General features: G+C 33.0%; 8 protein-coding genes across 15 annotated transcripts; 4 read left to right on the top strand and 4 right to left on the bottom strand.

The window, feature by feature from the left end:
• Positions 1–10,080: 10,080 nt before the first annotated feature.
• Positions 10,081–13,086, top strand: LOC105780614 (CRM-domain containing factor CFM9, mitochondrial). The gene is made up of 4 exons (XM_012605044.2): positions 10,081–10,365; positions 10,675–10,960; positions 11,313–11,714; positions 11,824–13,086. Exons 1-4 carry the CDS (start codon positions 10,292–10,294, stop codon positions 12,880–12,882), a joined length of 1,821 nt encoding a protein of 606 aa, XP_012460498.1. The 5' UTR covers positions 10,081–10,291; the 3' UTR covers positions 12,883–13,086.
• A 1,223-nt stretch (positions 13,087–14,309) lies between these two features.
• LOC105780677 (uncharacterized) lies at positions 14,310–16,502 on the bottom strand. Of its 3 annotated transcripts, none has more exons than XM_012605151.2 (3): positions 16,388–16,501; positions 16,125–16,210; positions 14,310–15,819 (listed from the first exon to the last, which is right to left on the bottom strand). In XM_012605151.2, exons 2-3 carry the CDS (start codon positions 16,185–16,187, stop codon positions 14,719–14,721), a joined length of 1,164 nt encoding a protein of 387 aa, XP_012460605.1. In that variant the 5' UTR covers positions 16,188–16,210; positions 16,388–16,501; the 3' UTR covers positions 14,310–14,718. The 3 variants fall into 3 exon arrangements, with proteins under 3 accessions (XP_012460605.1, XP_012460606.1, XP_052485588.1); XM_012605152.2 differs by having other exon boundaries at positions 14,310–15,816; positions 16,388–16,452; XM_052629628.1 differs by having other exon boundaries at positions 16,125–16,502.
• An 11,450-nt stretch (positions 16,503–27,952) lies between these two features.
• Positions 27,953–34,014, top strand: LOC105779465 (golgin candidate 6). Of its 2 annotated transcripts, XM_012603230.2 has the most exons (19): positions 27,953–28,260; positions 28,723–28,775; positions 28,868–28,995; positions 29,107–29,159; positions 29,411–29,557; positions 29,655–29,728; positions 29,820–29,889; positions 30,107–30,160; positions 30,291–30,386; positions 30,617–30,667; positions 30,749–30,835; positions 30,962–31,075; positions 31,169–31,240; positions 31,314–31,499; positions 31,627–31,730; positions 31,899–31,947; positions 32,146–32,211; positions 32,316–33,074; positions 33,320–34,014. In XM_012603230.2, the coding sequence occupies exons 1-19, from the start codon at positions 28,237–28,239 to the stop codon at positions 33,857–33,859; spliced, it is 2,727 nt and encodes a 908-aa protein (XP_012458684.1). In that variant the 5' UTR covers positions 27,953–28,236; the 3' UTR covers positions 33,860–34,014. The 2 variants fall into 2 exon arrangements, with proteins under 2 accessions (XP_012458684.1, XP_012458685.1); XM_012603231.2 differs by lacking the exon at positions 28,723–28,775 and having other exon boundaries at positions 27,954–28,260.
• A 274-nt stretch (positions 34,015–34,288) lies between these two features.
• On the top strand, positions 34,289–38,202 carry LOC105779466 (hypothetical protein). 2 transcript variants are annotated; one of them, XM_052629627.1, is made up of 10 exons: positions 34,289–35,308; positions 35,806–35,861; positions 35,955–36,037; positions 36,213–36,291; positions 36,487–36,597; positions 36,855–36,964; positions 37,121–37,204; positions 37,384–37,421; positions 37,571–37,739; positions 37,880–38,202. In XM_052629627.1, the coding sequence occupies exons 1-9, from the start codon at positions 34,405–34,407 to the stop codon at positions 37,693–37,695; spliced, it is 1,590 nt and encodes a 529-aa protein (XP_052485587.1). In that variant the 5' UTR covers positions 34,289–34,404; the 3' UTR covers positions 37,696–37,739; positions 37,880–38,202. The 2 variants fall into 2 exon arrangements, with proteins under 2 accessions (XP_052485587.1, XP_012458686.1); XM_012603232.2 differs by lacking the exon at positions 37,571–37,739 and having other exon boundaries at positions 34,291–35,308.
• Positions 38,203–38,318: 116 nt separating this feature from the next.
• On the bottom strand, positions 38,319–43,091 carry LOC105779467 (hypothetical protein). Of its 2 annotated transcripts, none has more exons than XM_012603235.2 (15): positions 42,806–43,091; positions 41,807–41,905; positions 41,571–41,679; positions 41,282–41,437; positions 40,423–40,527; positions 40,117–40,200; positions 39,914–40,029; positions 39,699–39,800; positions 39,502–39,618; positions 39,316–39,372; positions 39,151–39,217; positions 39,014–39,067; positions 38,842–38,916; positions 38,727–38,762; positions 38,319–38,651 (listed from the first exon to the last, which is right to left on the bottom strand). In XM_012603235.2, exons 2-15 carry the CDS (start codon positions 41,824–41,826, stop codon positions 38,535–38,537), a joined length of 1,215 nt encoding a protein of 404 aa, XP_012458689.1. In that variant the 5' UTR covers positions 41,827–41,905; positions 42,806–43,091; the 3' UTR covers positions 38,319–38,534. The 2 variants fall into 2 exon arrangements, with proteins under 2 accessions (XP_012458689.1, XP_012458687.1); XM_012603233.2 differs by having other exon boundaries at positions 41,571–41,682; positions 42,806–43,090.
• A 1,446-nt stretch (positions 43,092–44,537) lies between these two features.
• LOC105779469 (hypothetical protein) lies at positions 44,538–48,179 on the top strand. The gene is made up of 9 exons (XM_012603237.2): positions 44,538–44,791; positions 45,649–45,742; positions 45,962–46,038; positions 46,555–46,664; positions 46,861–46,943; positions 47,032–47,085; positions 47,212–47,365; positions 47,548–47,561; positions 47,749–48,179. The coding sequence occupies exons 1-9, from the start codon at positions 44,674–44,676 to the stop codon at positions 47,849–47,851; spliced, it is 807 nt and encodes a 268-aa protein (XP_012458691.1). The 5' UTR covers positions 44,538–44,673; the 3' UTR covers positions 47,852–48,179.
• An 11,092-nt stretch (positions 48,180–59,271) lies between these two features.
• On the bottom strand, positions 59,272–63,520 carry LOC105779234 (uridine kinase-like protein 5). The gene is made up of 14 exons (XM_012603006.2): positions 63,421–63,520; positions 63,246–63,337; positions 63,095–63,164; positions 62,896–63,011; positions 62,710–62,806; positions 62,409–62,488; positions 62,013–62,207; positions 61,837–61,920; positions 61,695–61,755; positions 61,481–61,541; positions 60,520–60,613; positions 60,351–60,423; positions 60,195–60,277; positions 59,272–60,118 (listed from the first exon to the last, which is right to left on the bottom strand). The coding sequence occupies exons 1-14, from the start codon at positions 63,518–63,520 to the stop codon at positions 59,975–59,977; spliced, it is 1,350 nt and encodes a 449-aa protein (XP_012458460.1). The 3' UTR covers positions 59,272–59,974.
• Positions 63,521–64,291: 771 nt separating this feature from the next.
• LOC105780033 (probable methyltransferase PMT9) lies at positions 64,292–68,036 on the bottom strand. Of its 3 annotated transcripts, none has more exons than XM_012604113.2 (8): positions 67,565–68,036; positions 67,193–67,357; positions 66,917–67,099; positions 66,190–66,784; positions 65,873–65,985; positions 65,526–65,746; positions 65,086–65,403; positions 64,292–64,657 (listed from the first exon to the last, which is right to left on the bottom strand). In XM_012604113.2, the coding sequence occupies exons 1-7, from the start codon at positions 67,814–67,816 to the stop codon at positions 65,088–65,090; spliced, it is 1,845 nt and encodes a 614-aa protein (XP_012459567.1). In that variant the 5' UTR covers positions 67,817–68,036; the 3' UTR covers positions 64,292–64,657; positions 65,086–65,087. The 3 variants fall into 3 exon arrangements, with proteins under 3 accessions (XP_012459567.1, XP_012459568.1, XP_012459566.1); XM_012604114.2 differs by having other exon boundaries at positions 65,092–65,403; XM_012604112.2 differs by having other exon boundaries at positions 65,066–65,403; positions 67,565–68,035.
• Positions 68,037–69,271: the final 1,235 nt, after the last annotated feature.

The following is a 69,271-nucleotide window of genomic DNA, read 5'->3' as shown; positions in this document are numbered from 1 at the left end:
CCTAGAATTGTTGCCGAATAACAAGTAAGGTTTATAGCTGGGAGAAATATTACCGATAACATCTTTATAGCCCAAGAAGTCATTCACTCTATGAGGGGTAGGAGGAATAGGAAGCCTTAGATGATGATTAAAATCAATTTTGAAAAGTATATGATAGGGTGAGGTGAGAGTTCATTGGTGCATCTATTTAGGCGATTGGTATTTTGGATGATTTGGGTAAGTTTATGATGTCTGCGATCTCAAACTTTACCATGCAGTTATTATAGAACATGTCTCCTACTCAAAAGTTTAAGTCGACAAGAGGAATACGCCAAGGATGTCATCTATCCCCTTATTTGTTCGTTCTCTGTATGGAGTAGCTTGGACATGACATTCGCTCTAAGATAGCTAATAATCAGTGGAATCTAATCAGACTATCCAAGTTAGGTCCTAACTTGTCTCATCTTTTTTTAGTTGACGATTTAGTTATTTTTAGTAGGGCTGATATGAAGCACGCCAAAATCATCAAAGGAGTATTGGATCGCTTCTGTGCTTACTCAGGCCAGAAAGTCAACGCTCATAAAACAAATATTTATTTTTCTCATTATGTTGATGTGGATCTTGGAGAATGAATTAACAACTGGATGGGGTTTCAAAAGGTTAATGATCTTAGATCCTACTTGGAGGTTCCCTTATTCCATGTGAGAGTCACAAAAGGTACCCTTAGGTTTGTGGTGGAAAAAGTACACAATAAGCTCTCTAGTTGGGATACTAGATAACTGTCTCTTGCTGGGACTACTTTAGCTCACTCTGTTTTACTTTTCCTAACTAACTATTTTATGTAGACTATGAAGATTCCTATAAGGGATTTGTGAGGAGATTGAGAGTTTGGTTAGACATTTCATCTGGGGATTTGTTAGCTGGGATTCGGTTTGTCAACCACGTTCGAATAGAGGTCTTGGTTTGAGAAAATTAGAAGACCAAAATGTTTCATTTTTCATAAAGTTAGGGTTTAATCTAATTTATAGCCACAACGCCTTATGGCTTAAGGTTCTTCGATCTAAGTATGGTTTGAAAGAGAGCTTGCTTAATAGTATTATGAAGAATAATTACTCTTTTCTTTAAAAAGGTCTGTCGAGGATATAGCCCTTATTTAGAGACAATTTAATTTTATCGGTGGGCAATGAGAAGTTTGTTCAATGCTGGTTGGATCATTGGATACCACAGATTGAACCTTTAGTCAATCAGATTCCTTTACACATAAATTTGTAAGTAGATTGTCGACTTGAAGACATGGTAACTTCGGGAGGCAATTGGAATCTTGATCTCTTTCACTTATGGATACTTGAGTCTATTATTAGACACATTTTGAGCATTCCTCCACCAAACCTTGTTGATGGAGTATATAGGATTTCTTAGGCACCGAGCCCTAAAGGGGACTCCTCTATGAAGAACGTCTACTGGTCATTGAAGGAAATTGTTGGAGCCCCAATGACCCTTTGTGGAATACTCATTGGAAATTCAAAGGCCCTTATAGAGTTTGACTTTTTCTTTGGCTCACTTTCAAGCAACGTTTACTAACAAACTTGGAGCATGTTCGGCGAGGTATTGGCTATGAAACTTCATGCCCGATCTGTGGTCATGTAAACGAAAGCATTTTACATGTTCTGAGTGACTATTCGACGGTAAAAGAAGTTTGGAAACAGGTTATTCCTTCGAATTATGATAGTTGGTTTTTCTCTTCCAACATTTCAGATTGGCTACTTTCTAATTTATAATCTATTGAGAGATTTGACTCCTTAAAAGTTAGCTAGGCAAGTCTATTTGGAATTATAGCGTGGAGGATATGGAAGAATAGAAACCTTAATATGTTCCAAGGAATTATGTGGGAAGCGACACAGATCATTAAAGCCTCTATCATTTGGGCGAAACAAATTTGAAGTACCCATAATATAGTTTTGGATCGAAGACGTGATACTGCTCCAATGAACTCTTTTTCGATTAATTGGATTTATATGCATACTGATGGAGCTGTCAATTTGAGTACAAGTTATGCATTTGCAAATGGAGTGATACTGTAACAGCCTAATTTTAGTGGTGTCAAAAACAGTGGTTTCGAGACCCCAATTTCTACTAGAGAATAAATATTTTAATATTTATTTAAAGTTTTATGGGATTATATTAGGGCCGTATTAAAGTTTCGTTAAGAAATTTCAAAGTTTAAATGGTTAATTAGGTAAAAAAGACTAAATTAAAAAAGGTGCAAAAGTTGAATTCTATTAGTTAAAAGAACTAAAGGGCTATGGAAAGGTAAACTAATGGACTTAAATGGTAAATATACCATGTGCTTATAGATAGTGGACAGTTATAAGTGTTGGTTGTGTAAATTGAATGTTTAATTAATGGTAAATTGGTAATTAACTAATTAGTGTGAAATTAAATAAAACAATCAAGGCAATCATTTTTCTCTTTGATGTTTTGCTGAAATTGAGAAAGAAAGAAGCCATGGAAGGGGCTTGAGCATTCGGTCTTCTCTTTGAAGCTTTCATGGTAGGTTTTCAAGCCTTATTTTTATTGATTTTTATGTTTTTGAGCTCATATTAGCTTAATCTAACTAGCCCTGGGGTTAATTTGCAAAACTGTTAAAGGTTGAGGAACTTGCCATAGTTGAGTTTAACTGTGTTTTGATGTTAGTTGATAGATTATCAATCTTAGTTGTTAAACGAACTTGTTTTGTTAAGTGGTTTTTCATGAATTTGGGATTAGAGATTAAATTGTTGAAAGTGTAAAAATCCATGGGTTTTAATGTGAAATGTTGGTAATTATGGGCGGTTCTAAGGTCCCTAGTAGAACCAGTTAACATAGGTTTAGGTTAAAATAGTTAAATTTCAAGTTATGAGCTTAAGGACTAATTTGTGAAAAGTTAAAATATTAGGGGTCATTTCATAATTTTACATTAATATGAATTATTGATGGAATTGAATACTTGAAGTTATTTGAAGTACTTAATTGAATGAAATTATCTATTTAGATCAAGATAAACAACAACAGGTTTTAAATCAAGGAAAGGCTAAAGCTTTGGATTAGTATCAAACTCCACTTCTACGACTATAGTTATCGAGATAAGTTCGTATAAATTATAATCGTTTTAATGATAGTTAAATTGATTGTCTGCTATATTGTGTTAGTTATAAACAGACTTGAATATACATATATCAATGTTTTGAGTAATTGATGGATAAATAGTCCTACTTGAACCTTAAGAATTCTTAGGATACGAACGGCATGTCATTTAAGGATTTAATATTTTGGGTGCCAATCTTGAATGTCCTATCGATGGCTGAGGTCCTAGATTTGTTACGGATTCTCCACAGCTTGTGTGAGCAGCATCGTGTAGCTAACATTCCGACCCACAGCTCGTGTGAGCAGGCCTATTTCACAACTCGTATGAGCACTATTGAAAAGGAAAGGTTACGGTTATATGGAAAGGTACAATATGTGTGAGTGTTCCCGAGTATCCAATGTAATTCTTGATAGTTCAACGGGTAAGTAAAGGAAATGGCATGATATGTAGACAATTGGATATAGATTCATGATCTTATGAAAATGATTAATGTGATTAATTATGTGTACATGAAAATCTACTTATGATATGGTTGAACTTATATGTATCATGTATGAACCTACTAACTTGTGAGTTTGATGGTGCTTATATAGGGTTTTACTAAGCCTATGGTCTTGGTAATGATGTATGCTTATTTTATAATTTGTGCTTGAGAAATGGTAAGTTATGTTTGAGTTTATACGAACTTACTAAGCACTAGTTGCTTACATAGTTATTTTCCTTTGTTTCATTGACTATCGTAAGCTCGATCAGTTGTAAGCTTTTTGGAGATCTATCACACTTTCCAGCAACCATTTCGGTAGTTTTTGAGTTATTTTGGCCAAGGTTATAAATGACATGTATAGGACCTTTTTTATAATGGTAGTTATTGAATGTGTAATGGTCAATTTGGTATGTATATGCTTTTAAAGTTTATGTTTTGTTTGATGGACTTTTAATGCCTTGACAAGTTTAAGTCATTTTGGCCACTTTTAGGTACTTGTAATATATGGTCTTTTTGGTATGTTTGAGGTGAAATGTGAATGGTAAAATTGATGTCATTTGGTAGTTAAAGGAACTAGGTTTTGTGCTTGAAATTTGGCTATGTTTCTTTGCTTTGGTTAATGATGTTTTGGTATAAATGCGGTGCCTTTGAATGACATATTGGTTAGATGAAATAGGTTGATATAAATTGTATGTTTATATGTGTTTGAAAGGTGTTTAGGTCTTTTGAATGTAGGCAAAAATGAAATGTTTGATTGGTTATGTTTTGGTCTTGAAATGGCTTAATTTTGGGGTCAATTATGGAGCACACGACCTAAGAGATGGGCTGTCACACGGCCATGTGTCACTTATTATTTTTGGTGTAAATTTAACACAACTTAAGACACGGCCGTGTGTATCAAGTCAGTGAGTTACACCGCTTAGCACACGGCCGTGTGTCACAAGTCAAAGAGTTACACAGTCTAGCACAAAGCCTGCAACACGGCCATGTGACCCAACTCAATGAGTTACATGGTTTGAGACACGGGCTGGGACAAGGCCGTGTGTCCCTTTGTTCGATTGTTACATGATCTGGCTTTGTCACACAACCATGTAACCTGTAACACCCCTAACCCGTCTTCATTGCAAGATTAAGGTTACGGAGCATTACCGATAAATCGAAAATTATTTAACATCATAATATTAATTAGATTAATCTCATTCAAAATCATATCAAACATATGGATTTTGTCCTTAAATCAAGCCTTTGAGGCCCTTAAAATAGCTTAGAAGCAATTCGGGACTAATTTGAAACAAAATAGAAGTTTTAAGAAAAAGTTACAAAAATGTGAAAATAGGGGTCACATGACCGTGTGACATAGCCTAGGCCGTGTAACAGTCAAACAAAAGGACACACGGCTGTGTCCCAACCCGTGTAACTCTCTGAGTTGCCACACACAGCCATGTGCTAGGCCGTGTAATTCACTGACTTAAAACACTAAGAAATTTCAAATGAAACACGGCCGTGTGACAGCCTGTGTCCCAGGCCATGTAATCCAAAAAATTAACCTAAAATCAAGCCATTTCAAGGCCAAATCATACTTAAATAATCATTCCATTTGGGCACACATTCAAGGGATTTAAAAATCATTCAAACACAACTAAACATACCATTTCAAACATTCTAATTAATCTAACCAATATGCCATTCAAAAGCACCACAATTATACCAAAACATCATAGATTAAACTAAAGCAACATAGCTACTTTTCAAGCAAATAACCTAGTTCACATATCTACCAAAACATATCACAAATAACCATTTTCAAGCCATCACAAACATACCAAAAGACCATGCATTTCAATTACCTAAAGGTGGTCAAGATGATCTAACTTAACAAGCATTACAAGTTCATCAACCAAACATAAACGTCAAAGGCATAAACATACTAAATCAACGAATTACACTTTCATGAACTACCATTACAAAAGATCCTATAAATTTCATTATTAACCTTGGACAAAATACACAAAAGCTATCAAAATGGTTGATGGATAGTGTGATAGGTCTTCGACGAGCTTCCAACCGATTGAGCTTTTGATAATTTATAAAACAAAAGAAAGTAACTACGTAAGCAACGAGTGCTTAGTAAGCTCGTATAAACTTAAAAAAAAATCCATTTCATTAGCACAATTCATGGATTAAGCATAAAATCATTAGCAATGCCATAAGCTTAGTATAAGCCTATACAACATCATCAAACTTACAAGTTAGTAAGCTCATCCATGATACATATGAACTTAACCATAACATAAGCAAATTTCCATATGCATATCATTTATTACATTTTCCTTTTCATAGATTATGAACCATTTCATTTACTTACTTACCATGCCGTTCCCTTTTCTTACCGGTTGAACCATCTAGAATTGTATCCGATACTCAGGAATACTCACACACATAGTGTGTCTTTCCATATAACCGTAACATTTCCTTTTCAATAATGTTCACACGAGCTGTGAAGTGGGCCTGCTCACATGAGCTATGGAAAATCCAAAAAAAATGCAGGACCTTAGCCATCGGTAGGACATTCAAGACCAGCACCCGAAACATGAAAGCCTTAATGACATGTCATTCATAACCTAAAAATTCTTAAGGCTCAAACGAGATTCGTTATCTGTCAATTATTCATGACATTGATACATTTATATTCAGATTCATTTATATTAAAACAACATAGCAATTAACCAATTTAACTAACATTAGTACAATCATAGTTCATACAAACTTACCTCGAAAACTAGGGTCATAATAATAGAGTCAAACTAATTTGAAGCTTTAGCCTTTCATCAATTTAAGTTCGATTGTAGTTTATCTTGATCTAAATAAATAATTTCACTCAATTAAGTACTTCTAGTATTCAATTTAATCCATAATTCATATTTATATAAAATTAAAAATTATCCCTAACATTTTAGATTTTTACGATTTAGTCCTTAAGCTCATAATTTGAAATTTAACCATTTTAATCCTCCATAATAGCTAGCCAAATTTCATAGGGACTCACACCAACCCACATAAAACAACATTTCATAATTTTAACATGAAATTTTACTATTTTCACAAATAAATCCCTAAATGCAATTTCATCAAAATCACTTAACAAAACATGTTTACTTTACAACCAAGATTAATAATCTATCAAATAACTTCAAAATCTATTAAAAAAAAAAACAATGTAAAGTCCTTCAAACTTTAACATTTTTTCAAAAAATCCCCCGGCTAGCTAGATTAAGCTAAAACGAACTCAAAAACATAAAAATCATTAAAAACGAAACACAAAATCATACCATGCAATAGTTTTAACCCTAGACGAACTTCAAGCTTCTCCTTCCATGGATAATTCAGTTGAAACAAACATAAAAGGAGGACGATGATAGTATTTTGATATTTGTTTTGTTTTTATTTAACTAATTACCAAATTACCCTTACTAATTTAACTTAAAACTAGCATAAATATGTCCATATTTGTCCACCATCAATATATATGGTATATTTACTATCTTAGTCCATTAATTTAAGATTTCATAGCCATTTGACCCTTTAACTAATAGAACTCAACTTTTACACCTTTTACAATTTAGTCCTTTTACCTAATTAACCATTTAAACTTCAAAATTCCTTAACGAAACTTTAATACAACTTTAATATAATCCCATACACATTAAATAAATATTAAGTAATAACTCACTCGTTGGAATTGTGATATCGAAACCACTATTTTTGGCACCACTAAAAAGGGGCTATCACATTACCCCTGTTTTCAAAATTTCTAACTTTTCCCAAATTTTCTAATTTGTTTCAAATTAGTCCCAAATTGCTTCTAAGCTATTTTTAGGGCCTCGAAGGTCCGATTTAAGGCCCAAATGTACATGTATGCTAGGGTTATAATGAGTTTTATGTAATTATTGTTAAATGATATTATTGATATGTTTTGATATTAATTGTTCGGATTTGCATGGTAATGCTCTGTAACCTTAATCTGGCAACGGAGATAGGTTAGGGGTGTTATAGATACGAAATCATCGAGGAAATTGGATTTTGGGCGTTAATTATTCTCTTGGAGTGTGTTTGATTTTTTATGTTGAGCTGTGGGGTATCTTCGATAGGCTGACGCTTCTTCACAATCAGGTTTGAATAGGATTTTGATTTACATTGATAGCCTTGAGGCAGTCCATGCTTTGCAAAAAAGGAGTTTCACAAAAGTTCAACATCGGTTAGGCAGATCCAACTGAAGCTACGAAGTTTCGAGCAATGAGAGATCAAAAATGTTCCAAGAGAGACTAATTTAGCTGTTGATTAGATTACCAAAATGGTGTTTGCAAATATGGAGGGAGTGAATGTTTTGGCTTCTATTCCTACAGATCTTGTTGATGTTCTTGAAAGTGACAAAGCTAGTTTGCTTTTGATTGTATTAGTGTAGTATAAGCTTTCATGATTTGTCTTTTATGACAAAAAAATGTTAAAAAATTAAGTACTGAATTTAAATTATAAAATATATTTGATATATTACTTAAAATTGAGTACATAATATAATTAAATTATTTGATAAATGAAAATTTTAAATTATAAAAATATGCATTCTACATTTTTATCCTTATTTGATCTATTTGTGATGCTCGTCCTCCAATTTGTGATAAATTTTCACCATTTTTTTGAAGCATTTTTTAAATATATTCATCTTCATTATCAACATTTTCCGGGAAAGCATTTGTAATGTCTACTTTTCTAATATAGTTATGCACAATTACACAAGTAATAGCAATATTTCTCTATACTACAAATGTATATGGTGCCATCCTCTTCAAAATTGAAAAACAAGCTTTTAAAACTCCGAAAGACCGCTCAATCACGATTCTTAATTTGACATGTGCATAATTGAATATCTCTTCTCTTGTACGAGGGAGAACACCATTACGAAAATTAGGCAACTAATATCGTGCATTATTAAGGTACCATAAATCCTCGAGTATGCGTGTATGCAACATCACAAAAATAGTATTTATTTATAAAAATATATATTGAACACTTTTATGAATTTATTAGAGAATTAGTTATTGAAAAATTTTACTAACCCGTTGGAGGATATGGAAAATTATTTTCAACATTTCGCATGGTTTCTGCTAATACTCTTGAATCATGTGCTACGCTTTCCCATTCAAACACAAATGTAAATTTCATATTAAAATTGCATATAACCAGCACATTGTGATAACATTCTTCTCGTCCTCTTCCTCAATAAGAGACTTGTCTGCATGAACAAGAGTCCCATCAAGTGCAGGAATGGCACCCTATTTGTAATTAATAAAAATAATAATTAATTTATTAGCTTAAATACATCTCTCAATTGTTGGTGTTGTTGCTCCTATGTTATTTTAGTTGCGTACAATAATTTCCTATGAAAAAAGAAACATTGCATTCAAACACTTAATGAAAGTAGAAATGTATTGTTTGAGTTTCACTTTCTCTTCAATTTTGATATATTTCGACCATCTTTTAGTTTTGAAATGTCCACACATACATATAAATGTTTGGTTATTCATTTTTAAAATTTGTAGACAACATACGGAACCATTCAACATCGAAGTAGTATCCAATCTCCTCATAACTCGTTTCTTTCTCATTATCTTTTTTTTTATAAAAATTAAAATATAAAAAGAATAATAATATATCAAACAGAAAGAAACTAATGTTTTTAAAAAACACAAAAAGCCTTCCATAATACAACCATTGTAATACTACTTGAAAATAAAAATAAAAGTAATTCCCAAGTAACATGGCAGAATTAACAAGCAATTAACAGGCTTTTTCTCAAGTGCATTTGAAAATAAAAGAACTATGGTTGAACCCCACATTAGTGCTCAGCTTAAATGAAACATACTTCAATAAGTTTTCAAAGGATTTTGTCTGTGAGTGAACATTAGCCGAAAACAAAATAAAAATAATCCATAAATTCATAAATGTAAACAATTAATTGATCATTCAGAAAAAAAAATAGATTAATTTTTTTTGATGAAAAGCTGTACAATGGATGATTTGGTTTGTGCATCTTAACAACACGTAATAAAAATCTCACCGTGGCAGTAGGACGCATATTCTCTCACCTCAATCTCCGTTGTAGTAGTTCAGCTTGTATACTTCTATCCAGAAGAATGAAATTGGGCCGAAGTTTACGTACTTGACTCGATTATTTATAGGCCTTTGCTTACGGCCTTGAATTGATTAGGTAAGTGTCCTCTTATTTATAGGCCTTTGCATACTGCCTTGACATGATTAGGTAGAATTGCTAAATTCTTCATACATTTTGTGCTGAGCTGAATACAGAAACTGTAAAAACTTGTTAAATCTGATAGAGGAGGGTGGTGTTCTAGTGCGGTAAAGATGTGTACTTGTTGCTTATAGATTTTAAAAAATGAAAAAGAAAAGAGTTATTTCCCAGACTCAATGACCATGAGTGCAGTGAAACGGCGTCGTTTAAGGGCATTATAGAGATTATATCTAACAGTAAATTAATGGTTTGTCCCTCTCGTTAAGCGAAAAACTAAAAACCCAAAACCCTGGAAACACTTCACCGTTACCCATTCTATTTCGGCAAAGATACCATGACATCAAACAACTGATTTTCGGAGTGAAGAGGAAAAGAGAGGTCTTTATTGCCAGATTAAATGTTTGCTGCTAGGAATCTTCAAAAACACTGCTTGAAGACTCTGTCTTCTCTGTTGCAATCAAATCCCAACAGGTACATTTCTCCTTCTCTCCCCATAAATAAGACTAAATCAAGCTCTGGGTATCGTTTTTTCTTGTCATTTTGTTAGTTCCCATCAATCAGACCTATAATCTAATACACCTTTGTTCTTCAGTTTCCTTTACATCGGAACAGAGTGTTTTATTAGTTTTTCCTTACTTTTTTGGGTTTTATTCGTATTCTTTAGTTTGATTCTTGATGGACTTTTAACAATTTCTTATTTCTAACAAGTTTCCTTTTTTACTGTAAAAATTGGGATTTATTCGTTTGACTGTTTTATTATTATTATTATTTAAAATGCAGGAATGTTGTGGCTTTTAAGGATACTGCTCCCAAACTAATTTCAAGCAATGTGATACGATTAGATGGATGTTTTGAAGATAATTTTGCATCATTTCCTTCCTTCACTGATCCCTTAAATGGATGGTTTCGGATGATGTCGACTTCAAGGGGGAGAAGTATGCGAAGCAAGGTCGAAAGACGAATGCAGAAAGAGTCTGGTAAAACAGCTAGGGAAATCCGGAGGGCGAAGAAGATTAAGAAAAAGCTTATGACTGATGAGGAGAGGCTTATTTACAACCTCAAGAGAGTAAGTCTTTTGTGCCATTAATAAGTGACAATCAACTATTTCTTGCTGTGATTCTATGTTTGACGCTTGCCTGTAGCATATCGTAGTTGATTTAGTGTAAAGGAGTTTTAATGTTTTAACTCTTTTTCAAGGTTAAACAATCATTCAGACGGAGAGTTTGAGTGTTCTCTCCTGTTTTCCAGTGTGGTAGTTTTGTTGTTGCTAGAGGATTGTTAGAATGATGCTTTACTGTTGAAAAATAGCAATTCTTAGCTGAGAAAATGAGTCATAAGTTCTGGTAGTTTCTCTGGTCGTTTATTATTGGTTTTTTGAAAATAATTCAATCGGCATATGGTTTGTATAACTAACTCAGGCTAAGAAGAAAGTTGCACTTCTATTACAAAAACTCAAGAAGTATGAGCTTCCAGAGCTGCTGCCTTCTGTGCATGATCCCGAGCTTTTGACCCCTGAGCAGCTTCAAGCATTTAAAAAGATTGGATTCAGAAACAAAAATTATGTTCCCGTTGGAGTGCGTGGGGTCTTTGGAGGAGTTGTCCAAAATATGCATCTCCACTGGAAATTTCATGAGACAGTGCAAGTTTGTTGTGATAACTTCCCCAAAGAAAAGATAAAGGAAATGGCAACCATGCTTGCGAGACTGAGTGGTGGAATTGTCATTAACATACACAATGTGAAAACAATTATCATGTTCCGTGGAAGAAATTATCGCCAACCAAAAAATCTGATTCCCATCAATACTCTTACCAAAAGGAAGGTAAGTAAATTTATCATGGTCCTTACACATGAAATTGCATTTGTTTTGCATCAACGTTGTATCTGCAAAGTGTTTAGAATTATATATTCCTTGTCATTCGTAAATGCAGGCATTGTTCAAGGCCAGATTTGAACAAGCTCTTGAAGCTCAGAAGTTAAACATAAAGAAGATAGAACAAGAACTTCGGCGAGAAGGTATAAACCCTGAGGATCCAGTCGCAATGGCCAGTATTCAGAGAGTTGCTGCAACATTCTTCAATGCAATCGATGAGAAAGAAGGCAGTCCATATGTCTTTCGTGGCGACCAGTCGCCTATAGCAGAACCTAAGACAACTTTGGCACATGAAGAAGCTCCTGCTGAGAGTGACCAGGAGGATCTAGACAGATTTATAGCTGAGATCGAGCATGCAGCTGATCGAGAGTGGGCTGAAGGGGAAGAAGAAGAAAAAGAAGAGATTGGGAGAATTAGATACTGGAATAGACAAGAGTTTGGAGGAAGGCCTGGGAGATTCGATAACCTTCAAAATGATTACTCTGATGATGAGTTTAGAGGGTCAAGGGGTTGGAAAGGTCCACATGGGAACAAGAGGACTGCTGGTAGTGTGGATGAATATGAAGATAATTTTGGGGATGCTGCTGGGCTGGATCGGGGTAATGCTGGTGGTTTAAGTGAGGCTGGAAGTGAAGATTATGATGATGGTTCGGAAGAAGATTTTGAGTTCAAGAGATCTATGGTGGAAAAAAGAAAGCAAGATACAGTTGGAAGGTGGAGTAGCACTGCTGGTATCAAGAGAAATGCTGGAGGTAGTTATAGACGAGCAATGGCAGAAGAAGATTCTGAGATGGAAAGTATGTTGGATGACCTAGACAGTGCAATGCGAGAATCGGAGGTTGAGGAAGATGAAGATGATGATTTCGGAGCATCAAATCGTAGTAAAAATTTCAGGAGCAGCAGTGATGAAGAGGATGGATTTTATACCACAAAGGGAAGTGAGAAAAATAGGGTCAAATATTACGAGAGTGACGGTTGTTATGAAGATAATGCCGAGCTTGAGAAGTCAAACAGAGCCGCATATGGGAAGGTGGATAGGATTGGTAGAGGCAGAAACGCGGATGCTGAATATAGGAAAAAGATTACCAAGGAAGCTGATGATGTGTTCAGTGACTAAATCTAATAGGATCTGAATTATATTGTTAACATTATTCATATTGCGGGATAAAATTTAGCATCATATACAGAAAAACTGGGTGGGAAATACTTTGTGAGTGCAAAATGAAATGTTGAATGAAGTTTCTCGTCCTTTGGTGGGTTCTTAAAATTCATTCCATGTTTATTGATGATGATGATGTATCACAGTGCTGCTGTTATCTGAGTCTTCCTCTCCTGATGAGTAGTAGACTTGTTAGTTCGGTTGAAGGTCTCATTGGGAAAAGAAAATACATATCCTGATAGTTTAATCTAATTGGATGGCGCATGATAAAATTTAGAAAGAGGCTTCAATGAGTTCCACAAACATCACTTCTCAACAACTGCATGCATCAATAATAATCGCCAAAATCAACTCCAATTTGAATATCAAATAAAAAATAATATAAACATCAAATCAATATATACGATATATGAAAACACATGGATACATAAAATATGTAGTTTTATTTTCTCAAGTTAGAACCCAATAATATAGAATTTAAAGTAAGTAAAGTCAAGGGGGACGGTGCACACTGCACAGCAAAACAAGCAGAAGCCTAATGTAGCTCAACACGTTTGCATCAATCACAAATTGACAGATTAAAAACAGGTAATCTAATTTTAAACATTTCTTTAAAACCTAGTCGGCTTTAAGTTATTTTTTTAATATTTAAATATATTATTTTTATATTTTTCTATATATTGCCTTCATCCATGGTAATGAATATGATATGTTATGTTACATGGACAATTTAAATTAGTAAATTTTAGATACAAACGAGCATATTCATTTTTTGTTTTTTTAAAAAGGATTATTTGTTTAAAGAAACACTTTCAAAAGCATATTTCAGCATAAATATTAGAAGATTGAAGAAGCAAGGCGTATGCATTCAAGCAATCAATGCAGAAGAAGCAATCTGCAGATTGGTGAAACACTTGTTTGACCTCAATTTCACGACCCTTTCCCATTAGTAGTTTGAATTTTTCATCATTTACACCTGGAAGTTTCAACTGCCATTCCTTTATTTTATAATTTATATACATATACGTATATGGATACTGTGTTCTCTGGAAGTTGGGAATAAAGAAAAAAACCGAGATTGAGAGTTCAACTACCAATTAAAAACATGTAAGAAGTATCCCTGTTCTGTTTTGTGTTCTGTCCTGTCCTCCAAGTGCTTGTTTAGAAGATTGTGGGTGAAATTTGTTTAAAATAATAATTTAACTCAAATTTTAGTCAAAAAGAAACTTACTTTATTTATAAAGGTTTATTTATTTATGACAAAGGCATAGGGCCCCAGATTTTGTAAACTGAAAAATATAAAAATGTCTTCTTTTCCATCCATAAGGAAAGCCAAGCAAAAAGATAAGAAAACTTTGCACCATCCATTGTGTTTAACATCTTACTGAGAATATGATCACTTATAATAATTTATGAAATAATAAAGCAATATATGAATAGCTCAGCAATATGACCAATAGAATAAGCAAACAGCAGTCAAATGGTACAAATCAACGAGTTATGGATCAATTACTTGAAGAAAAACAAATTTCCCACCAATGAGAAAAATCCGGCGAAGATGTCATTCGACCGCTGAGAGATATAATAAGTAAGCGTTGTAAACCAGTAAACCTGTCTTCTCCCACAACAACTTATCAGATATGCCTCCGAATTTGTATAATGACTAGATTTTGTTGGATAAAGGTATTAATTTTAGCAATGTTAAGCTATAGCCATTAAACGGCCAATGGAGGCCCTTTCCAGTTCGCGGAAGGACTCGTAATTTAAGACTTTCGAGCAGGTTGTTTTCTTGATTCAGCCACTCTCTCTTCTGCAGTTTCCGGGCAAAAGGTATTTATATTTCTCTGCATTGTTCAACAGATAAGCAGGAAGATGGACGGCTGAATACGAGTGGGGGATCGGTCCCATCTTCCCGATGATCTCCTTGAATGTGTATTCTTCGGGAAGCATGTCGAATAGGTCAGCCCCTTTGCATATTACATCCTGAATCCTCTTGGGGTTCAAGTAGTGAGGGAACCTCACTCGGTCGGTATGGCTGTAAGCTTTCATCTTGAATATGAACTCACTGACGTACCGAAAACAAAAGCTACAATGCCACCCTGAATCGGACAAGATTATATCGGATTGACGATAATGAGCATATCTGGTCTTGCCCGGCTTGTACCTGTGGACCGAAGCTCTCCAGCTCTTGTTGTCAACATGATACTCGAAAGAGTACAAATAGTTTCTCAACTGAAGATGAATGACAGGCGGTATATCATCACACCATCTCAATAAATTAATCGTATGCCCACTAGGGATCTCATCGACATCAGACATTGTCAATAAATCATCCTCTTCTATCCCGGCTATTCTAAGAAGCTGATCCAATGCAACTCTCTGATACGCTTCTTCGACGAAAGGATTTTCACCCTTCTTGAACCTCCCACCAATCATCCCATATGTCAAACGAGGCTCGACAAACTTAAATTGATGTCTGTTGCCAGCGAAAAGCAATGGTTTCAGTAAGCTAGTGAACGTGGAGTTAGACTCGAGAAGTACAAACTGCGTTACATATGGAGACAATTCATTCCAACGAAGTGCGAGGATGTCAATCTCGTTGTTGAACAATACCGCATCGAAGACACGTCTAGGGGACTCACGGACTTTCCATCCATGAAGATGGCAGAGTCTCTCCATTGTCACATTCTCATTATAATAGTGGGGGATTTCATGGAATGGCTTAGGAGGTGATTCCCATAGCGGTCTGAGGAAATAAGTGATCTTCTGACCGTGCAAATATATGCCGAACATGAACACCGGGATTGCGATGAGAAGGACGATGCAAATCCGGATATCGATCCCCCGCAACATACACCGCAATCTAGACATCGTCAATGCTGCAAAGGATGCCTGCTGCAGTTTATACACAAATGCAAAGCTTCTAAGATGAAGAAATTAAGCATAAACAAACAAATATTACGAAATTCAATGTCAATTTATGTCTACTTAACAGCATCATCTCTAATAAAGAATATTATTTTCCCGAGAAAACCATTTCTTATCAAAATTCATTTTGTATTATCAGAAAGCATTTTCCCACCTTTCAATTAATTTCAAACAATCACCAGACTAGAATCATCAACTATCTAGAAAAAGAAATACCCATTAATCCAAACCCCAAAATAAGCTAAAAAACAAAGTGAAAGCAGAAAAATTACCTGTCCACAAACTTTTTCATAGATATCATCAGTCTTCTTTGAATTAGAGTAGCCGCCAGACATGATTAAACAACCGCAGAAGAATGCTGATGTTGAAAATAAAAAACTATTTCTTTTCAGAATTCAAATAAAAAGAAAAGAAATCCCCAAAGAAAAAGGCCAAATATTTGAAGGAGAGAAAATCTAGCGAAAATAAACCCAGTAAAGAGTTAAGTTTAAGAAAGAGTTGAAGAAAAGAAAAAATCTAAAATTCCCTTCCTTGCCTCTGCTTCGTGTTGTGTAACGTCAATTATAGCCGTTTGGTTGTTTTTCGCTCCTTCACCAGATTCTTCAATTCCAAAGATAAACGAGAATTTATAACCCCACAAAAATTCCTCCACCAAAATAAATTCATAAATAAAAATAAAAATAAAATCCTCCCCACGTCCCATCCCCAACGTAACTTCCCAAGATTGTTGAGGTGTTCGTAGAGGATTATTACCTCACATGCGCTGATCTGTCAAACCTAGGCGGTTGCTAAAACCTGTCACCTTTCTTTTTGAGTTAACTCGTCCGCGTTATTCGTTTCTTAATAAATGGAAATTTTTTATTTTTTAACTATATATTCCGATTATATATGCTGTTTTTGAAGTTCATACCAATTAAGATAAAATTCAATTAATATAAATTTTCATTTTCCGACGCTGTCTTTTACAGTTTATTTACTCATTTTGCATTTTTTCCTTTTACTTTTATGTTTTACACACTTTTTAAAACTAATTTAATAAAAATATTTAAATTTCATAGTAGATTATATTTATACCTTTTATTTTTATGCTTATTACAATCTAATTAAAATTTGTTTATTCTTTGCTTAATTCGTTACCAAGAATTTATGTCAGAAATATACTTACTGTAAGAATTAAATAAAATTTTAGTTGAAATAGGGACGTTAGAAAATTTAAAATTTATAATATTATAGGTTTGTAAGTTTTTTAATTTTATATAAAAATGTAAAACATTTTCATAATAATATAATTTACTCTATAATTAAATCTGTGCCATTAATTAGTTAGGAATTTTAACTATAATATAAATTTTCTATACTTTTACTTGCTATTTTTTTCAATTATTTAAAAAGATTAAAAATGTGAGTGTTTGTTTTATTCTGGAGCCGCTTTATTTGAAAGAAGATTACTTAAGTATAAAAAAAGAAAGGCAAAAAGTTTGCTGGTAAGCCAAACATGGCCTTTCTGTTGGGATTGGTATGAAATTCATAATTAGAAACTATAGATAATGTATATAATCTTTTGGAGGAAAAAAGACAAAGAAAGTTTTTTTTTCTGTTCTTTTCATTTTTTTTGTAAGAATGAGTAGTGATTTTAAGATTTTAAACAAGTTTTAGGAACAAAAATTACTTTAACTACTTAACTTTGGTTTTGAAATTTTAGAAAATAATAAAAATTAAAACCATATAATAAAATATATAGAATGAGTATGCACATAATAGTATACTTATTAATTATGGAAATAATTACTTTTAAAAAATAATAATTTTTCTGAGTCTTAGTTCGGATGGTATTGATATTGTTGCCAGAGCAGGAGGATGTGGGTTTGAGCGTGTTGAAGTGCGTTTATCCTCCTATCTACCGGTGAGAAGAAGTATTAGATAATTTTACACATTGTATCAAAAAAATGTTTAATTCATGATTTAGCCCCTAAATTTTACCTATTTTCCGACTTTGGTACCTAAAGTATCAATTTCCTCTATTTTTGGTCCATTTTGTCGTGGCTGTTAAAAAAAATTCATTATACAACTTCAGCTAATAAAAAACGCAATGTGACATGTTTTGGCCAATGAAAAAAATACCACGTGGCAATTAAGTTTATTTAAAATAAAAATATTAAATTTAAATTAAAAATAGAAAATCATAATATTAAATATTTAAATGTTAGAAAATACTTTTAATTTTTATTGGCGTTGACTGACTGTTGACTAGTCGTTGACCAACCATTGATCTCTTGGTCAATGCCAGTCAACAGTCGATCAACGTTGGTCAATGATTTGTCAAAGTCAAAAGTGTTTTTATATTTAAATATTTAATATTATAATTTTTTATTTTTTTAATTTAAATTTAATATTTTTATTTTAAATAAACTTAATTATCATGTGACATTTTTTTTCATTTGACATTTTTTTTCATTGGTCAAAACGTGGCATGTGCCGCTTTTTCATTGACCAAAGTTACCTAACATATTTTTGTAACCATCATTACAAAATGAACTAAAATATAAGAAATTGATACTTTAGGTATTAAAATTGAAAAATAAAGTTTAGATACTAATATGCTTTTGAAGTCAAATCATAAATTAAACTGAAAATAATAAATTATTTTTACATTTATTTTAAAATCTCAAATTATAAAATAAATAATTTAAGATAAGAAAATATTACTCCTTATAATGTAATATTATTCCTTATAAAAATAATTTGTTGTATTTATTTTTTAAATCTGTATGATTAAATCAAAATGAAAGTTTCATATATATATTTAAACCACAATTAAAATTTTATGTATATAATTACATCAAATCAAAGTTCATATATCAAATTGCACATTGAATTAAAGTTTAAATACAATTTTGGGATTTATCCTCATGTTAGGAAGTAAATAATGACATTGGTTAAGGAAATTAATTTAATTTTTAAATGTATTTTTAAAAATGGATAAAAATCAAAATTATACATGAATTTTAGTTTAATGTGTAATTTGATAAATGAACTTTGATTTGGTGCAATTATACACATTTAACTTGAATTGCGACTCATATGTATACATGAAACTCTAGTTTTGATTCAAATATATAAATTTATTTTCATATTTGATTAATATAATTAGTTGTGCATAAAATAATCAATGCAAAATGGAGTTAATTGGATAATGTTGTTATTAATTTGTAAAAATGGATCTAATCAAAATTTCATGTATAAAATTATATAGAATCAAAATTTATGTATAATATTACATATTAAATTAAAATTTATGTATAATTTTAATATTTATCTTTTTTTTAAATGATGAATAAAATACCTAAATGCATATGTAAATTAAAACCAAGGTTAAGAGTTGTGGTTTAAATTATGGGTAAACTACAAAAATAGTCACTTTTGTTTGCCTTAGATTACATTTTAGTCACTTATGTTTGAAATGTTACGTTTTAGTCACTGTACCGTTAAATTCTGTTACCTCCCTAATAGCAGTCCTACAAGGCAGCCCAAATGGGTTTTAAATGCCAACTTAGATGTCCAGTTGCTAGAATGAAAATATGTTTTTAATTAAATAAATTTAATATGGACCGCCACGTAAGACCACTGTTAAGAAGGTAATGGAGCTTAACGCTAGAGTGACCACTTCATAGCAAAACGATAATGTAAGTGACTAAAATACAACATTTCAAATATAAGTGACTAAAATGTAATCTGAAGCAAATAAAAGTGGTTATTTTTATACTTTATCCTTAAATTATTGTAGACCACTCACATTAAATCATTAGGTTTCCTTTAATATCTTTTTCATTTGTATATCATAAATGCTTTAGTGATGGTTAGAGATTTCCCTATCTTTTTTTTTTTTTACACATTTTAGTTCATTCAATATTAATTTCTTTTATGCCGATTGAGTTTTAACTCGATTGATATGAATATTGTTGTCAATGTAGGAGGGCATGAGTTTGAGTGCGTTGAAACGCATTATTCTCTTATTTGTTGAATTAAAGAGGAGCTATGGAACGTGAAACATGACCGTGTTTAGAAAACAAAAAATAAACTTTTTATATTTCTATTGCTATGAATTGATTTGCCCTGAATTGTTTGCTTTCTCAAATAATTATTATTTAACTTTTTGTACGTGTTTTTTGAATGCAACGTGATGATAATAACATCCATGATTAACTTCTTCAAAGTGGTTAAGTTCACATAAATTATTTAATTTATCCTCAATGAATTTTACAAATATATATACATTTAATAGTATATTTAAAAATTTTAAAATAATTTACAAAATACAGCCTGGAATTATTTTTTATTTAAAATAAAACTCCATACCAATGTCTAGCAAATGAAATATTAAAATCATACTACAATATTAAGCAAAAACGAATTAAAATTAAAATAATTTGGACTAAAACTCTCACATAACAATAAATTATAAAAATAGAGATTCACACATGACAATTATCCATAATAGAACTCAGAAGCTATGTAATCAAAATATCCAAAGGAGAGGTGTATGACTCTTTATACCATGTATTATTTTTTTAAGTTGTAAATTAATATAAATATAAAATTTCATTTTAACTTTTTTAAAGTTTCTCCTTAATTTTTTTTGTCTTTTATTATTTTTGGGGAGAGTTAGCCTTGGTTGCAAACTATGCCACACAAGGAATGATATTTCTATGTATCTTCCTAGAAATTTCAGGCTATTTTATTTAAGAAAAAAAAAGGAAAGCATATTCTTTACATGGTATGGTTTAAACTCAAATGATGGAAAATATTTGTCTTTTTGGAAGGGTTTGTTTGAGAGGTAAAGGGATTGTTTCCCATTCCTTTATGTCCCTATTTTTTGTTAGAGGAAAATCGATAAATACGGAAGATTTAAGATTTTGGATGTTCAAGTTCAAGTTTTGTATAATTAAATTATTTTATAATGATTTATTTTTAAAAATTATAATAGTAACCTCATTCTTGTGATTAACATATTATATTCTTTAATTTCTAAATTTGTGTATTTTTCATATATATATATAATATTTACATATATCACATGAAAAGCTACATAAAATAAGGATAGTTTAGGTGATTTGTTCTATTTGCATTATTGATGAAAGCTAGTTGGAATTAATGTCTCACTTAAACATTGTAATTAGCTCCATTATAGTCTCATTGTTAAATTTACAAGAAATTAAGATCATTAGCTGTTATCGATGAGATTTTAGGTCCCTTTTTGGATCAATTTTTTGATGAATTTGACAATAATATGTTTGAATTATTGAAGAAAATCATATATAAAATGGGTCACGTGGTTCTTTCCACTTTCAATACAACAGTTTAATGTTTTCAGTGACGATTTTAACTTTCGTCGGTATAAATTGTGAAGTTTTAGTGACAAATGGCTTTTCGGGTGTAATGGATAAATTGATTTGTTGACCAGAAATGTAGAATTTCCTACCAAGTTGCTGTTGAGATCTCCACCCATGTACTTTGTCACCACATAATTCTCTTTTTCTTCATAGTGTTGTGTGACAAGATTTGGATCATTCATTTGTCCTCTTACATTCTTAGGGTATCTCAATGGCTATTTCAATTTTGTTGCGTACACATGGAATTTACCTTTTATCTCAAACAAAACTTCCTCAAATTCAAAGCATAAATGCCTACTTTACCAACAACTTGCCTTTTCAATTTTATATAGGAATTCAAAGCATTTATATCATTTTTATGAGATGATTGTTTGGAGTTAAAAGTGGATTAGATTATGAAAAGTGGTAAGTGAAAGTACTTTGAAACTAATTTGCATAGGTGAAGAATGTTAGAAAAAGTGTTGGGATTTGATTTTGATTCTCAACACACATATTCTTAACGGGTGAACACTTTTAAGTTAAATAAAATAAAATAAATAACATTTCGATTCTCGTTTATTAAATGAACTGAACATAAATAAAACATGTTCAATTCATTTACGTTCATGAACAAGCCCATAATATTCATTCAAAGTTCCCTAAATAAATATATAAAGCTTGTTTATTGTTCAATTATCATATAATTGATAATGTCACAATTGCTTGTGTGTTTATATTTTTTAATTAAGGTATCTTCCATACCTATTTTACTATTCATGGATATCAATCCTTTCAAAATTTTTAAACTTGGGTTTCTTCTGCTAACACTTGTTGGTGAAGAATGTTTAATTACATGCTCATGAGCATGTTCCTGAAAATATCCACTTACTTCTTATAAACAAATTCATTTAATTTAAACGAGTAATTTTAAATAAACGAACCCAATTTTAAAATTCTGAACATAAAGTTTTGGAATAAAGAGAGTTTTGGGTTTGTTTAGGGATGATATTGACTATTAACAAGATAACCAAAAGAGAAACTAAAAAATAATCTTAGCCTATGGGTATTGTGTCTTGAATCTACCTTCATTTAATATTTTACATGTCCCTTTTTGTTCCTAGTAGTTTTGACAAAGAAGCAACAGGCTTTACTTGAATTCATCAAAGACTTGTTCAAATGTAATATCCTGTTTTAGGAAAATTATCCAATTATTCTCAGTTTCGGGCTTCTCAAGTGGTGTTTCTAGCCGGGCTAAGCTTGGAAACTCATTTCATTATTTTAAAATATTAATATTTTTATTTTTATGATTTTTTTTGAGTGCGATCATATCAACATTAACACATCGAATCTCATCAGAATTCCACAGATAAGTATGCTTGGACGAAGATAATATTAAGATGAGTGATATTTTGGGAAGTCCTCGTGTTGCACCCCACATATTTTACTGTGTATTTTAAAGTTTATAATTATTTTTTCCAACTTCAAAATTTGGTAAAATGATCACGTTAAAATATTTTTTTATTAATTAAAGGTTTTATTGGTAAAAAAGGATATAATACCTATTTTGACCTATGTATTATATACAAATTCTCAATGGAGATTTTTTTTTTGTCATTTATACAATCATTCCATCTATCTTGACACCTCATTTCATATCTCTGTTAAAAGAATCCCACCAACCCAACAAAAATGTCATGTGTGATGTGTCAAACAAGTAAATAAATAAATAATAAAAATTCATTAAAATGCAAAAGAATATAAAAATATAAAACATTGTAAAAATGCATAAAATTCTAAAGAAAACCTAAAGAGATTTTTTTATATAAGTCATTGTCTTTTAAATTAGAAATATATATATATATATATATATATATATATATTATTAAGAATGAATGCTCATGGTGAACATGAATGGATGCATGTCTAGATTTATCCTATCAAAATTCAAAAAAATTGAGAAATTATTTTGAAATTATAAAAATATATAAAATTATTGAAAATTACATCTAAAATAAATCAGAACAAGTTATGTCCAAATTCAGCTGAACATGGATGTCAATCTGTCTAGATTTATTTTGGACATCTATTTTAGTAGCTAATTCATAAAAATTATAAAAATATAAATAATTTAGGGAAAAAACTAAGTTTTTTTTAATTTTTGTTTTTCAATTTAGAAAAAATATAATTTTAAAAAAAATCATGTTTGAAATGAGCAGAGATGAATAAACGTCTAGATTCATCTTATTAAAATTCAAAAATATAAATTTAAAATTATTATTTTGAAATTATAAAAAATAAAATTATTAATAAAAAACCTTATCCTAAATGAGTTTGGACAAAATGGATGTCCAGATTCAATTAAATTTGGATGTCGAATTGTTGAGGCTTATTCTAGATAAGCAATTTTAGTAATTTTGTATATTTTAGATTTTCCGTATATATTTAAATTTTAAAGATTTTTATTTTATTTTTGAGTTTTCATATTTTAAAGGAATTTTGACTTTTTTACATGTGGCGCCATTTTATTAGTTGATATGATGTTATTTTAATGGAAATGTCAAATGGGGTAACAAGATAAACAAAATGATAGTACAAGAACACAAGTGATCAAAAATTTCTTCAGGTACCAAACTGAGAATTTGTGTGTAGTATAAATATTAAGATAGGTATTATGTAATAACTCGATTTTTTGTGGTATCGGAAAAGGTGATTTTAGAATTCAATTTTCAGAGACTGAGTTTGTTAATATTAAATATGAATATTTACTGAGTTGATATAAAAATAATTTTAAGTTTGGTCTAGTAATTTTGTTGAATTAATAGTTAATTTAGGTAGATGGACTAAATTGTAAAAGTCCAATTGCTATATGTTTTAATTGATGAAAGAATTAAGGACTTGAATTGCAATTAATCAAATGTCTAAAATGATAATTTAACCATTTTGGAATATGTGTTAGTGGATGTTGTTGTTGGAATCCTCTAAGGTTACATACTATTTTAAGCATCTCATTTGTTCATAAAATGGAAATTAATTAATTAATTTATTTATTTATGTCGCTATAATAGGTTTTATAATTAAATAATATATTTGATTAAAACATATCTAGTATACAAATTTGTGTTAATAAAACAATAAATTTTATGATTATTGATTTGATTTAGTTCAAAGAATTGTTAAATGTAGTAGTTCATACGTTTTATATTATTCCATGTGTTAATTATTTAGATAAATGACATGAATAATTGTAAATAAAAAATCTTATGAGCATGAATGGTTGGATTTTGAATTAAATTTCATGCATGTTGTGATGATGGTTATGAAAGGAAAAAATTGCTAGTTTTTATTATAGCATATTTTTATGTTTGAGATATGACTTTTATTAATATATTTAATTTAGGCTTGTTTCGCACATGATCTAGCCATTATTCTTGGTAGTTAATTGATTATGCAAAACTCTTGTTAAAAGGACTTTGAAAGTATTTTGAATTGATCTCATATTTTATTATGACTAAACAAAATAACGAGTTATTTGTTCAATTTTGCTCCATTCAATGAAGTGAATGTAGCAATTCATAACAATTATGAAAATTTAACTTATTGTCATTATTGACAAATAGATAAGAAGAAGATGGATGATTCAAAATGTTGCCAAATGTTTAATCTTAGTACAAAATGTTCAATGATTTATATTAATTTATCATTCCTTGAAGCAGATGATATCTATATAATCTTATTGGTAAAAAATATGATATATGTTTACATTATTGTCGAATTACTTTTGCACATTCATTGAAGTGAAAGTTTGCAATAAATATAATGATATTTTTGGATATTTGAATATTTTAGCATATTTCCTAAAGTGAATATTGCACATAATTGTTTGGAAATTATATTTATTTTGTTGACTTAGTGGCATTATAAACTTCACATTGATTTAGACATTTCTAGTAGTAAATGTCATAATAGTACTTATATGTGGATACAAAGTAAAAGGGATGACATAAAATTATCAACTTGTCACAAATTATAATGCTATTATTAGTAAAATTGAAATACATGTTAAAGTAAACTAAAATTTTATTAATACAAATGCATTTACTACTTGGCGTGACCAGTTAGACCATCCTGGATCATATATGATGCGAAAATTAATTGAGAATTCATATAGATATTGGTTGTTCTCAATGAAAATTGATTATTAGAAACTCATTAGTTGAAGTCGAGATTTAATATCTTGTATTTCTGAAATGAATATGAGCACATTCATCCACCATGTGGATGGTTTTGATATTATATGATTTTGGTAGATGCATTTACAAAATAATCACATATGTGTTATTAACTTGTAACTTGCCATTTGCAAGATTGTTTGTTTAAATAATTAATTTCAGATTATGCAATTAAGACAGTTCATATTGCTAAAGCTGTTGAGTTTATATCTCAGTCTTTTATTGATTGAGTTTGAAAAACTTTTGTAAAAGTTTACTTTTTATGCGCATAACGGTTTAGAGAAACGCCTTTGATTAATATCTAAACCATTACTTATGAGAACTAAATTTCCTATTTCAACATGAGATTATGTTAATTTACGTGTTGTACGCTTCAAATCAATAAGTTATAAATACTTCCCATTACAATTGGTTTTTGGTCAAGAGCTAAATATTTCCCATCTTTGAACTTTTGTATGTGCGAATATGTTCCAATTGTTCCACCACAACGCACAAAGATGAGTGAGTCCTCAAAGAAAGTTGGAACTATATATTAATTACGAGTCTCATTGTATTATTAGATGTTTTGAATGTATTGGAGATTCAATTATGACATAATTTGTGAAAACTATTTTGATTTGATAATTTTCTCAACATTACGGGAGGAAAATAATAGTTGAATGAAATCACTGCTTATAATGAGTTATCATTATCTAGATCCTTATAAAGAGTAATTTGAACTAGAAATTCAAAGAGGATAACTCACTTTATTACAAGTTAAGCTGTTATATGTATTTACAAACTTAATGAGAATGACCAAGTGTTATATACCATCTAATATTTTGAATTAAAGTCTCGAGGACAATCAATTAAAATAAATAATAGATTGATCAGTTCTAAAGATGAAAATTCTTTTAGATGGTCATATAGTGGAGGCGGGTACTCCAGAAGAGATTCAGGTACTTGAAACTGAAGATTAAAATAGTGAAAATAAGAGATCTTAATAAGTTATGTCAATTCGAGAAAATATGGAACCGATAATAAAATTGTTCAATAATGGTTTTGCATGCAATATTATTGTTGAAATAATAAAATAAAAGGAGGATCTTAAATAAATCTATTGAGAAATATATATATATATATATTGAATAAATTGGTCAAAATAGAAAGACACAACTCAAGTACAATTAAATTCATGAAGTTTCTAGACTAGTCCAAATATCTAAAGGTATAAAGCCATTGAAGGAACAAATGAAGTAGTTTTACAAAAAGAATAAAATATGAAGTTTTGCTAAGTCCTGCATTGATTATGAAAAATATAATATTATTTAAGGCGAATACAATAACCTTTAGATATATTATTAAACTAACAGTTCATAAAAGATTTAATTTATGTCTAATGATTGTTGTTACCACTTTTTATGAATTACTATATAGTAAAGTTTATATTAAATTCCTTGAAGGATTTAGAATGCTAGAAACATATTGAAATTCTCGAGAAATTGTTCATTTATATGAATTGAAATAATTTGAACATATGTGGTAAATTTGACTTAGTGAATAGTAGTTGAAGGAGGATTATAAAATGATTCAAAATATCTATTTGTGTTTTTATAAAAGAATCATGATTAAAGTTTGCTATGATTATTGTTGAAACTCTTGAAAAGATCAAAATATATTTCCCCCAAATTTTTCCTTACTCATGACTTTCAAAAGAACATACATTCAAGTAATCATTTGAAAAACTAGTATTCAATATTGAATACGTAGAATATAAGAAAGTATGTGATGTTTTCATGAGGGAGAGTAAATATGCGCTGTACTTTTTTTCCCTTAACCGAGGTTTTGTCCCATTGAGTTTTCCTGGTAAGGTTTTTAATGAGGCAACATATTATGCGTATTACAGATATGTGTATTTTTTTCTTCACTAAGATTTTTTTTCCAACAGGATTTTTTATCTTAATAAGGTTTTAACGAGTCACATTATTTACAAATGAACATCCAAAGGAGAATGTTATGAATATTTTAATAAGTGGATGTCCATCAAGATTTAGATAAATTTTGATATACTTTAAATCTTAGTAATTATTAGAATTTGAATTCTATTTCATTTATACTTCTTTACTTTTTTGCCTTGTTTTTTTAACACAACAATTTATTTAAAATAAATTTGGAGAAAACCTATATACAATTTATACAAAATCAGACTCTAGGTGAGTTTGGATGGGCGGTGCGTTTGGATGGACGGTGCATTTACCTGCGATTAATGTAAAAAAAGCGGTGGCAGTGAGATTAGATACTGTAGCGATATTGTAGCGTGAAACAAAAAATAAGCTAAACGCACCGTATCGCACCCAATCCCCATCTAAACCCACTCTCTAACTCCAACATCCACATTGATGAAAGCCTAAATCTAATAGATCACCGCCCTAGCATGGGCCTCGCTTGGCCCAAATCACCATTAATACGCACAGTTTATCTATCTCTCTAACTTTATTTATTAACTTTGCCTTTTGGCTAAAAAATCTATCTTTCGATAATCGTCAACTCGCTGTGTCAAAGAAACGACGATCAAAATCCACGTAAAACGCAGATCCAAATTGAAATTTGTGTCCTATTCCTTCTCTTTTCACATCACTCGATCCTAATCAAGTCTTTCCATTTTTGCCCTAGACTCGCTTCTCCTACCCTACTTGTTAACTTCCATTAGGTCAATCCATGATTTTCACTTTTCAATAATTTCGTATTTCTTGCCTTTTTTTTTTCTTTTTAATTCAGGATTTTCTGTGCTCCTTCATTGAGCTTAGATGGATTTGGCGTCTCGTTACAAGGTGAGTTTTATGTTTAATTCTTGTGATTATTACTTTCTTTCTCGATCATTTTTGGGGTTAATGTTATTCTAGTAAATCTTTTATGTATACATATTTAAATTGCAATTTGATTTAGTTTTAGCTCAAGATTGATGTTAGAATTAATGTGATGAACCAAATTAGCAAATATATAAGTTCGTGTCGATCCTATAGTTTCTCTGTGTTTGTAAATTAGATTTAGCCTATTGATTTTCTTATTAAAAGCACGGTTTGGAGTCTGCATTTTCTAGAAAAAGTAATTAGAGAAGCAACAGCTTTTTGTTCCTCTTATTGTGTGTGTTGGTTAAGGTCATGGATATATGTTCACTGGATGTTGCTTAAATGGATTCTATTGGTGCACTGATTATGAGTGAAGTGATTGGTTGAATTTGTTTTGTGATTATTAGTATTAACTTATTAGTATTAAACTGAGTTCTTGTGCAGGGGGTTGTTGGGTTTGTTTTTGGCAATGAGAACTCTAATTCCAGTGAGGATAGGTAACTGAAATGAGAATATCAGTAATTGCTGTTTAATTTGCTAATTTGATATTGATGACGTGACTGATTTACCATTTTTCTCATGTCAATAGTTATGTTGAACGCTTGCTCGACCGTATAAGCAATGGTGTCCTTGCGGAGGACCGGAGGAATGCTATTGCAGAGCTTCAGACCATTGTGGCTGAAAGCCGTGCTGGGCAGTTAGCTTTTGGTGCTATGGGTGTGTGTTTCTATCTTGATCAATAAAGCTAGTACTGAAGTTAAATTTGTCCGTCTTTCTTGACTTGTCTTTCTATGTTGTTTAATAAAGCTAGCATGTAAATTTTTTCAGGTTTTCCTGTACTCATGGGTGTCTTAAAGGAAGAACGAGATGATGTTGAAATGGTTTGAAATCATTTTTTCTTTCTGTGTTTCATCTATTTGTTCTTCTTGTTGTCTGTCATACAATGTTTCTCTGTAGTGATATGCAGTATCCCCAAGAGAACTTTTGGTCAGAAGTCTGCAGTTCAAAGGGCCTTTTTTATTCCCTTGTAGACCAAATATTGTTGTTTCCCTTTATCCTTCCATTTGAAACAGTTGATTGCAAATTTCCTGAAACTTGATAAAAACGATTGACATTCATTCCCTTTATGCAGGTTCGTGGTGCTCTTGAAACTCTTGTTAGTGCTTTGACACCTATTGATCATGCAAAAGGGCCTACAAATGAGGTTCAGCCAGCTTTAATGAATACTGATTTGCTTTCCCGAGAATCAGAGAGCATTTCTCTTCTACTAAGTTTGCTGGTGAGAGTTCTTTGTATGGATCGGGAACTTATTTTATCTGTTATTATGGATCTTTCGTGTGATGTCATCATTTTCTTCTCTGGTGGTGATTTTGTAGTCTGAGGAGGATTTCTATGTGCGATATTACACTCTTCAAATTTTAACAGCCCTTCTCACTAATTCTCCAAATAGGTATGAGTTTTACAAAAATTCCTTCTATCCTAACTGGATGTTTATTTTTGTTGGTTTCTGCTCGAAAACCTCTTGCTGAATTCATATTCAGGTTACAGGAAGCCATTCTGTCTATTCCTCGTGGTATTACTCGACTCATGGATATGCTGATGGACCGTGAGGTAAACAGTTATTAGCCAATTGTTTTTCATGCAAATTTTGTTAACTTCCATGTTCTGCTTTATTGTAGGTCTGCTTTTTGAATATGTATCTTCATGAACCTTCTGCTTATCTTACCTAAATTTTCTGTTTGTCTCAAAGTTTTTTTGGGATAGGATATTGATGATATTATGTACTTCCTTTCTTTTTTTATGATGTTGATCACTGTCGGTCTTCCAGGTTATACGGAATGAAGCCTTACTGCTTCTTACATACTTGACTCGTGAAGCTGAGGTGAGCCCTTTGTGTTTGTTTATACCTCTTCCCTCTTCTGCCCTTTAAATTTCATTCTTTTCTTTTTGCATGTGAACTTCTTTAAATATGTTTGATTGCCTTTCTAACTAAGAGAGTCTTATGATTTCAGGAGATTCAAAAGATTGTAGTCTTCGAAGGTGCATTTGAAAAAATTTTTAGTATCATGAAGGAGGAAGGAGGTTCTGATGGGGGTGTGGTTGTGCAGGTGGTTCATCAGATTTAATTCTGGACCTCAATGAACTTGTTCTGGCTTGTTTGCTGTTAGAGCAATTTTTTTTATTTATTTCCCTTTTTTTTTTTTCTGTAAATTCTTTTTACCATGTCTGTGGCTTCTTTAGATAAGTAATGTGTGCAGTCAATTCTATTTTGGCAATGCCACTTTTGGAGAATCCTATTATTGAATTCATGAGGTAATGATATATTGTTCTTGCCCAGGATTGTCTTGAGTTGCTGAACAACCTTCTTCGCAGTAATGCCTCAAATCAGGTACACTCCACGTTTTATTTTCATTGGCATTGCTCTCTGTTTACGAAGTTTTCTCTGGTACTGATTTTAGGTGTGTTTCAGGTGCTACTAAGGGAGACTATAGGTTTTGATCCCTTAATATCAATCTTGAAACTAAGAGGAAGTTCCTACAGTTTTACTCAACAGAAGGTTAGATACTCAAGTATTTACAGCTTTATTCTCTTTTTTTCTTTTTCTTTTCTAGCCATTCCAGTTGATTGTTCACAAGCTTACTGGTGATTTTCCATTTTTGTGAAACAAACAACATGCCAGTAGACAATTAATTTACTCAGTGCGTTGGAAACTATTAATTTGTTGATGATGGGAGGCTCGGAAGCAGATCCTCAAAAAGATTCAAACAAGATCACCAATAAAACAGTCCTAGCTCAGGTTAATTATAAATAATGTCTGCTTGAATTGACTTCGTGGAGAGCTATCTGTTTTCGTGATATGTTATCTTCTTTCCTGTTTCCTTAATTGTAGAAGAAGTTATTGGACCATCTACTAATGCTGGGTGTTGAAAGCCAATGGGCTCCAATTGCTCTGCGCTGTTCGGTGAGATCTCTTTCTAGATTTGTTCTATTTCTTCATTTCAGCATACCCTCTTCTAATGCTTATATTTTGCCAGGCACTAAGGTGCATTGGTGATTTGGTTGCTGGGCATTCCAAGAATCTGGATGCCCTCTCCAGCAAAGTTCTTGGTGAGGAGCGACAAGTAGAACCTGCTTTGAATTCTATTCTCCGAATTATTCTGCGAACATCTAGTATGCAAGAGTTTATTGCAGCTGACCATGTTTTTAAGAACTTCTGTGAGGTTTATATCGTAGCATTCTCTTTACTTGATATTTTCTTTTGTTAATAGTTATGTCTGTGTAATTTACAATAAGTCTCTTGGTGAAAGCTGCTGTTGCTTGATTGTGAATTTTGGATCTTATGTTTAGAAAAACACGGATGGGCAAGCAATGTTAGCATCCACATTAATTCCACATCCAAATTCAATGACTGATGCTTCCCTTGAGGAGGATGTGAACATGTCATTTGGAAGGTTTGTTTACTCATAATTCTTTCTTTTTCTCTATTATAGGCTATTCTGACTAGGAATTGAAATCTATGGTGCTAGTTAAATCTTAAATTTTTATTTCTGTTTGTTTGTTCCGTATAAAACTCCTGCATTTGATGAAATTATTTGATTTGCGGTATATATATGTGGCAGCATGCTTTTACACGGTCTTGCATTGAGTGAAAGCGATGGTGATCTTGAGGTAATCTGATGTTCTCACTTCTCTGTGGTTAATCATCAACATAGAAGAACAATACAGAGAGCCTAAGTTTGTTGGACCATCTCATGATATATGTATTAAGATTCTATAAATATGAATCTCCATCATTTAGCATACTATTAGATTTTCTTCATGGTGCTTATCGCCTGAGAATTGTCCAACTAATATTGTGAAGTACAGACTTGTTGCAGGGCTGCTAGTGTTATTACTCATATTCTTAAGGACAATAGTCAGTGTAAGGAAAAGGTATGCTGTCACTTTTTTTTCTTTCTTTTTCACTTGCATCTAGAGCACAATGACAATTTTATGCCTCTGCTTTTCTGTAATCTAATTTCATTGGAGATTTGCAGGTTCTACAGATTGAGCTTGAAGCGCCAATGCCATCCTTAGGGGCTCCAGAGCTACTATTGCACCGAATTGTTAGGTACTTGGCAGTTGCATCTTCAATGAAAAATAAAGATGGGAAGCCAGGTTACTCGTATGTTCAACCAATTATCTTGAAACTGCTCATCACTTGGCTAGCAGATTGCCCAAATGCAGTGCAATGCTTCTTAGATTCACGGCCCCACTTAACGTATCTGCTGGAGTTGGTGTCAAGTACATCATCAACTGTGTGCGTTAGGGGGTTGGCTGCAGTTCTCTTGGGAGAATGTGTGATTTACAATAAATCTAGTGAAAATGGAAAGGATGGTTTTACCATAGCTGATGCCATAAGCCAGAAAATTGGACTTACATCCTACTTTCTGAAGTTTGATGAGATGCAGAGAAGCTTCATTTTCTCTTCAGTGAAGCCAGCTCAGTCCCATAAACCATTGACAAGATCAACTACTGCTAGTATGGCAGAGATTGAAGATGTTGATGAGAATGATTTGACAGATCAGAAGAATGAAGATCATCCAATCCTCACATCGGTATTTGATGCTCAGTTTGTTAATTTTGTGAAAGGTTTGGAAGTGAATATTAGAGAGAGAATTGTAGATGTTTATAGTCGCCCTAAGAGTGATGTGGCAGTTGTGCCAGCCGAACTGGAACAAAAGGGTGGAGAAAGTGATAAGGAGTATATCAAGCGGCTAAAAGCATTCGTGGAGACACAGTGCTCTGAGATACAGGTAATTGGAAACTAAAAATTACAAAAACTCATTAGTTGAAAATCACTTTACTATTTAAAGACCTGTATTTGATTTCATTTGTTGTCAATTACTTGTATTATTTTCATTTTAAAAATTAACCGCTATTATAAACTAATTATGTTCATTCATTGACAGCACTATCTGTGAATATTTGGTGTTTGTCAATTATCTTCAGATGTTCTTACCTGTCATCTCCTGTTTTCTTTTTTCATTTTCATATCTAGAAACTTCTTGGCCGAAATGCCACTTTGGCTGAGGATTTGGCAAGGACAGGTCATTCTCATCCTGAGCTTATGGCAGGCAGTGGCTCAGATAGAGTTCAGGTAGAAACTCTTCGTAGAGATCTTCAGGAAGCATCTCAAAGGGTAGAGATGCTGAAGGCAGAAAAAGCTAAGATTGAATCAGAGGCATTAATGTACCAGAATTTGGCAGGGAAGCTGGAGTCTGATCTCAAGAGTCTTTCAGATGCTTACAATAGTCTTGAACAGACCAATATCCACCTAGAAAAAGAGGCGAAAACTTTGAAGAGCGGAGGGACATCAACATCTCCCGATATCGAGGCAATAAAAGCTGAAGCTAGGGAAGAAGCCCAGAAGGAAAGCGAAGCAGAGCTGAATGATTTACTCGTGTGCCTCGGACAAGAGCAGAGCAAGGTGGAAAAGTTGAGTGCAAGGTTATCTGAATTAGGTGAGGATGTAGACAAACTGCTCGAAGGTATTGGAGACGATATGGCGCTTCCTGAAGATGAAGACGAAGAAGATTGATGGAGCTTGTATTAGTACTACTAGTGCCAAATATTATTGTCTTCAACCTCTCTTGAGGTAGGCTGGTTGTATGTTGTCAGCTCCCAATTTGTACATTTCCTGGGGAAACTGTGCAGTTTATTATTTACCAAGGAGGATTAATTAATCTTTGTTCATTTGGATTTGTGTCATGATTTCTATAGACCTTTCCGGAGCATGTCAGAAAGCTGGATTTATCGTCCACCCAATACAACCTGTTCATGTCTAAATCATGTCGGATTTATTTATTTTATTTTTGGAATTATATTTCGTTGTTATAAACTTATAATTACTTTGTTAAATAGATTTAGAAATTAATTAGGACAATCTTTTTTATTTTATTTTTTCATTTTTAAACTATTGGGCCTTGCCTAAAGCCTTAAATTTCTTTGAATTTCAGTGCTTCAACAGGGGCTCTGCTAAAACCCTGAATCATTAATTAAAAAGAAAGAAACGCTGCTGTAAACCTTCAACTCTCAAAGCTTGAAACTTCAGTGTAGGCAAGATTTCCCCTCCTATAGCTACAAATGTCGCTTCATTTGCTACGTCCAAAGATCCTATATTTCTTTACAGCAATTGGGTCTAGTCGTCTCTTATCATCAAAATCCTGTAATTTCACCAACAAATTGATCTTTTCAAAGCAGCCATTTTCTTCATTTTTCTTCTCCACAACATCGACTCCTTACCCTCTTCAATATGACATGATCATCAACACCCCGACTCAGTCCCAACCTACCCCAACTCGCCGCCGACTCAGTAAACCAGACTCGCCCAACTCACCTGAGGAAGAGGACCCAGAAAAAGAATTGGGTTTTGATTCATGGGTACAAAAGAAACTGACTTCAGAAGAAGAAATGGATAAGTCTAAGAGGAAATATTATAAAAAGAGAAGGAAAAGAATGTATGGTTCAGATTCTGAAGATGATGATAAGGGGAAAAATGAAGATGGGTTTGTTGAATTGAAGCCTAAAGTTGTGGAATTTGATAGGCTACATGAGAGGGAAGAAGAGCTCTACTTTTATGATACATTTGCCTATCCTTGGGAAAATGATAAACATTATAAAATGGTTTATCAATTGGAAAAGAAGTATTTTCCTGACCAGTGTTTTGATAAAGCTTTTCTTGAGCCTGGAGAATCAAATGAGAAAATCAAAATTAAGGGAAAAAGTAAAAAGACTGATGATAATAATAAGAAGAATAATAAGGTGGAGGATAAAGGGTTGGTGTTTTTTGAGGAAGAAGAAAATTCAGGTGAGGATGTGAAGGAGAAGGTTACTGAGAAGAAGGTGGAGGAGTTTTTCAAGTGTTTGAAGAAAGTTCCCAATAAAGAAACCGACGATGGGGAGCCTTACCTTGTTAGTAGGAGTACTGGGCTCCCCACGAGATGGGATGGTCCATATGGGACGGTAGTTTTGGTGAATAAGCCCAAAGGTAAGCTAAGAGTATACTTTTGAATGCTATATCTTGATCAGCGTCTTATTTTGATTTCCTTAAATCTGTAATTTATCTATCAAAGAGTGGAGGTCCTTTACTCTTGAAAGGGTTGCATTTCGTTAGTGTTTTTGTGCATTTAATGATTTGTGAGCCTTTGTTCCTAGTGAAGTAGGCATGCTTCCTTATTTGGTATTATGTAGCTTACAGTCTGATGTTAGCCAACGCCTAGGAACGCCTAGGACAAGGTGGAAGGTTCGTTTTTACTGCTTGCTTTTTGGCTTTAGTATAGGGACTCTTCTACTTCCTGTTTCTAATTGGAGAGGGTACGAATCATAGTTGTTTGGCCGCACTATTAATTGTTAGGACTCTTTATCTAATTCTTTGACTTGCTGATATACGAATATTGAAAATCCTCAGAAGATAAATGCAAAAGAACTTTCGGAATTATGATATTGACTTGTATCAAATGATAACACTATTATATTGCAAAACAGGATGGACCTCATTTACCGTTTGTGGCAAGCTGCGCCGCTTAGTCAAAGTGAAAAAGGTAGTGTTTTGCGTTTTTACATCTTGATTGTTGGATAACTTATTTACTTATTTTCATCTATAGTTTTAACTTTTTGGACTATACTTATTACAGGTAGGGCACGCTGGAACACTTGATCCTATGGCAACTGGTCTATTGATTGTATGTGTTGGTAAAGCCACTAAGTTGGTAGAGAGGTATGTTTGATCTGATTACATGTCTGAATTATAAAGACTAGCTCTTTCTTTCAATGTCCAAATCCAGACTCCATAACCTTACTTTCCTGGCTTATTGGCTTGAAACTGTAGATTTTCTTTCTCTTACATGCACCAAATGAATTTATCTGAGGGAGTTTGAATATTTCAATTGCAGATATCAAGGAATGGTAAAGGGATACAGCGGAGTTTTCCGATTAGGGGAGGCTACTTCAACTTGGGATGCTGATTCACCGGTGTGTATATCATTCATCAGTCAGTCTGAATAGGATCTGCTGTTCTTTGTCCAGATTATATATATTCACTCCACTCTACTGTTATGTGCTGTTTAATGTTTCTCTAGTGACAAGTCTAGAAGAGCTCAGCATGTATTTATTTAGTTCTAGGACATTAAACCTGCTATATTTTTAAGAGAGTTTGATCTTATATAGGTTATTCAACGTGAGCCTTGGGAGCAGATCAAAGACGAGGACATAAAAAAAGCTGCTGCATCCTTCTGCGGAGAGATATGGCAAGTTCCTCCAATGTTCTCTGCCATCAAGGTAAGGTAGAAAAATGCTTTAGGGGATTTAGAATTATTTTTCCGAACTTTGTATAGAAGTACTTTTCACCTTCTTTGGGGACAGAGGTATTAATAAAACTCTGATACAGATGTATGTGTTTGGAGTGCTAAGTGTATAAACTTTTATTCCTTCTTCCTTATATGCGGTGTAGAGTGTACCTTACTGGTTTCATCTCAGATTCTCGCAAACTTGGGAATATACTGAGTAATAAAAAAAATTGTCAATATTGTGAATAGGTTGGGGGTGAAAGGATGTATGAAAAAGCAAGAAAAGGGGAGACCGTTGAACTTTCACCCAGACGAATTTCAATTTTCCACTTTGACATTGAGCGTAGCTTAGAAGACAGGTGCCTACTCCTCCTCCTCCTCCTCCTCCTACTCTTCTTCTTCTTCTTCTTCTTCTTCTTCTTCTTCTTCTTCTTCTTACCTCAAAAAGAACTGGTTCGGTCATCTTAATACAACATAACTCAATCTTGATTTTAATATTTCTGATGTCTTTGCAGACAGAACTTGATTTTCCGAGTCACATGTTCAAAAGGAACATATATCCGATCATTATGTGCAGATTTTGGGAAGGCTTTGGGCAGGTAATCATTTTCTAGTAATTTGATCATCAAAAGTTTTATGCCTTGTGTTTAGGCCTAACCCTGAATTTTATTTAGCTCATTCATGATGATATAATAGTTTCTGGATTCTAGAATAAGTACTCAGCTTTATCGCTTCAACATTTGAGTTAATATTTCTCTTATTTTCTTGGCTGTTTCAGTTGTGCTCATTTGACGGCTCTGCGAAGAGATTCAATTGGTAAGATCCCATCATTATGTTAATAGATTGGTACTCTGATCAAATAGAGCTTGACGATTTCACAATATAGAAAAGAAGATAGTGAAGAAAAGAGAACAACTGCTATATAAATTTATCATTTCTTTCTTTGTTTTTGGTTTCTCTGCGAGGTGCCCTGGCACATTTCTTTTACAACAATCCTGCAATTGTGTGCAATCACCACAAAGACTGTGTATGGTTCCATACCAGATCCTACACAATTTTGAACCCGGAGTTGATTTTATCGTTGTTGTAGTTGAAATGCTCCTAGTCTAAAGACGGTCTTTATCTCAAAGTTAGGTATAATGCTAAATGAAGAAACAAAACACGAGATGCATTTGTTTTTTGTCAGATTAGAAGGGAATATAGCAATTTTTTAGTGGATTTTTGTTTTGAGGTGCAATAGTTGGTTAAGAGATCACGTCTTTTCCTCATTGTAGGGGAATATTCAGCGGAGGATGCATGGGAGTTCAAGGAACTAGAAGAAGCAATCACTAAAGGTTATTTCTAGCTGCATCTCCGTTGTTTCAAGAGTCCTAACATTGATGATCAATCAGCTCCAATCTTCAAATCTTTCTCCCCCATCTTTGTTTGTAACGATTAAAACTGCAATAATAGTTAACATTAATTTCTTTTTGGCTACTAGTTTTATTCTTTTGAAGGCAAATTTTCCAAGTTGTACAGGGCAGAGATGACTGTCTCACATGAATGCTTAACGATCTAAAGCATTTACAAGTTTATATAGTTTTTAATCGTTTACTTATGTTGATAATGCGGGCTAGGGTGCCACCAATGCCTTTCTGAGCTTAAGCCTCAATCAACACCTTCGCCATTTGTTCATACTGCAACTTTTGGTATGAATTGATTTGCATCAGAACGAGAAACAAATAAGAAACTTCATAAATCTGAGTGGGATTTAGTTGAGTTAGTTCCGACAATTATGATATAAACAACACTTGTGCATGTGCTCTGATAGGATCAAAGTCGCCTTTTCTTGTACCCAAAAATCAAAGTTTACTAGGTCACATATAGAAGTGACTGACTTGTACAACTCTAATGCTATTGTAAAAAAAAAAACTATATTATATCCATTAATTAATTAGCTGTTAAATTGTAAGGATCAGTAATTCCCAGTGATGCATAATATGCTCTCTCTGCAGTAGTCAAACGATCTTGGAACATTGTCCATTCTTTCCTACACCTTTGCCTCACCTGCCATTAACCCAACTCTCATCAAACACATACATTTATAAAATTGAGTGAGAGAGAGGAACATGTAGTTCATACCCCTTCCCATGGAGCCCTTCCACCCTCTGCTTCTCCCTGTGAGAAAAAAGAAGAAAACAGAAGTGAATGATATACTGTGCATATGAATATGGTAATATCAATGGTCAATGATTACCTGGTTCCCAAGAGAAGGCACACTTTGATGTACAATCCACTGAGCATCTACAACCCCGATTTTCTCGTGAGGAGGCTGCTCAAGGACAAAATTGCCAAATCAACATAGGATTGTAAGAATGGAGAAAGCTAACTAATGTAGGAGGAATAAATACGGTCTTTGAGAATCTGACCTCGACACATTTCCTAAGAGAGAAATCTAGACCCCATCCGTGAACCAAGTCGTTCTGCGTTTCAAAGGAGAAACTATATTATAAAAAGGTAATGACAGCGAATTGGCAACATCCAAAACCATAAGCTCATTGCTTACTTGAATCATATGCCAAACACATCGCCATGCATCCCGAGAAAACACTGTAGCCATGATTTCCACAAACCTAAGCATCCAGTATGCAAGAATGATTAGCTACGATTCAAGAAATAAGCAACAATATGTTTAATCATTTTAACAAAGGGGGTTAATTATGTTTCATACGCTGCACATGGAGGCAAATGCGGATCGTTACACCAGCCAGGTCTCTCCTCAGTATCCCTATAGGAGCAAAAGCAAATGCCAAAGATGAAACTACCTTTCTAACAAAGAACGCATTCCAACCTACGCGGAATTACCAATTAGGAATATGTAAACTGCAATCAAGCTGTTAATGTAAAATGCTCTTACTTGTGAACTTCGGTGTCATTTCTCTTCCTTGTCATTGCCCATGTCAGCCCAGCACTATTTGCATCTAAACCTGGCTGGGATATTTCTAAACCATGTTTTTTGACAAGTTTTATGTATCTGAGAATGGAAGGGGTTCAATTTTAGCTTTATGCAAACGGACTTTCACTTGAAGCAATATAGTCAACTTATGGACTTACTCCTCCGCATTGAAGTTCTCCACTCCAAGATCCTCGTCCCACATGAAGATGTACTCATAGGGTGCAACAATATCAGGGTGCAAAAAGCGCTTCGCATACCACCTATACGAAAACTTAAGGAGTTCATATACAAACACAACTGGAGCTTGGGAAAATCCCATACAACCAACTACACTAACATCAGATTTATAAAGATAAAGGAGTCGGTTGCTAACCATTTAGCCTGCTTTTGAACACTCACGTGAATTGCTCGCTTTGACCACTCAAACTCATCCCATTCACTGGTTAGGCCATCGTAATGAAACAACAAAATAGTGAAGTTCTCCGAGAACTGTAAAATATTGGTTTTAGATAAGAGAGTATAAACATGCCAGAGAATATATATGTGTATGTGTGCATGCAGTGAGAGAGGAAAGACCTTTTTCACAGCTGCATCAATGTTGTTTTTCTGATTATAACCAACGGTAAAAGTTACAAGGTACTTTGGCTTGATGGTTAAGTCCTGCAAATGTGACCCATCAACCCGGATTAAATCAGAGAAAAATGATCATTGCCTTATTCAACTTCATCAGGTTACAAGAGTTGAGAATGCGGTAACACAAATTTAGCTTTAATAAAATTCTTCCATATGTTACACGGCAACCAGTTTGAGCTCTTTGACATGTACCAAACTAGGATGATAAAACATAAAAAAAGGAGTCAAGGTAAAGCAGATGATGCATACCTCACTTGGCAGACCCCATAATCGACGAAGGAATAAATCGGACTCAGGTGCAACTATACCGGGGGGAAGTCTTTCAGCACCCCGTGGATTTGTCGGAATCCAGATCTGCCGTAATTAAGGATTAAGAGTTAGTGCTCATGCTAAAACCTGAAAGTGTTAATGTTTATTGATTTTCCTTGAAAATTGTTACACCAACCACAGAAAACAGGCACATATTAACCTGAAAAGGAGAGTCTACTCCAAGTGGATTTTCAGCTCTATCGCCAATCACATAAGGTATGAATAACAGTGAGACACCATCAGAGGTTGATGCAAACAAAGTACTATACAAGGCAAGGAGTAAAGGAGATTCACAATGTTTGTCCAGCCTAAATTAACAACAGTTAAAAAGCGTGTGCATCCATACCCGGGCAAAATCTTATAAAACGATTAACTTTTGTTTCTTTAGTTCATAAAACGATTCTAACCAACACATGAAATTTCCTTGATATGACAAAATCATCAAACCAGAACCAAGAAGTTGTACATGCAATTCATTAGAAACGTTCTAAGCTTCCAAGCTGATATTAGCAAACATCATAGCAGATTAGGCCATAAAATACCTCCGACTTGAGGAGCTCAATCCTAAAGAAAAGATGGTTTCATGATAGAACTGACGTCCAGATATTCAATTCCCCATTATCAAATATGCATTTGACAGCTTGGTTATGAAGAGATTTTTTTGTGTGTGCAAAATTCTTCAACCACTTCTATTAGATTTCATGGTTAAAATTTTTATAATTTCAAGACAAGAAGCAGCCTACAGTCTAAGTTCCTGAATTGCAATGCTGCATATATAACCAAAATAAATGGGATTTACCTTGGTCTCGGTGTAGCCAGAAGATGACATTGAGTCGATCTTATTATCTTTGATAGTGTTCAAAGCATTAAATAGTGCTTGGGTTGAAAGGCCGGAATATTTGTCCTCAATATATGTAAGATCAATGGAGGGGAATAGGCTCGATGGGAGATGCATCTACCAAAATTTAAACATACCGAAATGAACTCATTATTCCATGTTAAAGAATATGGGAAAGGGGGAAAAATAGAAACAAAACAAAACATATAACAGCTGCATATGTATGAGATAGTGCGAGTGGCAGTAGTACCTTAGTCAATGAAACAGTTGGAAAAGATACTCCTAAAAAAAAGCCAAATATAACTCCAGCAAAAGCCATTATAATAAGCCTCATTGTCTCATTTGGTATCCTTAAATTGCTGCTGCAGCCCAACAGAGGTGAATGTAACTCATATTAATACCACTTCTGGTGTTACCGAAACCTTGTAAACCAGTAAAAATGTCAATGAACAGTTTCCCGTAAAAGTATAGTATGAAAGGTGATACCTCCGTAGGGGAACTCCCATTATGCTCAAGATCTTATTCTAGTTTTACAAAGATAACTGCACCAGATGCTGTCATCAAGTTTGAAGTTCAAATGATAATCTGCAGGACATGATAAACCAATGCAGAATAAAGTTTACTAAAAATTACTGTTAACTACATAGCACAAAAACAGAGCATTAGTTTGAATCTATTCCTGTCGGTGATAGATTCATCTCAGCTAATCACACTTTACCTATCGAAATTGTTTATTCTTCATTCATTAATTTCACCTATTTACTTGAATTTAGCAGTAAGAGTTTGGCTGTTAAATCCTAAGCTCTATTTTACCATTTGAAATACAGATCAACAGAAAAATAACTGTCTTTCTAGTACATACACACAGATATATAAAATACAAAGTTGGCTGAGAAAAAAAGATTTCAACTCTAGATTTCCTTTGAAGGAAAGGTGTTTCTGCCAATTAAGTTATGATTCAGCCACAGCATACAAACATGAGATCTGAGGATATGCTAATTAACAATTTTTTTTATGAACCAGTGCGAAGCTTTCAAGACTGATCTTCCAAGTTCCAGCATCTAAATTCAGCTAAAACAAGCTTGAAAATTTTCTTTGTAAACGTACCCACAAATTAGAACAGCAGGAAAAGAAAAGAAAATAAAAGGCAGCTGAAATCAAATGAACCAAGTAAAATCAGATATTCTTCCTAACCAAATACACCTGAAAATATATCAAGATTTCCATTAGCATGAAATCCCAAGCTAAAAATATTTCCCAACATCCCCTTTTACCATGAAAAAAAAAGAGAAAAAGTTCCTGTCTTGGAATAGCTTAGCGCCATTTCAAGCCAACAACCTTAATCGAGCTTTAATCACAGCTATTAATGAAACAAAAAAGAGAAAAAACCAAAAAGACAACCATGGAATTGAACATTCAAAGAACACAAAGAAAAGCTCATTCCTTTCCAAGAGGAAAAAAAAAGAAAAGAAAAAGGGGACGTACTTGGAACCAAAACGGGGATTTTCAATCTGGATTTTCCTTGAAAGAGAGAGATCGTGAAAGTTTTTGAACCTTGAAGCCAAACAAATTTGGCAGCCAAAACCCAATCAGCAGCCAGAAAAGAACTGGTCCCAAGGATAGCAGCTACCCTTTTTTTTTTCTTTTTCAGTCTTTAAAAACGTAGTATCGTTGTTAAAAACCCTGTCAAGTTCTGTTATCTTTCTTTCTGCTCACATAATTGATGGTGTAAAAGGAAATTCCCATATTTCACCGTTTCTCTTTGATTAGGGGTTAATACTTGTGTGTGTTTGCCATCATTAGGACTCCTTTAATAGCTTCAATATAAGTCCCAGACAAGGTTTTCTGGCAAGTCATTTAAGTTCCCAAAAAAGTGGGACCCTTTCACTGATATCCTCAAAAGCATTTTTTGCCATATGGAACCCAATATTAAACTGTGTTTTGTCTCTTAGGCAGTTCACTATTGAAATCTATTCAGAATTTTAATCCTTTCCATGTTAACAACATTGAAGCAGAAGAGGATGTTCCATTGACTTCTTATTAAAACATTCCCTAAAATTGACGCTTTCTTCGAGTTTAGGTTTTTTTAGGGGAATTCATGTGACAATGAAGAACTTAAGGTTGTTTTTTTATAATTTGAATCAAGAAATAAAAGGAATTAAGATGAGATTTCTTTAATAAGAAGAGGGCAGTGTCAAATTTGATGTTATTTTAATATCTTTAGTTACATCACAGGCTAAATTAATAATTAAGATGAAGAAAGTTTTAGATCTTGAGTATCCAGATTTGAGATTCATTATGTACAATTATATATATATATGTGGGTCTCTGTAATGTTTTGTGATTATTTAATTCTTACTTTGTGATTACTTAGGCAGTTTATACAAATGGTAACCCAATTATGCTCGTGTTTCTGTTTTGATCACTAAACTTTAAAAAGTTTCAATTTAAGCATTAATGTTTGAATTCGTTCTTGTTTTGGTCACCCACGCTTAAATTGATAACGAAAAGCCTTATTTTAATTGGTATAATAACACATTTAGTCCTCATATTTATATATCCTATCAATTCGATCATATTTCTAAACAATTAAATAAATTTAACCCTTCATATTTACAAATTCTATCAATTTTATCTTCAAACTTCTTAACCAAAGCTTTCAGTTTTTAAAACAGAGCATTCCACCTTTATAAAATTGTAAAACCCAAAGAAAAAAGATGCTCCAATAAATTTACAATTAGTACAACCGAACCCAAGCCAATATTATTCAATGTAATTTACAATATTATTAAGAATTTTGAATGTTTCAGGCTGTTATTCTCTTAATAATTTATTCTATTTTAATGCATTAAATAAAAAAGTTGTTTTACATGATATAAATTCCTAAAAGATAATATTAAAATGGTTGCCGGAAATCGTAAAATAAAAGAAAAAAAATATTATTTTTCCTTTTTTTTTATCAATAATACAGATCGTATTTGGGCCTACAATAATTTTTATTTTTGCAATTTGGGCCATAAAATTTTTGTTTTCCAATATTAAGTCCAAACTTATTAATTTCAAAGGAGCCCACAGAAAAACAAGGGAGTTGTGGCATTTGAGTCTCGCACGTGGCAAAGTTTGAATTTCATTTTTTGATACACGTGTGCAAGCAAAACAAAAATTATTCCCCGAGGTAAAAGAATTTAAGTTATAATTTATAATTGTAATCATGAAAAGTATTAATTTTTAATTCAACAAAAATTGAACTTTTGATCTAAGTTAGGATTAATTGGAGCGAAAATTTATAGCTTGAAGTTATCCTGTAAAACGGACAACATTGTATTTCCGACCAAGGCAGGGAACAGGATACGATGTCGTCGCCGGACATTGCTTCAATCTTGGAAAACTCAAGGGAACTCGATCGGTTAAGGAAAGAGCAAGAAGATGTGCTTGTCGAAATCAACAAGCTTCACAAGAAGCTTCAAGCTAGTAAAATTTCTTAACCTTTTTTTCGTTTTAGCTTCAATTTTATGATGTGGGTTTGTTTTAGATTATTAAAATATGGTGATTTTTTTGTGGGTGTCTCTGTTTTATTTTTCTTGTAATTAAAAAAGAGTTCTTTTTTGAGGTGGGTTTGATTTAAAAGAGCTCAAGTTTTGTTGATGATGGATTTGTATTTGATAAGAAATTTATATTTGTTATGCATTATTGGTGATTGTTTTGAGTTGTGATTCCTTTAGGAGAAAAGTAAGTTCAAAGAGTAATTTGCTAAAACTTAGCTACATTGTTTCCAAAAATAATACTTAGCTACATTTGTTTTTGAGAAAGAATTTAAGTTCTGCTAAGTGCATATGATCTGAATTGAGGTTTAGAGCTAAGTGGAGTATCTGTTTCATGTAATTTTTGTGTAAAGGTTTTGCCTTTAGGATACAAAATTATGCTGTTTAGCTGAAATGGCTGCTCATGGCATGCTGACATCTGTTTTCCGAAATGTTTCGAACGTTTGCATGAAAGATGAGCATTTTTACAAATTAAGAACTGATTGCACGAAATAGAAACAAGAGGGAAAACGAAAATTTTTGTTGTTAATTCAATAGCATTTAAGTTTGCTTAGCAGCTTCTTGGATGTGCATACCGGGAATCTTGTAGAAGTATCAGAGAAGGAACTTTGAAATCTATATACTCATTATCTAATCAATGTCTGGAGTGTCATCTTGCATCAAATTGATTTACTGCATATTTAATGGGTAAAAAACTTGGCAAAAACTTGAGAATATGTACATATATATTGTTTTTCTGTTACTTTACTTGCCTTGTTCTTTCTAAACTTGTGTAAATTGATGCAGCTCCTGAGGTAGTTGAGAAACCTGGTGATTCTTCGTTGGCAAGGCTAAAAGCTATGTATATTCAAGCTAAAGATCTTTCAGAGAGAGAAGTAACGTATGTTCGTTATCTCTGATATAACCTTTTACCATTTTGTTTGCCCTTTTTCCTCCCCCATTTTATGGTGAATCTGGGTACAAATGTCGAAACCTTTTCTATATAGAAGTTCGGGGCTAGTGTAGCAATGAACTTTCTGGTTTCAGTTGTAGACCTTTTTATAATTTTCAGTGTTTTATTCCATTGTTTTGACCAATCCTATTTTTTGGCATGATACAGTATTTCCAACTTGTTAATAAGTCAACTTGACACTTCCCTGCCATCTGGACTTCCCAGACAACAACGAAGAAAGATGGGTGTGTGCTACCACCTATGTCTACATGAGACATTTCCATTGCTTTAACCTCTATATTGAGTTCTCTCTTTGCCCTTTATTTACGAATTGGATTATTATAAAGCAAAGAGTTAAGTCATCTCTTTGCCTTAACTGTGGAAGTGTTAGTTTTTTTTCTAAATGATAATCAAAGAAAATGTTCTGATAATGCTGTAGTTTTCTGCAATTTTATTTTCTCCATCTTATCCTGTCTCTCTCTCTCCGTCTCCCTTTCTAAAAGTGCAAACTATGAGCGGTTTAATGAATCATGGAATTGCTTTGGCTAATGAGAGGGAAGTTGTTGATTTGATATGACAATGGATTCCTAATTTTATTATGATAGTTAAAATCATATAATTTCTTAGCAATTTTTGTCCCAATTGAGAACAGTCCACAATCTATGCCAAAACAGAAAATTGTTTACATGTGTAGATTCTAGATACTAGTGTGAGAGTATTGAAGCTGCCTATTTGCATAGCTGACGGTAAACAAATTGCAGATGGTAATGATCAGAAAAGAAAAAGGATGAAGTCAGACTCAGATATATCTCGTCTTTCTCCTTCTATGTGGAGTTATATCGAGGCTTGTGTTAGTTTCAAAGATGAACAGGCAAGCTTGTAGACAATGTAGCAAATAGAAAAAAAAATTGTTGTTCGTGTAGATACATCACAATCAGTTGTTGATGTTTGTTGATAGACCTAATTTACTGTATTTGATCTTAACTCTTATATGCATACCAGATAACAGAGTGTACTCTTTCATATACTTATGAACTAAAGAGATTGAAATGTGTTCTTTTTCTCAGGTGGCTGCAAGAGTCACCTCAGATGCTGAGAAGGATGAGTGGTTTGTTGTAAAAGTGATAAATTTTGATGAGAAAACAAAAGAGTAAGCACGACCCGTCATTTCATTTTCAGCTCATGTCAAGGTTCCATTAAAAATCTTCTTTGTTTTTAAGTTGTATCTTCAAATGCAGATTTGAAGTACTTGACGAGGAACCAGGTGACGATGAAGAGGGTAGTGGCCAAAAGTAAGCTTTTATTCTTTCATTTTTTCTAAGTTACATTGAAATATTTTTCTATATTATGCTTGTTCATGAAGGAACTCTTATCATGTCTTATTTGTCGAAATTGACTTTTTCCTATCAAAACTTCAGGAAGTACAAGCTGCCTGCTTCTTGCATTATACCTTTCCCCAAGAGGAATGATCCTTTGAGCACTCAAGAATTTCCTGCTGGAAGAAATGTTTTGGCCGTTTATCCAGGAACAACTGCACTCTATAAGGCAACTGTCATCAGTACTCCTCGAAAGGTGAGTATCCTGGCGGTCACTGTCATTAATAACCATATTTCAATTCGGATAACTTGTTCCAGTTCTTATTCCTTGGTCAATTTGCTAAAATATCATCGTTATTTTCTTATATATATTGAACTGACTACGAAACTCCTTGTGCATATCTTTGGGGTGCAATCGACCATTCGGTATCTTTCCAGAGGAAATCAGATGAGTAAGTAACATCCTTCATTGTGGCCCTATTATAGCAGATTTGGCCTGTTGCATTTTTACTCGTTTTGTTAATCTTCCGGAACAAGAGTAGCAGAGCATGAAAGTTCCCTTTTGGAGTCCTAAGTTGTATATAAATTGCTGGTTATTTGTGTTACTGAAATACTTGAACATTTGACTTCCTTGTGTAGGTATTTACTAGAGTTCGATGATGATGAAGAAGATGGAGCCTTGCCACAGAGGACGGTACCTTTTCACAAGGTGGTTCCGTTGCCAGAAGGACACCGGCAATGACATCTGTGTATAGATGTGCATAATACAGAGCTTTAAATTTTGAGCTGGCGTTAGAACATTTGAACCAGAACCATAATTTTCACGTCTCCCGTGGTGTATTGGGTTAGTAATGGAATATATATATATATATATATATATATATATATATCCCGCCTTGTTCAGGATTCTAAAGTGATTCTTCGTTAATTGTAAAGGCTGGCAATTCATTTCTCTTCCTCTTGTAAGGCACGAAATTCCATTCAAATCGCATTAACAGACATTTTTTAATTGGAGAAAAATGAATACCTACAAAATGAAGTTCGCTGCTGTAGGATTACATGTTGATTAAGTTTCGTGTATAAGAAGATTTTTGGAGTATTATATCTCATTTCATGTATAGATATGCGTTAGGCATAGATGCCAAACATTGAGTTAAAAAAAACAATGAAGAGTTGAAGCAATATAAACAAACGTTTATTACCATCAGTGCAGTTGCAGAAATGAAAGAAACTTAGTATCTGATAATTGAAAAATCAGTGATATCTAAAGTTAATTTCCTGCATGATTAATACATCTCTTTTGAATCGTAATTACTGTTTAATTGGCAGACACGGATCACTAAATGAGCCATTGTCCATACGCTAAGCAAACCTACGAATGGCGACCTCGTTGTGGTAGACACCATCCCCAAGGATCTTCACAAGAACCGGCGTAGATTTCCCGTACCCTTTATTTCTTGTTTGTCACCACAATAAATTTGAATCTTATCGTCATGAAATCTGCTGCATCAACAAATCCTACCGACCAAAACACAGATACCATTTTCAACATCAACCATTGGTTTATGTTATTCGGAGTCAAGAGTGAATAATATATAAGCACAGGACGATAATCATAAATTTATTCACTGAAGAATGAGTGTTAGACGGGCTAGAAAACAAGTGTTGAATGCGGATACTTTGGGGTATATGGGAAGAGCTCGGATGTCTATATGGCATATGACAAAGGTGCCAGGTACCGATACATTTGAGAAAACAAAGAGTTGGGTTATGAGATTTGCCATAAACCCATTGGACGTTATCCTCACAAATTTATCTACACTAGTGGTAAATACGTAAAGAAAGAAGTGGTTTGGGAAAACGAGTACTCGTGGTAACAAAGTTTATATAAATCATTAAAAAACACCAGGATGAGATTGTTTGAATAATTTACCTTCGTTTTTTTTGCACTGCCAATGACTTTATTATACTTTGCAACATACATATCCACAAATGTGATTACATCACCTGTAGCTCTGCCTAAAGCTTGATAATTCTTTCTTGGCTCCTTTGAAGGTATATTTAAGGTTGTTTGTAGTACCCAACCGTGGAGCGGCCCGGAGAACCTAACCCCAAAGTTTAATTTTTTTTCAATTTAGTCTTTTGTAAATATACTATGACCCTCCCAAAAATATAAGTATCCCCCTCAAAGTTTAAGATTTTTGTAATTTCCCCATTTGTGTATATACTATAGCCCTTTTAAAAATATAAGTAGGCTCCTCCAATATTTTTATAGTATTAAAAATAATATTGAAAAGTTATTCTTGATTAAAATAAAGAGAAAATCTTATCGAAGAAGTTAAATTACTCATGATGGCTTTTGAATGATATTTTTGTTAAATAATAATTATTTAATATTTTGCTTAAAATAATATTTTATAAGTAATATAATAATATATATAAAAAGAAAGGAAAAGATGAACAGACTTTTATCATCTTTCTTCTTCATATTGGTGCCTAAAAGAAAAGAAAAAAATTTCTATAAATTTTCCTCCAAATTTTAAGTATAATGTATGTTTTTTTCAATTTTTCATAGATTTTGAATCTTTAAAACTTTTTTACATATAGTTTTATTTTATCAGCTGTATTAAAAGTTGCCATCAAAGAATATTGATGGAAACTTATAAAATTAGGTGAAATGTGTGTTTTTGAATGGAAAATGATCAGTAGGCACTTTCTAACTTGTTAGAAGTGTAAAAACGAAACAAAAATAGCTAGATAATTTTATAGTAAGTTTCAGCCAAAATGAAGGGAATGAAGAAAACCTTAATCATTTTGTTTAAAGTTATGTCAAATGATAGCTTGTAAAACTGTGAATATTCTAATGAAAACGAAATAAAAATAGTTAACCGAATCGAAAGTTTTTTAAATTTCGAATCAGTATACTTAAATTGTCAACTTGATAAATAATGTATATTCAAACTTAAGTTACACCATTGGTAGGACCCATGTAATCTTACTATGCATAGGGTGGGTATAAGGTATAGAATATATTTATGCATAACTTTTAATGAAAAATATTTGTATGGTAAAGATTCGCACATCTTCCAAGAATATAAAATTAGTGACAATTGTTGTATATAATAATATGGACTTTTTTTATATAAAAATAACCTAAAAAATCAATTAATTACTTAAATGATCTATTTTTTTGATAAAATATGAAAATAACTCAAAATCTACCGTAAAAGTTGATGAAGCCAAAGTGTTTGGCACCACCAACATGTCACGTTAGCAATCTGTATTAAAAAATTAATTTTTTAGTGAAATTATTTAGAATGGCGCCACCAAATACTAGGAAAATAATATGATTTTTGAAAATATGGGGATTTAAATAATTTTACCTTTTCCCGGTGAAGCCAAATAAATTGGTGCCACAAAATATCAAGGCAGTAGCCTGTTTGCCTATTGAAACAAGTAAATTTTTTATTTTTTTTCATTCATGATAATTTTTCTGATTCTTTGTCCTTTTTCATTTTTTTTTGTTTTTCTTTTTAAAATTTTTATTTATTTACTTTTTAAGTTTTTTTATTTGTCCTTTATTTATTTTATTTATTTGTTTATTATTGGTTTTATAAAATTTGAAATTTATATTTTAAATATTTTATAATATTATTTTTAAAATTATAATTTTTTAAATTTAAATATTATTTTAAATTTTAAATATATATTTTAATAATATAAAACATTTAAAATACTATTTTTAAAGATATGACATTTCAAATTTATTATTTGTTTTATAATATTTTAAATGTATATTTTAAAATTTTAAATATATATATAATTTTTAAATTATGATTTTAAAATTATTTTTAAAGATATTCAAACTTTTTAAATTCTATTTAAAATTTTAAAAATAATATTTTATTAAAAAGTGAAAATTGAATTGATTGGAAAAAAGGATTTATTTGTTAAAAAATTATGTCTTTTTTAAAAAATATATTAAGAAAGTAAAATTTATATTAAAAAATAAAAAAATATATATTATAACAGGTCACATCAAGTCAGTGACATCAACGATGTGACCAATCATTAGCCTAATTGTTATCCTTTAAAAGAAGAAGTTGAACATCTTATTTAAAAAGGTGGGGTTTGGTCTCCCCTTTTAAATATTTGTAAAAGGAAGGAAGAAAAGAGGAAAAAAAAAAGTTATTTATAGTTTTTATTTTGTATTTTTATATTTTACAGTTATTGTAATATAATAATTAATTATATTTAATTTATGTATTTTTTAAAATTATGCAGATATCAAAATATCTTACGGAGTAAATACATATCACAATTCATCGATGATCAATAAAATAGTAAAATTAATTATAAATTAAATAAAAAATCGTTTTAGTTTCTTGTTTTCTCTTGCTAAGCGTTCTTGTGCTTAACATGTTTTGATTGCATGAAACTGATTTCTATTTAGTTGTTATTATCCCTTTTAACTCTTTTTGCATGAAATTGATCTCTACGTGTTAGTTATATATATTTTAATTTATGACACATTTATAAATTTATATATTAATTTTTTAATATGACGACATTTTGCTTAATTTTGCATTATTCTTGTGCTTAGTTCTATTTACGAGGTACAAAAAGTTATATTTGTCTTTAACGAATGAGTATATATTTTTATAAAAGTTCTTGTATGTAAGATAAATTTTCGAGTTTGAATATGCCTAGTTTATATTATATGTAAAACTCTATGTATTATTATAGATATCAATTCAATGAAAATAAGTTTTTTTTTTATATTTACCCATACCACCTATGTTTTTTAGGACATTATTGTTTTTTTATGTACTTTTTGTAGTTATATAGTTGCCTTTAGTTTTAACGCTTAACTATGATTAGGACATAATAATCATATTTTATGATAAATCTTCATTCTATTATTAATATTTTATTACTTGTTTAATTTAACTTAAATAAAAAATACTTAGAATGACTATGTTGGTATAGTATAAGTAGAGGTGATCATGGGCCGGGCCCAGAAAAAATTTTTGGCCCACGTCCTAGGCCTGGGCCCGGCCCGAAATATGGATTTGAAATTTTGTCCATGCCCCGACCCGGGAAAAAATTCCTAAGCCCGAGCCCGGCCCGGCCTTTTTTTTTAGTAAACACCAAAATTGTATAAAAAACCTGCAAAATATAATCAACCAACCAGAATATCCATACATTAACCAATCAACATATTTAATTTTATAACAAAATATAAATTGTAAGCTAAATTAAATTTTCAACAATTAGAAAGGAAGTATCCTAAAAAGCAACCGAAGAAACATCATCCTCATCGTTAGAGGTGATCATGGGCCGGGCCGGGTTCGGGTCGGGCCCAAAAAAATTCAACCCGCTTCTTAGGCCCGGGCCCGGCCCGGCCCTTTTTTTATGATAGAAAAAATGATTTACCATTTTAATAGCCTATATTTTTATAATTTTTAAAAGATTAAATTAACTTTTTTTATCATTTAAGGGGTAAAGTGTAATTTTTCCATTACTATTTTAAAATTTTATAAATTATAAAGAGTTAAAAAAAGAATTTTTATTTTTGTTTTAGAGTAGAACCCTTGCCCATGAAATATCATATCAACAAATTTAACAATACTAATAATTAAAATTAAATTTTAAAATTTGAAATATAAAAATTAAAAATTTTAAAATAAAAATAAAAAAGGGAGGAGGGATGGGCTTAGGGATTTTTACGGGCTTAGGGAAATGGGAAATGGGAAATGGGGAGGAGAAATGAGAAATTTATTTTAAAAAAATATTTATTTATTTATTATATTCGGGCAGGGCCGAGCCGGGCCCGGGCCAAAATTTTTTTACCTATGGCCAGACCCGTTTTCTAAACGGGCCTCGTTTTTTGCCCAAACCCATATTTCGGGCCTATATTTTTACCCGAACCCTCTCATATTTCGAGCGGGCGGTCGGTCGGGCCGGGCCGGGCCGCCTGGCCCATGATCACCTCTACTCATCGTCCTCATCGTCCTTTTTGCAACCAATTTATTATATATTCGGGCCGGGTCAGGTCGGGCCCAGGCTAAAAAAGTTTTGCTCGAGGCCCAGCCCATTTTCTAAACAGGCATCGTTTTTTGCCCAAAACCATATTTCAGACCTATATTTTTACCCGAACCCTTCCATATTTCTGGCAGGCCGTCGGGCCGGGTCGGGTCGGGCCGCCCAACATGATCACCTCTAAGTATAAGTGTGATGTTTTTGTTTTCTAAACCTTTCAATTTTACTCTTCAATATATAATTTTATGTTTAAATTATATAGATAATTGAGTTATCATATTTTTATAAAAAATTTACCATACAGGATGGGTATCGGGTTTTGAGGTCGCGGTTTCATTTTTCAAAGTACGATCCGGACGAACGGGTCATACCATACTTAAAGTTGGTGGGATTTGGGGACATCGTATTGATCCAAAAGTTTGACCTAAAGGCGAACTTAATATCCGCCTTGGTTGAGCGGTGGTGTACGGAGACTCACACCTTCATTATGCCGTGCGGGAACACTATCACATTGGAAAACGTCACTATGCAACTTGGGTTACGAGTTGATGGTGCTGTGGTCACAGGTCGAAGAAAAGTGTTGGAACCTCCAGTACTATGCCACAGATTACTTAGACGGTCCCCTAGTGATGGGGAACAAAATTTCACATGCTTGATATTGGCATGGTTGAAAGCAAATTTTAAGGAGTTATTGAGCACTGCCACTAAGCACGAGGTGATGTGTACTACTCAAGCCTATATTATGCAGCTGATCGGAGGTACTTATGCCGAACAACACGTCTAATAGGGTCTACTTAAAGTACTTGCCTCTATTGGAGGATTTCTTTCGTGCCAGTAGTTACAGCTGGGGATCGACAGTGTTGGCCATATTGTACGATGAGCTTTGCCGAGCAACAAAACATGGGGTTAATAACATGACTGGTTGTTTGGATTTGCTACAGTCCTAGGCTTTATACAGACTGCCGTTTCTAGCGACTGTTAGGCACCAACCATATTCGTGGCCACTTGTAAATAGGTAAAAACAAAATTATACTTAATATTTAACGACTCATAAGTGTGGATAATATTTTCCCAAGTTTAACTGCTAACGTGTTTGTTTTAGTTTCAGATAGGCCACGTCTTCGGGAATTAGTGCGAGCCAAACATTAATCATTTATCGCCAAATGATAGAGGCGTTAGTCAGAGAGAAAGTAATATATATTAATATGGTTTAAGTAATGTTGATTTAACTTAACCACTTGCAGTATATGATGTGACTTGACTCATTATGTTATATTATGCAGTTCTTGTAGATGTCGTATTCTGTACCGAACATTATAACCGTTATTCCTTAGTGGATTCACGCCGAAGCCCATGTGTGGTGCATTAACACGTTGATGCTCAACTTATCAACCGTTGAGTGGTACAACGGCGATCGAGTTATGCGACAATTTGAGTGTAGACAATTTGTGCCGGTCGAGCCACAACAATTTGCTGATGTCCACGGTAAGACCATGAGGGGGAAACATACAACAGATTAGAGCGTGAAACATCAATGTTATGTAGCACTGTGAAATGCCCAATTTGATAGGCGGCCTGAGATGCACTCCTGCATGTTTGACTTCTGTCCCTCAACTGAATACATGCAGTGGTACATGACACGATAGTGCGTTTATTTATATGGTGGACAACTTATGATAGTACTGAATCATGGCTACAAATGTGGAAATCAACCTATGGGGGAGCTAGAGGATCAATATATGACGGAGCCTGACTTGGAGGACCAACCTTTGAACATATCGGACCAATGGGTTGGCGCTTTTTATGATGAGTCGCAGAGCAGTTCATATCACCCGAACATAGGCGGTTCGAGTTTATTTCACCCAGACCGACCACCGATATCATTTGATATGTTTGGTAATAACATGTACTCCACCCCACCTCAAGCCATGTACGATCCAGCTGTCGATCCTCCTGATGTGTACAGTACACCCCAACGTCTACCCCGTCAATGAAGGACCATAAACCGTTATACCCCGAATGACGATACCACTCTTGGTTCTTTCCAATTTTGAGTTACGTAAATTTTAAGTGTTATGTAATATTTGTTGTATTGGTTTTTAATTCCACAACTTATGTATTAGTCTTTTTTTTGTATAATTTATAATATCTTTTAAAGTATTAAAAGTTGCAACTGTTAATTTTAAATAAAAGCTTAACACTAAACAATACAAACTTTATTTTCAAAAGACCATAAAATGTAAAAATTAGGTACAATATTAATTTCTTTCATACCGTGAAGATTGACCAATATAGATGTTTTCATGGGGACACTTGTTCTGATTGTGGCCAACTGTTCTACATATGGTGCAACACTTTGGATCGACCTGTCCTCTGATATCCATGTCGTTTCGAATCCTCATTGTTGTCAGTCGACCTTTGACTCTCCTACATAGTGACCGATCTGGCAACATCTCGAACGTAGGCGGTTGCACTTCCCATTTTGATACATCCCTTAACACGGGGAACTCGTTATCCTAAATACGCAACATAAGTTCAAATGTGTACACATCATCGATATATTGTTCAACATTCAAACTGTAAGTAGTACACACTGCAACCACGTACGCATACGGGTTCCATAGTGTTTGGAACATCCCACACTCACACCGCCTGTTTTGGAGATCAACTCCGTAGGACCGTGACGGGATCCCCGACCGACGATCTATGTACTCTGTCACTCAAAAAGTTTTCAAGATTCGAGAATATAGTTCTACATTCATCGACCTAGCCCTTTAAGCGTTCTCTTTTATGGCATCCCTGATTTTTCTGACGTGTACGTGTCTTGCCTCCAACAGTTTTGTTTGTTTCAACCCTATTTTTGGCATTAAGGTTGCTAGCCTGTAAAATGTGGCTAAAAAACCGCTGAAATTGGCAAGTGACGCATACGCCTCAAGATAAAGTTAACGGGCTCAACGAGGTTAGTTGTCATATAACCGTATCGGTACCCCTCGTCAAAATATTTAGCCCATTGCCACGGCTTAATGCTACCCAACCACTGTCTGTGAGAAGGTTAGGACCCCACCATATCAATCTCTAACCTTGCCAACTTATGTCTGGATCGGTGTGTTTCCAGCTCGTATCCTACGTATGTATTCCGATAAAACACGTTACCATCCCAATTAGGAAATGGACTCGAAATATTTACAAATAAGAATTTAAATACAATATTTTTACCCATGTTCACTATTTGTTTGCGCCAGTCTTTGTTCTTGTACTCATTGTGAAAGTTGACAGTGATGTAACGAATACAGTAGACAGACCTCCACGGAACCTCGGATCGTCGAATCGCACCAGCAAGTCCCTTCGATCTGTCGGAGATACTGCAAGTGTTGTCCTGCCTAACAACAAGCCTCCGCAAGTTCTGAATGAAATATGCCCACGATTCGAAGTTCTTTGACTACACGATGGCGAAAGTGATCGGTAGTACATTTTCGTTTCCATCTTGTGCAACCGTAATCAGAAGTATCTGCGTGTATTTTCCATAAAGCCATGTTCCATCAACTTGCACTAGCGGTTTGCAGTGGGAGAAGACCCTAACACATTGACCGAAAGTCTAAAAAATCGACGAAAACTTTTCCCCCTAGTTCTAATTGTCCATTCGGGCCTCTATAAGGCAACGTTTACAAGTCCGCGACAGTTTCTGGGACGTACTCCACCATCGCTGAAATTCAACCCTAAAGTTTATTGTATGACTCATCCCAGTCGCCGTTCAATTGTTGCATGGTCATTTGTTTCGCCCACCATGCTTTCTTGTACAACACTCTGTACTGGAATCAAGCTTGCATGTCTACAATTAATGTCGACACAAGAATGATTGGGTTATCTTTCACTAGTGGCATGATGCAGTTGCAAATACTTTTGGCATCTAATTTTCGGTGGTCTTGAGACATACGTGCGACAGTGTATGTATGACGCCCTTCTAATTTTTGTATTTGCCATTGTTGAGTCCTCTGTATAAATGCAGCTCGAACTTGCACCCATTGTCGGCTCTCCAACATTCCCCAACATATAATGTCGGTGTAGACTTGGCAACCTTGTAATCAATTGACAATTTCATGCTGTACTGTTTGATGGCAAACACACAGTCTGCCTTATTCTCGAATTGTTGCCCAACGAACAACTCCTTCAACTGTGAATTTGATGCAAATCTATGAGCATGTACTATATTGGCGCGCTCAAGGAACTCGGATGCATGCACTGCATCTGGATCTACGTTCAACATGTTGCCCCCAGGTTCATTTTATAAAATAATGCCACGACTCGGGTTACTGAATGAAGGGCCGTGAAAATCTTTAACCTCCTCCGGGCCTTCATCATTGATATCGCCTGGAACCTCATCAAAATCAGGGCACTAAAATCTTCAACGTCCTAATTAGAATCTTCACCATTATTGGTGATTTCTCCGAAATCTACCTCTGTGCTTATTATCACCTCTAGATGTATTTGTAGACGGGGACCGGGGGTAGGGTTGTTATACGAAATCCCACCATAATTTGGATTTTTGGGTATTTGCCATGTCCTTCCGCATTCTAACTGGTTTGTCCATCCGACATTAAGATTAAAGTCAAATTCGCGATGTTGACTTATTAGACTAACATTCTCAACAGACTCTAAGTCTGCTGACTCAACAAATAACTCAACTAGTTAGGGGTTCCCATTCCCAGTCGACCATTATATTTCCATCATAGTGCCTAATTCATCATCGTCTAATAGTTGCATTTCACAAAATTTGAACGAATTTGTAGATATTAGAAACTTGTAAAATAATTTGAATATTGCCATTCCACAACAGATAACTATTTTCACACTGATCTTCCTTTTCATTTTTGCCAGCTTCACATTTTTTTTGAATCGCAACCCTACTCTTTGCCGACCTTGAAATACACAACCAACATCACCTTCTACAATTTCACCATAAAAAAAGAACGTATACCAAAAACACCTCATTATTCATCTTCAATATAATTTTTGAACTCTCCTATTAAACACAACAATTTCACCATTCTATATATGCTAGAGAACCAAGAGGTGGCACCATAAAGAATGACTCCACCAAAATAAAATATTAAATATTAAATTTTTATATTAAAAACATAAAACAAAAATTACACTTATAATAAAGTGGTGGAACCATTCTAAATGGCTCCACCAAATAAAATATTAATTTTAAAATTTTAAATATAATTTTAAAAAATGTTTGAATATTTTAAAATAATTTAAAAAATATATTTAAAATTAAAAATATTTAAAATAAACATTTAAAATATTATAAAAATAATAAATTTAAAAGGTCATATCTTTAAAAAAATATTTGAAATGTTTTATAATATTAAAAAAATTATATTTAAAATTTAAAAATAATATTTAAATTTTTAAAAATATATTTAAAATTTTAAAAATAATATTATAAAACATTTCAAATACACATTTCAAATTTTATAAAATCAATAATAAACAAATAAATAAAATAAATAAAGAACAAATAAGAATATCTTAAAAAGTAAATGAATAAAAAACTTAAAAAGATAAACAAAATAAAAAAGGAAAAAAAGGACAAAGGATCAGAAAAAGTAACGTGAATGAAAAAAAAAAAATTACTTGTTTCAATAGGCAAATAGACACACAGGCTACAGCCTTGGAGTCTGGTAGCGTTAATTTATTTAGCTCCACTAGAAAAAGATAAAATTGTTTAAAACTCTCATACTTTCAAAACTCATAATATTTCTCTAATATTTATACAAGTGACGTCATTTTACATGACTTCACTAAAAATTAATTTTTTAATACAGATTGCTGACGTGACATGTTAGTGGCACCAAACATTTGGCTCTACTAACTTTTACGGTATATTTTGGGTTATTTTCATATTTTATCAAAAAATAAGTCATTTAAATAATTAATTATTTTTTTGGGTTATTTTTATAAAAAAAAAGCTAATAATATGAGTTACTTTCTTACAAGTTTAGAGAACGTTATCAAAAGTTCAGACCATGATCTGAAGATGGTAGTATAAAAAGGTCATAGAAATCAAAAGTAAAACAACAAAAAATGAAAACAAATTAAGACAACAATGAGAAGTACAAGAAAAACCGTATGAAATAAAGATTCTCAACTCAATGTAAGGATCTAAAATTAAGGTCTTATTTTGACCTCGACTCAGTCATCGGTTAATATAATGTTTGAATATGACGGTTAGGAAAAAAAATTTCCAAGGACACAAAACAACAAAAAAAGAAAGAAAAGAAAGAAATGTAAACACATCGTCTATAGTTACAAACATCTAAAGAACAGCCATAATCTAAAACAACAAATCAAATCTGTAGTGGGTGGCCCTGAACTCCTGGTCCCTCTTGCTTCATGTGCTCTAAAATCAACGGCCGAAATCCTTGAGAAATAGCTTTGAGGAAGCAAAAATTAGAGAAACAAGGAGAAAACCTCGAGAAAGGAATCAAGAACAATGGAGGGAAGGAAGAAAAATGAGCAAGAAAACTCAAAACCATAGAAAGGGAGGAAATACTAGGATTTGAAAAGTGTAATAAATTGAATTTTGACATATTGTTAATTCGTGTTGAGTAAAAAAAACACTCGCGATAGAATGTGTTGAAAGATGCAAGTTTGAATAATTGTACTTGCAAGGATTATTTGTTGTTTCACAAGAATTCTTGTACTCTGCAGGCAGAAGGAATATTTACAGAATTGAGACGATTTGAGCAAAAACTAGCTAAGGTGAGTCAATATCTTAAAGGTTTGTTTGGGTGTGTAGACTGGATCACCAAAATAATTAATCGGTGCCAAAATAGCGATCCCCGAACTCCCCCATGCCTGGAATCACCCCGTAATTCTTATCTAGCGATGAATCTATCTCGGATGTCACTATTTTTAGCTTTGGGAATTTCCTACACACTGCATGAATTCCTTCCGGTGCCTGCAGTTTAACGGTACTCATCTTATGACACGTGAATTTGGGAATAGCCTGAGAAACAGCAAGTGGCTGAACTTACTGATATAAGATTAAGAAAGATGATGCTGGTTTCTGGGACGCCTTTACTAAGAAGCAGAGATATAGCCTTGATTGCCGAATTTCCTAACCATGCATACATTTGAGAAAGGTCATCATAGATTTAGAACAACGATGATATAAGTTTATGTTGTCAAACCTGAAGCTAGAACAGGATCTAGTAACAACACATGGCGGCTTGAGATGTCTGCTGGTAGCTTCTCATAAATTAACTGCAGTAAATGTTATTAGTTAAATGAGAACTTGGGTGTGTGCCTGCATGCCTGTATGGAAGAAAGATTCTTTGAACATTGGTTTTTCCAACCTACCTGCCGCCCATTTTTTCCATCTCCATGGATGAGAATTTTACCAATTTTGATTCCCTTGCAGCATGCTCTTAGTGCATTCTCCATGCTTTCTCCACTGGTATCAACAAAGTCTCGTTTACCAGCAACTTTATTTTTATTTATATACACATATATAAAATTCTTCTTAATTAACAGTTTGGTTTGAACTTTGATTTGACTCTTGAATTTGGTTTGACTTCTCTATAAAACAAAGCGCATCTTTTATTTTCTAGAAGGTTCTATTATGAAACTTTATTTTACTGTTTTACCCACAAGCAAATAATAATACATTAACAACGCAGTTAAACTAATCATAAATAGTGATAATGAATACTCTGACATCTATTCTAGTACTTTGACACTCAAGATCATAGTCAATCCTATAAAAATAGTGCTTTGTAACAGAGGGAATCAGATTCCCCAAGAATGTTGTTATGAAAAAAAAAACAAAGATAAGAGCATCTTTTTTTTAAGAAGTCCAAATTGCAAATGAAAAAATCGGGTCATCTTTTTAAGAACTCCTTTGAGAAAGTTTCAAGTGGTATATCATTCTTTCGAATTTTCAAGTTTTTCTTATGATATTTCAACTAGTATTGCATTACCTGGTTGGTTTTCAATAAGAGTTTTAATATAGCCCAATTGTTTTGTATGGTATGAAGACTTAGATTTGTCTAATTGTTTTGTTCTACTATCATTTTATTATTCTTTTGAGGAAATTTGTTCTCCTGTATCAGGAGCACGCAATGGGGTCGCAATCTAGGTATAAAAAGGAAGGTTGCAAAACTTATGAGGTTGATAAAAATGATTATACGAACCAACTTAATTAAATGAGACTTGGTTGTTTAGTGAATCCATAAATGATTGAGACGACTAAGCATAGAGAGAACAATTATGGCCTGAAAAGAGAACAAAAGAAAATATGGATAATTGGTTATTCACCCACCTTCTAATAACGGAGACCCCACATAACCTTTTACAGAACACAACTCCAGAATACACAGAACCTGCAAGCAAGCAATGAGAGAGAAAAAGATAATTAACAAATCATCAAAGAATTTCTAAGTGTCAAACATATGGCATGAAACTAAAAGGAATAGCATGATGAGTGGCTATCTTGTGGGAAAGACGAACAAAAAATATAATTGCTTAAGAGTTACCTGTCGGAGTAATAATCTGTTTCTCGGTGAAAGGAAGGTGCCCGAGACCATGCTCCACAACCTGAAACATGGAATTTTATACCATTCTATATCATTCTCATTGCTTTTGACTTAAATTTCCTATTCATTTAAGCTTCATTACCAAGCGAATCAATCGATCTGAATAGAATACAAAGTCATGCTTTGTTGTTTTGACATCACGGACAAGGGTGTGCATTCCCCGAATCTGAACACCACGCCAAAACATCATTCAACCCACCAAAGAATTCAGACACAAGAGCAAGTTAATAAAATAATTACTACATAAATAAATGCTACCTGAAATGTTGAAAATATAACATTGATATTTGGATATATTTTGCATAGATCATGCTGGCCAAGCTTGGTAAGAATATGTTGTACTATTAAATCAATGGCGACATCATTATCTCCTCCTCTAGGGATGATTATGTCTGCAAACTTCTTCGATGGTAGTATGAATTCTTCGAAACTTGGTTTTACAAATCTCGAGTACTGCAAAATTGATACAAGGATTGGTAAGAAAAACCTAAACATTTATTGCATGCCCACCTTGTAATAATTTGTATTATGCATACATCTAACACTATCATGGAAAATAAAAACATGAACATGACACACATAAACATATATTACCAGGTTTGCGTGCCAATGTAGTAATTAATGAGATAAACAAGTACTAGAACTGGTACTAACTTGATCGAGAACATTCTGAATGTTCCTTCCTCTTTCCACTGTATCCCTTTGAATTCTTCTTGCAAGCCGCACATCGGAATCTGTTAGCCATTATCATTGATAAATGAATTCTATGCTATGTTTGATTTGAATGACATTCAAGCACCTATCTCTTTATCTACTTTTTAAATATTAGGGTATTTGATTGTGATAACATTTATTACATCACAATGCAACCAAAATCGTATTTAAAGCCCTTAATATCAGTGATTACTTAACGAGCAAAGCAAGTAAGCAAAAACAGCAGGAAAAACGCATAAACCTATATCAACAAAGATCTTCATGTTCATAAGATTGCGAACGTGGAAATCATGGAGAACGAGAATTCCTTCTAAAATGATAACATCCGCTGGATTAACCTACATTAACACAAAATCTAATTTGTCAGACATTTCTGATTTAATTTCAACAAAATCAATATTATTTGAAAAGAAATATTTAAATTTACCAGACGTGACGGTTCAATACTTTTATGACTCTTGAAATCATAGCTAGGAATGTTAACTGGATGTCCCCGTCTTAATTTCTCCATACATGAAAGCAAAAGCTCAGTATTAAAAGCAGCTGCAAAAGAAAATAATAATGTTTTAAAAAATATTTATTAGAAAAAGATTAATAATTGAAGAAGTTTGATTTGAACGCTTTACCAGGATGATCGAAATTGTATTCGTGAACGTTCACTAATTGATCATCGTTGAGTGAGCGATAAAACGAATCCTAAATTTTTGAAAAAAATATATAATAAAAAACCGGAAAAGAACATAATAATAAAAGAAGAATAGAGATTAAAAGATTTACTTGATTAACAAGAACAACACGTTGATCGTGAAGCTGTGAAATGATCTGGTTGCAAACTGTCGTTTTGCCAGATGCCGTTCCTCCTGCAACTCCTGGATCAAAAAAATTAAAAATAAATAAAAATAAATTAAAGAAACAAAATAGAATTTATGGAAAAATTGAAAAGAGATGGAACCGATTATGAATGGTTGCTTATTTTTTGGACAATCAAATCCCCCGTTAGAATCGACTGAAATATGATCATTGAATCCACTTCTCAATGCAGCAGGCTCCATTATCAATCGAAAAACGATGAAGTTGAATATTAAAGTATCTGAAAATTTGAAAAAAAAATTCGATTTTTTGAAGCTTGCATTTATTTTTTCCTTTTTTATGCTGCTTGTGTGAAGGAAGCGAGCGAATTACGCGGGAACTAGCTTACGTGGCGCTTTTGTTTTAGCTTGATTTCCACTTCCAACTGGGCTTCCTAATCGTTTTTTCTACTAAATAAAAATTATATAAAGATTTATCTAGTAGGGTGAAGTTAAGTTTAAGCATTATGCTAATATACTTCATACTTAAATCAATTTCGGTTCAAAATAAAAGTTTAAAATTTCATTTAAATTCGTTCATATTTATAAAAAAATTAACTTAAGTCTACTTCAAGTCCACCCATATTATTTTAATATTTAATAATTTTATACATTTTTATTTATTAAAATTTTTATATAATCATTTTAATATTATTTTAATATTTATATTAGAGTAGCATTATATATTTGATATTGGTTTATTTTTTTAATGTATTCTAAATTATATAATATATAAAAATAACATAATATAACTTAAAAACAAATTGAGCCAAACCAGACTCAAACTTTGAATGCTCAAATCCAAGTCTAGCCCATATTTTAAACAATCTAACTTTTTTATCTAAGCTTATTTTTCAAAACTAATATTTTACTTAAACTATCCCAAACTTTTAGACCTAGACAGATAACCCTGCCCATAAATAAGTATACTCGCAACCATATTAAATTTTAATAATAAAACCTGATGCAGCTCCATTTGAATTTGGAATAGAACATCTTAACTATTTCAGCTCGAATATGCTATTGGGTTACACCTTTAGGACAAGGTTCAGATATGTACTTAATGCACAAAGAAAATTGGGACTTTAAAACAGGTTTTTCAAGGGGGAATAAATTGTTTACAAATACATATGAAAACAAGAACATTAAACGAAAGTGATTTTCGGTACTTTCAACAAATACATCCCATTGAGTGCAAAACAAATGTCTAAGGCTGAGCTTCGCTCTTTCTTTTCTTCATGGATTGCGGCTGTTTGCAGCAACCAGCAGGCAGTATATCCGTCTATAGTTTGCACATTCAACGTGATGCCAATTACTCTTGAGATTTGGTCCTGTTATTATCTACAAAGAAAACAAAGTTTTAATCTCAAATGGATAACAAACCTAGTCATATATGTTACTTTCACTTGAATGCGAGTGTCATAACACACGTGCTCAATATGCATGGTTTTTTTGGGGGGGATCATATCCTGATATACCTATCTGAATGTCAAATCAAGGTATTTTTAAAAATAAAAAGAATCGGAGAAACATAGATGGCTACAACATTCAAGAGCACAAACAAAAACAAAATCTGCTCCAAAGAATAGATGAAGCCTAATTGCATTTGCTTATGATGTGTATCTTATAATTTAACAGCTTCACGTGGAAGAGAGAGTCAAGAAGACGAGTAGCATTCGAAACAATCAGCAAATGCAGAGATCTAAGCATGTAGACCAATCAAGGAATGATACTAAGTTAAGAAAAAACCTGACAGAGAAAGAGAGTACATTCACATTGTCATAAACCCATCAGTCCACAACTTCTTTCTCGCTATTAACACCAGTTCTTCACCACCAGAGAGAGCATCAGTTCTGGGTTCAACTTCAGATAACCAGCCATCCCACCGCAATGCAGTGATAAATTTCTGGATGTAATTTATCACTGAGTGTTTATCTCTTATAATGACAAACCCGTCAGGACGAAGTATCCTATCCATTTCAATCAGGAGGTCCTCCGAACTACAACCGCGCTCCTTAATCTCCGAAAACACCGCCCAGGCATGAAGAAGATCGTACGTACGTGGGTATGTAGAAAATGCTTCGCACCTACAAAACCAAAGGTGAAAGCAATTAAACCAAAAAAGAAGAAATGGCATATCTGATTATCAGAATGATATGACAAAAAAAAAAGGGTCAAGGATGTATATGTACAAAAAGTGAAGGCATACCAATCATGAACTGTTCCAATCAAGCCTCGGTCATAAATAATTTTCAATCTTGCAGACATTTTGACAGAAGCCACATTCATTACCCAGAGATCCTTATCTTTGAGTGCAGTAGCAAACCCTCCAAGGTTCGAGTTCATATCCATGACATTTCTGATCGAATTCTTCTGTATAACAGATTTCATCTGTTTCCAATACTCAATCACTCTAAAATGCCATATTTTCTGCATCATAAGAAATATCATAGACATCAAAACTTAAGGCTTTATATGGGAAACCAACCAATAAATCAAGATCAAGAAAGCATGGCAGAACTAAATCACTTGAGACTCGTGATCTCAGAAACTTACAGTATCTTCATGGAATTCCTCAGAGCTAACACCAATTTCTTCAAGGCGAGGTGGCGCTGCAGTAAGCCTCTGTGGCCAAGGAAGTAGTCCACTCCATCTTTCTTTGTGCATCCCTGTAGTATCAAGAAATGACCGAGTTAACACTTGCGAAGTAGTTCAGACCCTATTTCCAATTTTTAATAACAATAGACCAGTATCTTCAAGTTGATAGAGAAACATTCACAATGACATTACAAGTAATGAATTATGCAGTTTTACAACAAGGAAGCAATCACAACTTTCAATCCCATCAACATACACATGGTATTTCTACTTACTTGCAGAGTATGGGGTGATGCAAGCCTTCATAGACACATTCCAACTTGCATCTGGGTCATCACTGGAATTGCACAAAGGAGGCAGAGTCCCAGGATCTCTCTTCAAGTAACAGCTATTGCTCAGAGGCTTAGACCATATCACAGTTTGGCCTCTCTTTGCAACAACTTTCCAGCACATTCTTTTCAAGAGGCTGTACATAGCATTCCAGATCTTTCTATTTTCCGGATCTTGTTCATAGGCTTCAGGAGAAGAATATGCAAAGTACCCTCCAGGTCCCAGTAATCTATCGAGTTCCAGTAGGAGAATCCCATCTCTCTGAAGCCAGTCAATTCGGCATCGTGAACAATGAGCTAACTCAAATGATCTGCTTGGATAAGGAAGCCTTTTTGTTCCCAACACACCAAGTGTTGAAGGGATACCCCTTTCCAGTGCAAATTGTATTTGATTCTCATGCACATCATTAGGTGCAAGGGACATGGCTATGATATCATGGTGTAGGAGATAGGCTCCAAAACTTGCAACTCCACATCCCACATCAAGAACATTTCGGATATGTCCACCATTGTTCAGTTTATCACCAGGAAATTTTAGCATCTATATAAATATAACGACTCAACATCAAGCTCAACAAAAATAAACTTCTAAGAAAAACAAAAGAAAAAAAGTTGCAATTATTTGGCTCCTGCAAATAACAAAAGGATCATTAACACAATAAGTAAGATTTACCTGAGCAAGACCAACAATATACTTATCAGCACCATAATGAAAATGGGTTCCACCACCAGGGAACTTTATCTTTTCCCCATCAACAACCATCCAATGCTGATCTGATTTCTCTTGCGCAAGATGTGTATGGGGTATATTGGCTTTCCAGACTTCATCTCTACTTACAGGCCATCTTATAGGAATCTGAAATTCTAATAACAATTTCGTTGGTATCAAAACTAACTGAAACTATAAAGATTTTAACTATTAACTTAAGCAAAAAGGAACGTCACTGACCTTGTAACCTTTTGGCGGTGGAATTAAGCAATTGTAACGTCGCTCTGGTGGCGGACAATGACGCTCATAGTGCTCCATTACCGTCAAATTAGGCTTTAATTTCAACTGATATATAAGGTTCCTATCCAAGCAGGGTATCAACTCTGAATATTTCATGTCACATATCTGTAAAAACTCATAAAACACCATTACTTGGCTAAACTAAAAATAAAATCCAGAATAAACTTAACGACAGTTAAGAAGTCTCAAAAGTAAGAGATTTTAGAGAAGCACGAAAAAAAAAAAGCAAATGAAAAGAACAATTTTTAGTAAATATTTTGATGGAAAAAAAAAGGAAAAGAAAAATTGATCTAATAAAAATGAAATACTTACAGGGATGCTCTTAGGAACTTCAAGGTAGTATCCTTGCTCGTCAAGCAAATCAACCAAATCCCGGTTCCTTGAAAACCCACCAAAAACTGGGTCCGATCCATCCAGCCGAGAATCTGTGTCGTCGTATCTCCTCGACCCGGGGGCAACTGAAGATCCATAGTACAAACAAACCAACCCCAGAACCCCGATTAACCCGATTAAAAGATAAGTTAACAGCCTTGTAGTATGAATTTGCTCATTCTTTTGCTTCATTTTGGGATCAGAAAATCCCAAAGCCTAAAACCCTAAAAATAATTTCTCTGGTTCTTTTTTTGTGTCAAAATGAGAGTGAGAGAGGGCTTAACAAAAGCGCTCCCTAGATTTAGCTGAGCTGATTTTTCGCGGGATTGAATTTAAGAGAAAAATAATAGATAATACGTTGATTCTTTTTTCTTTTTTACTTGGGCTCAAATTCTAGTACCCGCTATTCTACAGATTTCATTCCTTAATTCCTCAATCCAATACAGCGAACTAAACATGCTCTTAATTTTATTAGATTTTTCCCAAAAAAATATTGTACGGTTAAATTTTACTGTTAAAAACTCACCAAGCTTGCATTTGTTTGGTGATTAGGAGCAGCACAAATATATACGAACCTAGCCTTGCAATGTATTAACTATGATTATGGCTAAATTACACCACAGGTCATCAAATTTTCAATATAATAATAAATTTAATTTTTAATTTTTATTTTAATTTAGTTATAATTTCAAAAAAATTACTCTCAACATTAAAAAATATCTCAATCTAATTCTAATTCTAAAATTTTCAAAAAGATATACTTAAAAATCCATACAAAAATTTACATTGCATTTTTATATAAAATAATAAGTTAATTTGATTTTTATTTATTCTTTTTCTAACATTATACAAACTACCTTTTTAACTCCTTTTCTTTTTTTCCAGAAAACGCTAGAACTCCCTACAGTTCTCTCGTTAGCGTTATTGTTGTTATCGTCGTTCAGTGTGCCACCACTGATGTTGGCACTGTCACCGGTTAGGAAGGCGTCGACCTTCTCTCCCTCTCCCTGAAGCTTGGAAATGGTATGGTGATGATGCTCATGAAGGATAATGAAAACAAGAATGATTTTCTTTTCTGCTTTTTCTTCATTTCAGAATATATTATTATTTATTTTTCTAGGATTGGTTTGTTGTTCATCTTCATGGACTTTTTCCACTTCATATTGCGATTTAAAGGTTATTTCTCGGTTTGGTATGTTTTAACTTTCTTGAACAGTGAATATCCATTTTCACTGCTCTATTTCCATCACTTTCTCTGTTTATTTAGCATTGAAATTGCTTCTTGTTTCAATTTAGAATATTACATTATTTTTTGGGTTTGGTTTGATGATCATTCTCCTGGGTTTTTTTTTCCAATTCAAATTGCAATTTTAAGTTTTTTTCTGTTTTCTTTTTTGGGTTTGGTTTGTTTTAACTCTCTTGAGCACTAAATACATCAATAGCAGTTTCTGCGTATGGTGTTCGTGTGCACTTAAGATTGCAATTTAAAGTTTTTTCTTTTATTTTATTAGGTTCAGTCTATTTTGTTGTCTTGAATAGTGAATACCGAACATTGGAAGAGGCTGTAGGAGGTTTTCGGGTAATTATATATATATTTTTTAAAATTAAGAATTATTTGTGATGACGGGTTAATTTTAAAATTATGGT

This window comes from Gossypium raimondii, chromosome 4, assembly GCF_025698545.1.
Source record: "Gossypium raimondii isolate GPD5lz chromosome 4, ASM2569854v1, whole genome shotgun sequence".
Lineage (NCBI taxonomy): Eukaryota > Viridiplantae > Streptophyta > Magnoliopsida > Malvales > Malvaceae > Gossypium > Gossypium raimondii.
Note: the sequence above shows the minus strand (reverse complement) of the source record. Positions and strands in the feature narration are given on the sequence as shown.

What these genes read in the sequence shown, in the direction of transcription:
- LOC105779465 (XM_012603230.2), top strand. Translation starts at nt 28,237, where the DNA reads ATGGATTTGGCGTCTCGTTACAAG. An exon ending in GCAGTAATGCCTCAAATCAG is followed by an intron (nt 30,668 to 30,748) that starts GTACACTCCACG and finishes GGTGTGTTTCAG; the next exon opens with GTGCTACTAAGGGAGACTAT. An exon ending in GTGAACATGTCATTTGGAAG is followed by an intron (nt 31,731 to 31,898) that starts GTTTGTTTACTC and finishes TATATGTGGCAG; the next exon opens with CATGCTTTTACACGGTCTTG.
- LOC105779466 (XM_052629627.1), top strand. Translation starts at nt 34,405, where the DNA reads ATGTCGCTTCATTTGCTACGTCCAAAGATCCTATATTTCTTTACAGCA. An exon ending in TTTGGTGAATAAGCCCAAAG is followed by an intron (nt 35,309 to 35,805) that starts GTAAGCTAAGAG and finishes ATTGCAAAACAG; the next exon opens with GATGGACCTCATTTACCGTT. An exon ending in GCTTAGTCAAAGTGAAAAAG is followed by an intron (nt 35,862 to 35,954) that starts GTAGTGTTTTGC and finishes TACTTATTACAG; the next exon opens with GTAGGGCACGCTGGAACACT.
- LOC105780677 (XM_052629628.1), bottom strand. Translation starts at nt 16,187, where the DNA reads ATGTCTGGCGGCTACTCTAATTCAAAGAAGACTGATGATATCTATGAA. An exon ending in ATGAAAAAGTTTGTGGACAG is followed by an intron (nt 15,820 to 16,124) that starts GTAATTTTTCTG and finishes TATAAACTGCAG; the next exon opens with CAGGCATCCTTTGCAGCATT.
- LOC105780033 (XM_012604113.2), bottom strand. Translation starts at nt 67,816, where the DNA reads ATGAAGCAAAAGAATGAGCAAATTCATACTACAAGGCTGTTAACTTAT. An exon ending in AGGAATTCCATGAAGATACT is followed by an intron (nt 65,747 to 65,872) that starts GTAAGTTTCTGA and finishes CTTATGATGCAG; the next exon opens with AAAATATGGCATTTTAGAGT. An exon ending in ATTGGAACAGTTCATGATTG is followed by an intron (nt 65,404 to 65,525) that starts GTATGCCTTCAC and finishes TTGGTTTTGTAG; the next exon opens with GTGCGAAGCATTTTCTACAT.
- LOC105779234 (XM_012603006.2), bottom strand. Translation starts at nt 63,520, where the DNA reads ATGGAGCCTGCTGCATTGAGAAGTGGATTCAATGATCATATTTCAGTC. An exon ending in ATACAATTTCGATCATCCTG is followed by an intron (nt 63,012 to 63,094) that starts GTAAAGCGTTCA and finishes TTTCTTTTGCAG; the next exon opens with CTGCTTTTAATACTGAGCTT. An exon ending in TTCAGAATGTTCTCGATCAA is followed by an intron (nt 62,208 to 62,408) that starts GTTAGTACCAGT and finishes TCAATTTTGCAG; the next exon opens with TACTCGAGATTTGTAAAACC.
- LOC105779469 (XM_012603237.2), top strand. Translation starts at nt 44,674, where the DNA reads ATGTCGTCGCCGGACATTGCTTCAATCTTGGAAAACTCAAGGGAACTC. An exon ending in CTTTCAGAGAGAGAAGTAAC is followed by an intron (nt 45,743 to 45,961) that starts GTATGTTCGTTA and finishes GGCATGATACAG; the next exon opens with TATTTCCAACTTGTTAATAA. An exon ending in TTTGATGAGAAAACAAAAGA is followed by an intron (nt 46,944 to 47,031) that starts GTAAGCACGACC and finishes CTTCAAATGCAG; the next exon opens with ATTTGAAGTACTTGACGAGG.
- LOC105779467 (XM_012603233.2), bottom strand. Translation starts at nt 41,826, where the DNA reads ATGGGAGTTCCCCTACGGAG. An exon ending in GTTCAAAAGCAGGCTAAATG is followed by an intron (nt 39,801 to 39,913) that starts GTTAGCAACCGA and finishes GTTTTCGTATAG; the next exon opens with GTGGTATGCGAAGCGCTTTT. An exon ending in GAGAACTTCAATGCGGAGGA is followed by an intron (nt 39,619 to 39,698) that starts GTAAGTCCATAA and finishes TTCCATTCTCAG; the next exon opens with ATACATAAAACTTGTCAAAA.
- LOC105780614 (XM_012605044.2), top strand. Translation starts at nt 10,292, where the DNA reads ATGTTTGCTGCTAGGAATCTTCAAAAACACTGCTTGAAGACTCTGTCT. An exon ending in TTGCAATCAAATCCCAACAG is followed by an intron (nt 10,366 to 10,674) that starts GTACATTTCTCC and finishes TTTAAAATGCAG; the next exon opens with GAATGTTGTGGCTTTTAAGG. An exon ending in ATACTCTTACCAAAAGGAAG is followed by an intron (nt 11,715 to 11,823) that starts GTAAGTAAATTT and finishes TCGTAAATGCAG; the next exon opens with GCATTGTTCAAGGCCAGATT.